At 40.3% G+C, this 60,948-nt stretch overlaps 1 protein-coding gene across 1 annotated transcript; it reads left to right on the forward strand.

The window, feature by feature from the left end:
• The first annotated feature begins 28,590 nt into the window (after window positions 1–28,590).
• Window positions 28,591–58,073, forward strand: TANK (TRAF family member associated NFKB activator). Its single transcript, XM_075430308.1, has 10 exons — window positions 28,591–28,698; window positions 29,189–29,322; window positions 33,186–33,332; window positions 36,557–36,665; window positions 37,498–37,610; window positions 46,085–46,264; window positions 47,743–47,819; window positions 50,011–50,129; window positions 51,756–52,339; window positions 56,738–58,073. The coding sequence occupies exons 3-10, from the start codon at window positions 33,234–33,236 to the stop codon at window positions 56,903–56,905; spliced, it is 1,449 nt and encodes a 482-aa protein (XP_075286423.1). The 5' UTR covers window positions 28,591–28,698; window positions 29,189–29,322; window positions 33,186–33,233; the 3' UTR covers window positions 56,906–58,073.
• Window positions 58,074–60,948: the final 2,875 nt, after the last annotated feature.

Genomic DNA, 60,948 nt, shown 5'->3' on the forward strand with positions numbered 1-60,948 from the left:
CCCTCTTCCAAAAAGTGCACGCATAGTTGCCCAGCTTCGCTTTCAAAAAACTGGACTTTCCCAGTGTTCAGAGCAAACTGTTAGGACACAGTGATCCTGGTTTACTTTGTCAAGTGGCAGAATAGATTTGCACCTTAATGCAGATGATAGTATTTGTCATTCGGTGAGATGAAAGCATTTCATACTTGGTACATTTTATGCTCTGTAAGTACAGAAGTTGGAGATTCTATCAAAGACATCTCACTGTAAAATTAAGAAGAGCTAAAAAGAAATCCATTGAAGTTCTGTATTTGTGCAACATATTAACAGATACAATTCAATTTCAACTATTTTTATAGAAAATTTCCACATTATAAATTTAATACATTTTATCTGATCAAAAACATCCTCTATTACTGGGCATTCTTACTCATTTGGGTTTGTGTTTTGCATTTATTGTATTTAGAATGTATGTAACACTGTGGTCTTCTGCACCGTATCTGGAAACCAGTTAAATACTCTTGTCCAAAATCCTGCAAATAGTCATATGATACATATGGACATCAGTTAATGAGAAGAAATACTTAAATTAGAATTAATGATATATCATAGTTAGAAAGAAAGATGAGTTAATTAACCGTTAAATTACAGAAATGGCAATTTTCATTTCATGGTTCAATTCACATCATATTTTGGAATATAGTTCACCCGACTTCCACGAAGTTGATCTTCAAAATTGTTATTAGCTTGAAGTGTTTAATATTTTTTGTATACTTTTTGAGTTGCCTGAAATGGCTGTAATATGATTATATATTGGCTTGATAGAAGTGACTTATCCATTTGTCAGACTCAATAAGAATTTTATAAAAAGACATACCTGAACATATTCTTTTGCTGCCTTAGTATGTGAATACAAATACTCTTTGCCCAGGTGCACAGAATTACTTCAGCGCTATACAGCCTATCTACTTAGCTGTTATGGGCTGTGGACTCTCAGAATATATCCGTGGTAAGGCCTGAGCTGGATTTGATATGCAGACACAAAACACGCACAACAGTCGGGGTGAATCAAAGCCAAGAACTGGAGAGAAAAAGGGAAGTAGCAGTCCTAAGCAGAGAATGGTCAAGGACAAACATATGGCCCAATCTGGATGCTAGAGAGTCCACATTCGTCGATCCAAATGGAAAGAGCAAAAAGATACACAGCAGTCAGTCGAGTCAACCAGAACAGTGCAAGGTGAGGAGCATGCAGAATCACAGAATCACAGAATCACAGAATCACAGAATAGTAGGGGTTGGAAGGGACCTCTGTGGGTCATCTAGTCCAACCCTCCTGCCGAAGCAGGGTCACCTACAGCAGGCTGCACAGGACCTTGTCCAGGCGGGTCTTGAATATCTCCAGAGAAGGAGACTCCACAGCCTCCCTGGGCAGCCTGTTCCAGTGCTCTGTCACCCTCAGAGGGAAGAAGTTCTTCCTCATGGAATAGATCTAGGCAGGATGATCACCAGTAGGAATCGAGGCTAAAAGACGAGAAGGTCAGAGCCCAGATTCCAGGATCAGAGCTGAAGAGAAATCAGAAATGGACCAAGATGATGGGTCTTCCCCTCGAGGAGTATTTCTTTAGACTAATTTCATTTCTGCTGAACAGCTATGAGGTCTGAGCACAGAGGCTTGAGCTACTGCATGATTCCTGCTGACTACAAGTTTCTAGGAGCCAGTAAACAAACTTATAAGCAAGAACCTGACTTGAAACTAGTGATAAGAGCACTTCTTTGGGAGAAGGGAGGCCTGCACTCAGGTCCCTAATCTGCAGGACTGCTTCTTTTTCCAGTGTTTGCACAGAGTAAAACATAGAAATAGAGAATAATTTCTTGGGGAGAGGTAAGGAGTGGGAGAAAGGAAGGTTTCTTTGAGGAACTTTGGAATTTTGGAACTTTGAGTATCTGAGCTTCTAACATCATGCAGGAGAGAAACACCTAAATTGTGAAGACACATGTTCTTAGACAACCCTTCTCCTTTGGCACTTTTACTTATAGAAGTGTGCTGTCCCCTTCTTCACTATTTTTCTTTCCAAATGTAGAGTGTCCTAGCTATTGTGATTGCCATTGTGGGATCTGCGTACAGTAAAAAGAGTTTCCCCCAACTTCCAATTCTTAGAGCTCTGAGAACTGAGCTAGCTAGCAGATACATCAGCATAGACATCAGAATTCGAAGTAATACGTTGAGTCCGGAGGACTTGGTATTGCTGTTAGGAGCTGGATCTGGGCAAAGAGACACGCCGGCAGGCAGCACGCGATGGCAGTGGCCTGCCCGCACGGCCCTTCCTGCAGAGGCAAACCAAGCGGGAGGGCAGTGGTTTCCGGGGCGCTGCCTGTTGGGCAAGGCCTCGGCACTTCCCTTCTCATCTTCTGTGAGTCAGAACCAAGAAAGTGGTAAAAATAGGTATGTGGGAGGTGGGGGAAATGCATTATAGTTCTACTTTAATTACAAATGGATCATTCAAGTCACGGTGCCTTTACAGATATGCAATGTTTTATTGTGCAGAAAATAGCAATGGGAGGCTTAACGTACTGCAGAAACTAGCAGTGTTGCTAAATGCAGGGCAATCGTAAAACGGGTGGGTGTCAAGGGTGCCCACGTGATGTCAAGGGATTATAATTCTTTAACGGAGAACACGGTGGTCACCAAGCTGATCTGACCTGCTGGGTTTCTTCCTCCCTGGAGCTTCCTCTCACAGACACATAAAATAACACAAACAAAATAAACCCAACAAATTGATTAATTACTTACAGTTCAACCTTCTCTTGAGCTTCTATGTGTCTGAAGCCCATCTGAACTACTTCTGAAATATACGTGTTTCTTAAATTAGGTTTGACGGGACATCGTCATTTTGGATTTTCCATAGTGGAGGAAAAGGTAAATCAATTCTTCTGAAGAATGCTGATCTCCCACCATTCAAAGCTATAGTCAAGGATCTGCTCACAGTAGTTAGAGCCAAGCCAGAACATTTTATGTTGTAGAACTATCGCAGGTGCTGGAGGTTTTTCTAATTACTATTTAGTAGTTATTTAAAAGCCTATTTTACCCCTTTGATTTTAATATAAAATCTAGATAAATGTTGATTTTTACTGTGTATACAAACTACAAGTCTGCTGTTCACTGAAATATTATGGTATTATTCATCATTTGTATGTGCTGTAAATGCGTAAAGAACATTGTGGTACACAGTGAATTATTTGGTACTGAAGAATTATCTACCTAAATTAAATTGAGAGCTTAACCATGAAACATCAGCCAAAGGAAAAGCAGGAGAAGGGGAAGATGAGAAGGAAAAATGAATTTTTACAGGGTCACATGGAAAATTAATCCTGGTGCTGGATAGCAACTAAGACTTTTCCTATCTAAAAAAAGAAATTATTTATAGCCTGTGGTGACAGTGTGAGTATTTAAGCTCTTGGTTTCTCAAAATTACATCGCTAGCATGTCTAACTATCTGTAAAAATTACCCACAAAACTCTGTTGAACTACCTAACTGAATCTTGTTGAAGACAGCTTGCTTTTTTCTTCTGAAAAGCTCACTGAAGTAAGAGCTACTGACTAACAAACTCAACATCTGAACCTTGCAATGCACAAAAGCAGTGTGCGACTTCCACACTGCTTTCTAAGTGAAACTTGCATTAGAGAGCAAGACTTGTGCAAGAGGAATATGCAACGTGTATCTATTCAATACCTAATTCACACAGTTCAGTGCCTAGGTCCCAGCTGGCATTCAGCACGGTGCTGAACTTCTCCTGAAGGTCAGCTGCACGTACTGGATTCAGTCCTCATTCAGTCTGTCCCCAGAGGTACTCTCAGCTGGATTTCTGATACATGACTGTTCTTCAGCCACACCTCTGAAAAGACCCTCGCTCACTTGCTATACAGACACTGAAAGTGGGGCCCGTGTGAATCTTTACCCCGTGACGGACAGATCAGGGAAGCTTTGTTTTGGTTGCGCTTTCAGAAAACTGTTTGCCCAACTTGAACTCGTCTGAGTACATACCTACAGCTGAATGCAATGCATAAATGAATACTTGCGACAAAATTTTCAGAGCAAATTCAAATCATTGGTATTGTCATCGGTAGTACTAAAATATGACTGTCATTGTAATGGCTATCATATAAAAATAATATATGTCTATGAAATTGCAGCTCAGTTCAGAACTCAGCAATAAAAAGGGCATCTTAGGGTATGTTTACAAGTATGCCTGCCATATGCTACACTTAGTAAAAGTCATGCTAATTGCTTAGCAAAGACAGAATTGGTTCAGACCTCTGGGTACATGAAATACCTGCTTTTTGCAATAGGACTAGTTTTGCTCGATTCAGAAACTAAAATAGTTTCAGGTGTTTAACCTCACAGGTTTAAAGACATAACAATATAACAAATCAGAGTTGACCCATCTAGTATTACAAACAAGACCAGTGCAAGTCTCTGATAGCCAAAGTCTGAGGGACGTTTCTGTTTAAGAACTCATTAGTTATTTAGGCTAAAGAATATGCTTAGTGCTTTACAAAATGGAAAATAAAAAAAGTTCCTACATCGAAATAAGCGACACATAAACCTTGGCAGCTGGAAAACAAAAGAGCTGACACAGAAAAGATTTGAAGTACCACCCACCTAATCCTGTATTCATCACCTTTTGGCAGAACTTATTTCAGAATCAATGTGAATTACACTTACGTAAGAATTACAGAATTACTCCCCTGCTTTGTTAGCATGATTACTACTTCAGTTCTTATTTTATTATGACAGCACACTAGAGGTCTCAGACTTTGAGAGTTTACATGCTGTACAAATACACAAAAAACAATACTGGCTGTCCTGAAAATCTTAATATGGTTTGAAGAAACTCTGAAGAGAGGAAGAGAGGAAGAAAGTGAGGGTCGTTTATTGACACAGACAGAGGGGGAGTACTAGTATACTTAAAGGTACCAGTATCTGGCTTCTATTTCATATGAATATAATTTCTATGCAGCATGTACTTTTGTTTCTTATAAATAATTCTGTGTGAGGAATCCATTTTTTGACAGGTTTTGGGGAGGATTTTTGTTTGGCTTTTTTGTAGGGTTTTTTTTAGCTGCAATTATTCTTTGAGTTCTTACTCATGTAATGAGGTATGTTATTTCTCTCTGCTTTTTATGCCATATACATGTACATTTCTAAATGTTTTGTACACAAGGATAGCCTCCATTTTTGAAGAAAAGTTAATACAGCATATTACAGAGGAGACATATGCAAGGATTTCATTAATTCTTTTGTTTTCTGTTTAGTTTTTTTTCTCTTAATTTAAAGGAAAATTAATTCAGACAGAATGTCTAGAGTTGATCTTTGGGTAGGGAAAAACATGATTATTATTCATGCAGCAGTGTTTATTTCCATCTGTCACCATAGCAGTTCTTTTAATAACTTATTATACAATTAGTTCAATAGCCTTTCTGCTCCTTTTTCTATGACAGCAACATGGAACTCTCTTATTCCTACAATGTTTTCACCATCCCCATTTTACTATCCATAAGTAAATCTATAAACACTTTTAGAAGCTACATATACAAAATACATACAAGGTAAATTGTGAGAGAAAAAAACAAGGACCATTTCTAGAATGAAATTAAATAGTTCCTACATCTCAAATTAAAAATAATTTTCACACCTGAAGAACTTGTATATATTTCTTAATGAGAACATGAAAGCTCCCATTTTATCTTCAGGGAGGTGGCTGAGCTCCTTCAGATCAGCAGCTTTTGGAAGATTCACCAAGGGAAAACAAAATGCATAGGCCTTGAAGTCCTTCACAACCCCATGGCATTAACAGGAAGTTTTATAGCAGAGAGAGGACATACTTGATAAGTTTATATTTACAGAACCAGCAGCCAGTCCCTTACCAAAAAAAAAAAACAAAACGACCAAAAAACAAAACCTGAGTGAAATGTTATGGGGAAAGGAAGTGAGAAGTTTGGACTGGAGGGGAGAAAGAACAAGAGACCAACCAGCTAGATAGCATCTATGCAGAAAAGAACCTGGGGTACTGGTGAGCAAGTTGAACACAAGTCAGCAGTTACGAACTTGTGGTGATGAAGGCTGTATTAACAAGGGTGTAGCTAGGAGGTTTAGAGAACTGATTTAGCACTGGAACAGGCTGCTCCGAGAAGTTGTGGAATTGCTTATTTTTTGAGATTTTTTAAATTCAACCAGATGAGTTCCTCAGGAACAGATCTAACTTTGAAGTTGACCCAGCTCTGAGTATGAGGTTGGGCTAAATGATCTTCAGAGGCCTCTTCCCATCTAAATTATTCTGTGATTCTAAGTATAAAGATACAGAGATGCATCCTTTTTCTTCATCATATCTCATCTTTTTAACTAGGTCTGATATTTCCAGCCCTAGAGGAGAAAATACAAACCTGAGGGTTGACTTAATTAGTTCTGTTCTTAATTTTCCGCCCATGTATCTCTAAAGATCTGATATCCAGAGGACAATTTCCTGCAAAATCTATCCCACAGAATTACAGAGAAAAAAGTATAAGAATGTGTTGTCTAAGGAAGAATTTTTTATTTCTATTTATTTAAATGGGGGGCAAATGTTTTCAATATAAAGGTTTAAAATGATCAGACTAGGCCATGAGATCCATTTTAGAATCTGTTTGAAATATATAAATACAGAACAAGTGGACGAAAAAGCAGCTGTGACTGCCATCTGGTAAAAAAAATAAAGAGGCCAAGGACATCTACGGCCTGTGGAGATGCAGATGAACAAATCCAATGAATAGATACTGATATTTTAATAGCTGTTATTTCAGTAAAAAAATACAGAAACCTGTTAGTGAGTGTTGTACTGCTGCTTATTACTTCTCATTGTAAGGCTAAAAAAGCACCCATCTGCCATTCTGAAACTTTAAACAGTCTCTGAACATGAAATGTAACTAAAAATTTTACATCCGATAGCACAAGTGATAGCATCACAGTAGCAAAGAACACAAAGATTTACAGTTTTATATCTGTAGTAAGTTGTACATAGATTTCTGCAGTCCTGGAAGAACGAAAATCTATTAGTATTGTTCATTCTGGTAGATATGTTCTAGAACTGGTAACAGGCTTCTAAGTGACTCTATGGATGGTCATCACTGAAAAAGTCAGAGAAGAACCACATTAGCAAGAAATAGCAAAAAACTTGTTGGAATTGTAAACGTCTCATGGCTACCTGGCTTGAAAGCATTGTGCAAATGGTGTTAGTAACCAGTATTCCTCAGCTTCTGCCAATACACCTGGTCAGCCAGCTTTTTCTGAACTTACCTCGTCCTCAATGTTTGAGGAACGTCCCTCCTTTAGTTGCCTCAGATGAATGCTAGGGGATAAGTATGACTTTCTTCTCTCCCTCATAGGTCAGAAGATGACACCTTCTTAAGCAGCAGCAGCACACTGCTGCAAAGACATTTCTGCCTCTTTAGTTCAAAACAACTCAAACAATTCATGATCTAAAATCTAAATATGTTGAGAGATAAGAGAGAAACTCAAATAAAAATAGGCATGCTGATAGAATATATATATATAATGCTTAACTAAACAGGCTTTCTTCCTGCTGTAAAATGAAGATAACCAGCGTTTTATAGGCAGCTGGTAGCCCATATGCCAGATCTACCAGATCTGAGTAGAGTAGTTTGGACTAATCTAGTAAGTGTGCTGTGGGAGAAATGGGGGGAGATCCTGCAGCATTTTATTATACCAAGTGAAATGCCAAGAAATGTAGCTATTTTGGCCTGACTTGAACACATCACTGGAAAAAAAGGGACCCTGACCATAAAAAACTTGTCCATCACCAAACCACATATTTTTTTTTTCTCTTCACTCCTTTTGTCAGACATGGAAGCTTTCTCTCTTGTATCTTACAGGACCTCAGTTCTTTTTGCTCTTTCCATTTTTTTTTTTAATGTTTTGTATTCAAGATGTTAGCTTTTTTTTTTCCATTTGAAGTATGGAAACAAAGGTACCTAGAAACATGCCATTCCTGAAGAAATAAGACAGCTTCTTATGAAAATCCATGGTTTATAATAGAACATTTATCATTAATTATTGCCTTTGTGCAAATAGGTTTGGATTACAGCTTTTCTTTCCATCACACCTCTTCCTGCGGAAGTTCCTTTCAGCATATACCCACACATCTGACTTCCCACTGTAGTCACCCACCCTCTGTGTTACCTGTGCTGAAAAAAGGCACTTCTGCAGTTCTGGTAACATTCTTTCAAATACTCACTGCTCCTAAACCACAGTTTTAGGGTGAGGAAATAAAAGAATAAAAAGCCAACTGTTAAAAGACATCTTCGGTATTTCTATATTGTATCAGTTAGGAATTTTCTACAGCTAAACTTTATTTGCTGTGTTTACTAAATCCAAATCTGAAAACCCTCCTTATCCTTCCCAACAAACTTTCAGATTTGTAACCGGTCCAATGAACACCTATTAACTGTTTCATTCAGGGTTTATCATAACACATTACACAGAGAATGGTTCCTCCTATTTCCAGTTATAAAATAATATAGAACAACAATTCAAATCTCCACAGTAATTTTCTAATGAAAAAATGGATGTTGCTACAGCTGGAAAGAAGGTTCAGTGAAGTAAGATTCATGGAAGCAGTATAACTTGAAATAAGAAAGGAGATGTTCAGTCTCTAAAAAACTGATACGTCAGAATTCCCTGAGTTAGAACACACAAATGTAGTTGTAAAATATCCTTTGTGACTATTCTAATACAGAAGGCCCTAAAAATCTGTAGTTCATTGAAGCTGAAGAAAAACTGGTATGTAAAGATTTAACATTACAAGCACAATATAGTGAATGACATACGAGGAAAGAATAACATATGTTTTGTGATCCATGCATTTTTTCTCTTTTAAGGGAAATATCTATGTGTGTATTGCTCACAGCTTTGTAAATGTAGTATTCTTTCTTTACATTTATCTTAACTGTATAAGTAAGAATGACTCACCCAGGAAAGATGATGGGATCAAGCACCCCGATAGAACTAAACTGTTTAATATTTTAATTAATGTCGTAATCCTTATGGCTTCTAAATAACTGATTTGGCTTCAAGAGTAGATATCAGAAATAACAGTGGTATCCAAGGGTAGGTCATGAATAATCAGTAAGTGCCTGTAATATAATGTGCATAGAAAGGTATTTGCGAATAACAAAAAAGTTCTCTAAATGTCAAAATATAAAATGTTATGATGAATTTCTGCATTGAGGAGAAATTATAACTTGACTTGTAGAATCCTCTCTACAGTGTAATTCATATCTAACCGATAAATCTGAGGCTTGATGAGTGTAAAGCAAATGTTTTCAAAAGAACCTTAATTAGTCAGCAAGAGATTGCACATAGCAGGCAAACATATTGCACAATAAATGTATAACACCGTTATCACCTATCTTCTGAAGTCCATCATTCTAGCTTGGACAGTTATTTACAGCACTATTTTGATGAGCAGTCTTTTGATTAGGCTTCACTGGTACAAGGGAGAAAGACCTGCGCAAATCAGAAAGCCATCTGCCTGAAGGTTTCCCTGCTAGTAGCAAAGGTGCAGATCAGAGGATAGTGATGATGGGGAACTTGGTAAAAACTATCGATTTTTGAGGGCCAAAAAGTCAATGACAAATAGTGAACAGAATGTTCAGAATGTTTTGATTCCCTTGCAAATAAACCACAGACCTTTCTTTCACAATGTGCCCAGGAGAAGAAGTTATTGTCATCAATATTGCTGCACTGGGGATAGGCAAAGAAAGCAAAGAATGTAACAAGCATCAAGACAGAGCATGGTACAAAGCAGGGATTACACCCATCTAATGTTGCATCTTAAATTACAGGAGTAGAAAAAAAACAGAAAAAGCAAAAAGGTTTAGACAACTGTGTTACTTGTGGGGAATTGGAATCTATGCATATTTCTGTGTGCTATAAATGTTTAGGATATATTTATACTTGAAATTATAAAACCATCAAGCCTGTGTTTGATCTGCAAGCAAACAGAAAACTAATTAGAGTCAGGTAATTCTTAGTTATCCTAATTGGAAGAAGCATTTGAATGAGACAGCTAGAAACCATCACAGAAACAAATGGCACTGGATGGTACACAGCTCTGATGAACAGTGATGCTATCAGCCAAGGTTCCTCTTTGGAGTGGCTACAAATTTTAAAAAGAGCAAAAAAAAGGGCCAGCAAAGTGCCGAACAGTCATGTGCTAGAACTTAGAAGTGAGTCAAGGCAGCTATGTTGGGAAGCAGGAGTAACTGAGAAGTCAGGAACAGAAATTGTTAGCAAAGAACTTTCTGTTGTTGTTAATCCATAAACTATTCACTGAAAAAAAGACTTTGTATTACCTGACCAGAAAACAAAACTAAGAACCTCAAAACATTTTCAACTATCAATTAACTCATTCATATAACAAGTAATCATACAAGGTCTCAAATGCTGGCTTGCTGCTTGAGCCAGGGAGCCTTTTGGTAAGACCTACCTAGCTTTGAGAAGTCTAGAAAACCAGTTCAAAGAATTTAAAAGAAAATGTTAATTTAAGATGTCATCAAGCTCAACAATATGAAGCTCACCATAAAGCACCTTAGCAAGCCCAAGGCTGTCTTAGCTCTGAAGAAAAGCTGCACAGACTGCTGCCAAAAGAAAGGGAAGCTAAACTGAGGTTCAGATGCTGCTTTATCCATCTGTGGTTGGTGAAAAAGAGGAATGTAGAAAAAGAGACAAAGTAAACCAGGGTCTATCACCTCTCACATAGAAGAAAAAATATAACTCTTTTTAAATGAAAACAGAACCTGCTCACTCTCCTTGCTAGCTCTGTTGTGTAAATATTAAGCTAAATTCCAAAATTAAGTTGTGCAACTTTCTTCTAGATCGGGCATTTGATTTACTGAACAGTGCCCGGAGTTGAATCTGTAGTTACAGGGGCAAGTTATATCCAAGCTGATGCTCCACCTAATAGTCCTCAGTTTGTAGTCCCTGGCCACCAATATTCTGTGGAAAAGACTCAGTGTGGAAGTCAACTGTTGCATGGACACATTTGCAAAGGAAGAAGTATGACAGAAAGAAAATCAAGAGCCCAAACCTATTTACTCAAAGGGAATAATAAAGACTTCTGAAAATCTATGGTTTAGAACAAAACATCCTATCTCTTTACAAATGACATATTTATAAATACCTTGTTCCTATACTTTGGGCAGGAATATAGGTCTGTACTTCACCAGATCCTCCTCCTTGCCTTTTCAGAAGATAGGCATAATATTTGTCTTTTTACTAGTCATCAGGAACTTTCCCTAATCATCATAACTTTTTGAAAGATTTTTATAGAGGCTTTACACCGACAACAATCAACACCTTTAGCACCACCAGATAAATGTCATCTGTCCCACGGGCTTACGTATGCCCAGTTCACTCAAGCTGATCCTGATTCAGTTTCGCCAGGTCTTCCTTCTGCTGCCAGTGTACCCACACGAGTCTGTTTGGCTTTCTTTTTTTGCTGTTCATATCCCTTTCAGTTTCAGCTCTAGCTCAGCTCTGGTCTTCCTAATTCCACCCTTGCATGCCCAAGAAATGCTTCACTATTCCTCCTTGATAGCCTGTCCATGCTCACACCTTCTATATACTTTCTTTTTGTGCTTGAGTTGTCAAAAGTAAGTTATGGGATTGTGAATGGGTAGCAATGATCTGTGACATTATGAATGGACATGAGACAATCCAAATTACAAGACCATATTGATGCAAAATCTGATTAATTTGAGAATACCTTCCACAGATAAAACTTACAGGGCTCTGTTATTCCTTAACATCAAATAACTCTGGGTTTCATCTGGACGGTCGCCATTGCCTCAGTGACCTGACACAAAGTCTTGAAATCCATTAGATAACTTAAGAGAAATATTTGGAAAACTACAAATCTGAAATTTCATGAGCAATCAAGGACAACCCATCTGTAATGTTCTCTTCAAAGCACCTTATAAGAAAAAAACTGTTGAGGTGGAATCTCTATCATTCTGATATTCAAAAACGTACGGTGAACCCAAATGCCAAACTATGTATTTAATGAATCATGCTGTTTTATTATACACACGTATAAAATATATGAAAATGAAGGTCATAAGAGGACAGCATTTTTAATAATTTCCCTGAACACCTTTTGTATTTGACAGCATTTCAAATCTTTTAGTGCTTTTGTATTTTCCAGTAACCTATTTTTATTCCTTGTATTATTTATGTAGCTGCTAGCTGAGATATGCTTACTAGAGTAATGTATGCATGCTCGTTTTCAAGCATAAGCAAGAGAAATGTTAAAAATAACAGGGAAATGGTACCTGCAGCACAGATGGAAAAAATCCCAGAAGAGCTGGATAAGCTTCAGGTAAATGCCATAATTTTTAATAAAAAAAGAAAGTTCAAGCCAGTTCTTGTTTTCTCAGAAGCAGTTCAATCAATCTTAGCCAAGCTGTTTTGTTGAGGGTTTTTTTTAACATCACCCTAATGCCAAACACATTCAGATGTCAAAATGAAATAGAGGTGGAGATAAGGAAGATAAATAAATCTGATAAAATAAATAAATCTAGTAATATAATCATTGTACATTCATCACCCTTGCTGCCAGGCTGACATTTGTAGGGCCTTCAGACACCCGAAGAATGTAGATAGATGTTTGCTTTCAAGTCAATTTGTTTTGAAAATTTACAGATTTAAAAACAAGAGCAATAATTCGGTTAAACACCCAATCTAATATAGTCTGAATACTGAGTGGATTTAAAGATTCAGTGTCAAAATTACCCTGAATGTTGTGGAGAAGGTAAGATCAGACAGTGAAATGTTTGCATGACAGGGAAAAGGTAAGGATGGCCGGAGCAGTAACTACCACTATGCAGGCTAGAACCCAAGTAGTCCTCTCTTACCTTCTGTCACTGCTAGAGTCTGCTTCAGGACTCTCCTCTTTTGATTTTCCATAATCCAGTGTCCTTTGTTATTCTTACATTCATGAGCAAGCCTGCATCTTGGAAAATAGGTTTTGTCTTTCTACAGCTGCAGCTGCTCTTTAGAAATAACTCAAAGCTGACAATAGTCATGGCTTCTCCTTCCAGGCTGCTAGCTGAAAAATTAGATTCGTCATCTACGTACAGATGAACTCGCCACATATTTCTCAGTCTGTACCTATGTACCTTGTTACAGCAGTGTTTTCTTCATCTTATCATTTGTCTCCCTCTTTGGTCTTCTCTTCAAAGGCAGGTGAATTTCTGCTTTCCACACCACTTTTTCTGTATTACTGCTTTTCCTTTTTCCACTTCATGTATTTTTCTACTGAAGTATTAGGGCAACAAAAGAAGAAAATCTTCTTGTTGCCTTAGCTCAAACACTGGGGAAGCTGCTTTATGCTGCCAGTCTATGGGGCTGGTGTTTGTCATGCCAGAATATGTATGCTTGAAACATATGCAAGCCACTGTGAAGAAGTATCTAACTGGGCAAAGTCGTGGTGGCCATAGCATTCAAAGGCTGGGACTTTTCTGAGGTATAAGAAGCAGAATAGGAAGAAGTAGCTGAGATAGAGTTGGTAGACTCTGGGCAAAGGCAGAGCAAAAACTGAGAAATTCTTACAAGCCATGCAGAAGCAGCAGAGGATGAAGACAGGAGAATCTCGAAGGAACGGAAATGATTCTGGAGGACAAAGCACAAACAGAAAGATTCACGCATGCTGAAAGCTAGACAATATCTAGCTGAAAGAAAGGGAGCTTTACCTAGCATTCCTCTGTTTTGTTGGCAAAAAACTCCCAATATACAGGACCATTTCTAAGATGCTTTACATATCAGTTGGCCACCAAAGGTAGGAATAGGAGTGAAAGCTGTATTTACAACATAACAGAACACTACTATTATAGATGAAATAATTGCTGTCTGACATCTCTCCATAATTAACCTTTTTCATTATACTGTATACCCATCTTAACCTCTTGTCAACCAGCGTTTTTTCCTGTAGTGTGAGACATTACGCTCTAACTTCTTTTAATATAAAAGAGGCCAAAATATTCATTATCGCTGTTTATTGTCATTATTCCTAATGATATAATGAAGTATTACCCATGGCATTTTACTGTATGTCTGCTCAAGTAGATTGGGATTTGCAGCAAGGTCCTGTTTAGACACTGAATGAACCCAACAGTCATGTTTAATAAGTCTTGCGTTCTGTCAGAAAAAGCAGCTTATTACTAATGAGATGTATTATGTTATTCAATACCCAAACAAAATTGTATTTCTCAAGTATGCATGCCTGGGGCACAAATCTGACAAACACTTAGGGAAGCAAAATGCTGTCCAAAGAGACAGTGATTAATAAAGACCAGTTGGGGGGAGGTTGTTTCCATGTTCTGAAATACTGGCTTTGCTATACTTCTTTCTTGGAGTGAATCCAGTCTGCAAGAACAGTGTAAGTATGCTAGGGAGAGCTTCAGGGAACCAAGGAATATTCACAGGGTCTCTGCCTACCGGCTGAAATGCTGACACCATGCTGCTGGAAGCAAGAAGAAAGATTTGCTCAGTTACTGAAGTGATGCTTGGGCATCTTCAGTTTCTTTAGTTCAGACTGAAGCATACATAAGAATTATGGTGAACGAGCATTACATTTTGCATTACATTTGCATAACAGTTTAGCCTGGTTGTACTCTATGGACACGGCCTTTACTCAAAGAGAATTTGTATCATTCAGTTAGCACAAAACACTTTTCACAAGCTACACTATGGAAGAAAAATCATCATTGTTTTCATCCTCTGATGGGCAACTAGTGGTAAAACCTAAAACCTGATATGTGTATACAATGAGCTTACCTAGCTTTCTCATACCTTGGAATAGTCACATCTACAGAACTGATGGTACCCAGTGCAAAGGCACAATCATCTAGTCTTTCCTGGCTTGCTTCCACATAAGTAGAAGTTCCTGCATAAGAATGCCCTTATTGATTCAGAGACTCCAACAGCAACTAGACGTGCCTAAGGAAGCGAGTTCTATGTGCAGAAGATTCTCCGTGTAGTTTACTTCACGCTTCCTACTTCTGTTCCATTTTGTTTAAAGCTCACCTCAACACACCTTCCAGGTGGCCAGAAAACATAGAAGAGCCCACACCACAGGGAAGCCAAAATACAGCAGAAATATTCTGGCAGAAATACCCAGCTTGTGTAATTATTAATAATATTTATTTTCAAATTACTTCCACGTAAAAGCAAAAATTCGCATCAAATTTAAGAGAAACAGATTTTTGTTATACATTCCATAGCAGTTACAAAAAAATAACAAAAGTAGAAAAATTCTATAATCTCTGTTAAACTATAATACTATATAAAATTCTCTTCTATTGAATTCCTCTTCAGCAAATTCTACAAAAATTCTCCAGGAAGGTCTGTAACTTCTTATTTTTCTCCTATGTTTCCTAATTGCTTACAAACTATTCAAATATGTTTACATATTCCAAATACGGATGCAGTTTAGGTTTCTCCTTGAGACTGTCCTCTTTTTTTTTACGAACACTTAACTTCAGCACTCATTAACCTCATTATTTATAATCAGGATGATGGTATTGATTGATTTAAATATTTGTATTGATATGACAAGAATTGAGAAAATAAATTAAGCCATACAGTAATCTTAAAATGGCCGGCATTCCATTTGGCACAATGGAAAAGAAACACAGTACTTATGTTTTTGCAACACAACTGATATATTCAAATACAAAGCTTGCGATTTAATAGACAATACATTGTCTTTAAGCGGCTTTATAATGGAAAAAGAGGTTTAAGACTTACGAAAGGGAATACAGTGATACTTGATCCAGTTTTATATTGCCCAGCTATAAGAAGGAGTGGGCCTTTGGAATAATGAGTAAGGAAAGCAGTCTGGGCAGAGCATAAACTAGTGGGGAAAGAGTAAGGAACAGGTTGTGCCTATTTCTGCTGCTTTTTATTGTTACCAAATAAATGAATGTTAATTGAGAAGAAGTGCTGTTACATTTTTTATGACACTCTGGGTACATGCTCTGAAATCCCATGAGGCCTGGTTTACAGAGGTCCCTTCCAACCCCTACCATTCTGTGATTCTGTGATTCTGTGATTCTGTAATCCTAAACTGCACTTAATTAGCATTGTTGTACTTAATTTTGCTTTTTCTGTTGTAAGGAAGAATATAATATCTTACAATTTTGCTGTTTTCAAATGTTAAAATATATGATGGAGGTGAAGAAGTGATTTGGTAGCTGAATGACTTCCTGGCAGGAGAGAATCTGACAGGATGGCATTTTACTAATTAAGAAGAGTGCTGGACTAACCAGATGGGAAAAATACATACTGAAACTTTTTTTCTTTCTTTCGTTCTTTTTTTTTTTTCCCCCAAGACAATGTAGAAAAAAACAAGGACAATGAAGGGCATGCAAAGAAGGACTGGTAAGTAAGGCAATTTGCTAGCATAAAACAAACCTACACAAATCAGACAGTAACCAAATAATCCTGCTTTAATCAGCTTAAAAATCAGGCAGGTATCAGAAGCCACTGATATGAGCAAGACATTTCTGTGCTTCTGACCCATTTCTAACATAAATGTACAGTGTGACTTCTGGTAAATGCGTCAGGACTAGATCTATACAGTCATTTTAAGTGCCTAAATCCAGTACGCAGACATCATTATGATCCTTGAAAAAATACATCAAGGAGTTCAAGAGATTTTCCATCTCCTTTAGAAAAAGAGGAGATAACACAAACCAACCCAATACAAGGGACAAAATAAGAAATGTGCTTTAAAAAAAATCCAACATGCTAAATAACAGTGAGGAATTTTTTAACTACTTTAAGCTCAATAAAGTTTCTCCTTTCTATGCTCTACGTTAAAGTAACGAGGAGTGTAAAAGAATAATGAAACAATGTAAAAAAGATGGCAAAATCAGAAAAGCCAGAACACAAAATGGGATGAATAGCAAGGCACAAAAAAAGATGTATCCTGGTAATATAAGCAAGGCAGAGACAAAGGAAAAGAGAGATCTACTACTCAGGGGAGAGAAAGGATGATGAGGACTGGAGAAAGGCCAATGTCACTCCAGTCTTCAAAAAGGGCAAGAAGGAGGACCCAGGGAACTACAGGCCGGTCAGCCTCACCTCCATCCCAGGAAAGGTGATGGAACAGCTTATCCTGGAGGCCATCATCAAGCAAGTGGAGGAAAAGAAGGTTATCAGGAGTAGTCAGCATGGGTTCACCAAGGTGAAATCATGCCTGACCAATCTGATAGCTTTCTACGATGACATGAGTGGCTGGGTAGACGAAGGGAGAGCCGTGGATGTTGTCTACCTAGACTTCAGCAAGGCTTTTGACACAGTCTCCCATAATTTCCCTCCAGCTGTAAGTGAAGACCAGGTTCGGGACCTCCTGCAGAACCTAAATGTACAGAAGTCCATGGGACCTGATGAGATGCATCCCAGAGTCCTGAGGGAACTGGCTGACGTAGTTGCCAAGCCACTCTCCATGATATTTGAAAAGTCATGGCAGTCAGGGGAAGTTCCCAGTGACTGGAAAAAGGGAAACATTGTGCCCCTTTTCAAAAAGGGTAGAAAGGAAGACCCTGGGAACTACCGACCTGTCAGACTCACCTCTGTGCCTGGGAAGATCATGGAACAGATCCTCCTAGAAGATATGCTAAGGCACATGGAGGCCAGGGTGGTGATTTGAGACAGCCAGCATGGCTTCACCAAGGGCAAGTCCTGCCTCACCAACCTAGTGGCTTTCTATGATGGTGTAACAACAAGGGTGGACAAGGGTAAACCTATGGATGTCATCTATCTGGATTTTTGTAAAGCCTTTGACACGGTCCCCCACAACATCCTTCTCTCTAAATTGGAGAGCCATGGATTTGATGGGTGGACCGTTCGGTGGATAAGGAATTGGTTGGATGGTCGCAGCCAAAGGGTAGTGGTCAACGGCTCAATGTCCAGATGGAGACCAGTGACGAGTGGAGTCCCTCAGGGGTCCGTACTGGGACCGGTGCTGTTCAATATATTCATCAATGACATGGACAGCGACATCGAGTGTACCCTCAGCAAGTTTGCAGATGACACCAAGCTGAGTGGTACGGTTGAGACACCAGAAGGACAGGATGCCATCCAGAGGGACCTGGACAAGCTGGAGAGGTGGGCCTGTGTGAACCTCATGAGGTTCAACACGGCCAAGTGCAAGGTCCTACACCTGGGTCGGGGTAATCCCCACTATCAATACAAGCTGGGGGATGAGAGGATCGAGAGCAGCTCTGCTGAGAGGGACTTGGGGGTACTGATAGACGAAAGGCTGGACATGAGCCGGCAATGTGCGCTGGCAGCCCAGAGGGCCAACCGTGTCCTGGGCTGCATCAGGAGAAGCGTGGCCAGCAGGTCGAGAGAGGTGATTCTGCCCCTCTACTCTGCTCTGGTGAGACCTCACCTGGAGTACTGCATTCAGCTCTGGAGCCCTCAGCACAAGAAGGACATGGAACTGTTGGAGCGGGTCCAAAGGAGGGCTACAAAAATGATCCGAGGGCTGGAGCACCTCTCCTATGAGGACAGGCTGAGAGAGTTAGGCTTGTTCAGCCTGGAGAAGAGAAGGCTGTGGGGAGACCTGATTGCAGCCTTTCAGTACTTAAAGGGAGCATATAGGAAAGATGGGGACAATCTTTTTAGTAGAGACAGCAGTGACAGGACAAGGGGTAATGGTTTTAAACTAAAACAGGATAGGTTTAGGCTGGATATAAGGAAGAAATTCTTTACAATGAGGGTGGTAAAACACTGGAACGGGTTGTCCAGAGAGGTAGTGGAGGCCCCATTCCTGGAAACATTCAAGACCAGGTTGGACAGGGCTCTGAGCAACCTGATCTAGTTAGTGGTGTCCCTGCTCTCTGCGGGGGGGTTGGACTAGATGACCTCTAGGGGTCCCTTCCAACCCAAAACTTTCTATGATTCTATGATTCTATAATATCCTCCTTGGGAAGCTCAGGAAGTATGGGCTGGATGAGTGGTCGGTGAAGTGGATTGAGAACTGGCTGAATGGCAGAACTCACAGGGTTGTCATCAGCGGCACTGAGTCTAGTTGGAGGCTGGTAACTAGTGGTGTCCCTCAGGGGTCAGTACTGGGCCCAGCCTTATTTAACTTCTTCATCAACGACCTGGATGAAGAGTTAGAATGTACCATCAGCAAGTTTGCTGATGACACCAAACTGGGAGGTGTGGTAGATACACTGGAAGGCTGTGCTGCCATTCAGCGTGACCTGGATAGGCTGGAAAGTTGGGCAGAGAGGAACCTGATGAGGTTCAACAAAGGCAAATGCAGGGTCCTGCACATGGGGAGGAAAAACCCCATGCACCAGTACAGGCTTGGGGTGGACCTGCTGGAGAGCAGCTCTGCGGAGAGGGACCTGGGTGTCCTGGTGGACGACAGGTTAACCATGAGCCAGCAGTGTGCCCTGGCTGCCAAGAAAGCCAATGGGATCCTGGGGTGCATCAAGAAGAGTGTGGCCAGCAGGTCGAGGGAGGTTCTCCTTCCCCTCTACACTGCCCTAGTGAGGCCTCATCTGGAGTACTCTGTCCAGTTCTGGGCTCCCCACTTCAAGAAAGATGAAGAGCTACTGGAGAGAGTCCAACGGAGGGCTACAAGGATGGCAAGGGGACTTGAGCATCTCTCCTACGAGGAGAGGCTGAGGGAGCTGGGCTTGTTCAGCCTGAAGAAGAGAAGGCTGCGAGGGGACCTAATAAATGCCTACAAATATCTGAAGGGTGGGTGTCAGGAGGATGGGGCCAAGCTCTTTTCAGTAGTGCCCAGCAACAGGACAAGGGGAAATGGGGACAAACTGAAGTACAGGAAGTTCCGTCTGAACAGGAGGAAGAATTTCTTCCCTCTGAGGGTGACGGAGCACTGGAACAGGCTGCCCAGGGAGGTTGTGGAGTCTCCTTCTCTGGAGATATTCAAGACCCGCCTGGACAAGGTCCTCTACAGCCTACTCTAGGTGACCCTGCTTTGGCAGGAGGGTTGGACTAGATGACCCACAGAGGTCCCTTCCAAACCCTACCATTCTGTCATTCTGTGATTCTGTGATTAGAGATGGTATTGAAAAGGCTGATACTTTTTTTACTTTTCTTCACTAGAAGGGCCAGCCTCAATCAGCTGGCTAAAATAATTACTATTAATAATTACAAGGGGACAGAATACAGGCTAGAATGAGAATTCAGATAAAATGTTTTCAAACCAGCTGGGCTTGAAGAAATTCCTCTCAGAATACTTGAGAACAGAATAAATACATTTCAGAGCCAGTAGCAACTATCTTTGAGAACTTGTGGAGAACAGACAAGCTCCTAAAAGAATGAAAATGGATAGACGTCATGTTTATCTTTAACAGGAGAGAACAGAAGAAACCAGAGATTACATACCGTTCTGCTTCACTTTCATTCTGAGAAAAACAGAGCAAATAACAGAACAGCTTTAAAAGCTTAAGTTTTTGCCCTGTTTTAAGGATATAAAATAGTCAGCATGTATTTGATGAAAACTATAGTGGAAAGTCTCAGCTGGTGCATATCGTCCAGTTTGTTCATTGTACCTTGTGGAAAGTGTGGTTCAACTGAAGAATAATTAGAGATTTAGAAAAAAAATCTGTAAGAAAGAACAGAAGGTCCCTTGGGAGGCTGTGAAATCTTTATCACCAATATAGAACTTCAAAACAGGCAAACATATGTTAGAAATGGTTTAGGTAAAGCTGATGCTGCCTTTGGCAAGGATGGTATCTTCAGAGGGCTGGTTCTAGGCATCAGTAAAATAGAAAATCAGTCAGTAAAGCCAATTGACAAAAGCAGCGAAGTGGGAATGACCTCCTGCCTACTGTGCCATAAAGCATGCAAACATTGTTACAACAGAGGCTGGAACCCAAAGATCATTGTAGACATGAGACTGGAGAATTATAACCTCTGTGATCTGCCCTAACTAGTCCACAGAAAACTGAAATTTCATCTTCAAGAGACATGACTAGAAAGGATTCAGGACCACAGAGTATTACCCAGAGACAGCAGCTCTGCTTAAAGCACTGCTTTTCAGCAAGCCTCATACCCTGCGCAGGCAAGAAGTTTTGTACTGGAGGCTGTAGCAGCCTCCATGAAGCCGCTGGTACCGTAACTCTAAATTCCTCTTGTGATTCTTGTCTTTAGCTACTCTACTATCTGTCAACAAAGTAGGAGTAGATAGGTCAGAAGACACAAATCTACCAGGGGTTGGACTGATAAAAAAATACTTTATCAGCCCATTGCCTCTGAGCAATTTGGAGAAGAAATTTAAGACCACTTCTGTAAGGTCCAGGCCATAGCAAACCTTCTAAAAGAGGGTTTTAGAGACACCTGTCAATTCCGCTGCACTTCAGAGTATGGACGGAAGGGTAAAGCTGAGCACCAGAGAAGGAAGGCCTCTGGTACTTCATTTTCTTACTCCCAGCTAACCTGGCATCTATCACTTTATCTTTCCTGGCCTACTTCCCCATATTAACAGTCGTCTTTCTTTAATGTTCTTTTTGTCTGATCTCCCATTTGTGATCTCAAATGCATTGTTACTCACTGTTGCAGGGAATGATTTTTCAGTTCTGTGTAGAATTCTCTCATTTGATTTAATACACAATAAACTGATTGCAGTGCAATTTAAGAACAGTGGCAGGTATGTGGTAACCCTATAGCAATGACCAAAACCTAGTCAAGCAAATGTATTTCCAAATGGTACAGACAGAAAATAATGTGAGCAAAATGCCACTTGGAACATCTACTTCTAGGCCCTCGATGTGTATCTACTGAAGGGAACTGGTAATTAATACAGACAAATTAACATATAATAGCTTTCTAAGAGTGTGGCAGCTTTGAGTTATCCCATGCTTATTCAGACCTCTGATACAAGCCAAAATTCTCTTACATCTTTTGCTTCCAGAAAGCCAACAATAAATGGATACAATGCTAGAAGAGCAGGTGTGTTTTCACTCAGAGGAAGCAGCTACGGATATGAAATTACTTAGCAGCTGGTGAATAAGAAGACTGAAGCTGTGCCAGACGAAGTAAGTGAGTGTGTGTGTGTGTGTGTCTGTGTCTGTGTGCGTGTGCGTTTTGCCACTAATTATGCAAAAAGGCCCAAACCCATTGATCATGTGTTTCTCTCCCTACTTTACCAGGAATAAATCTTGAAGTATGACAACTATTTGACAAAATTGGAGTTATTACTAGTGATGTATTTTCTGTATTAGAACTGAGAACACACAATGAATTACCCTCTTTTTGTCCTTATCTTTTTTTACACATATTCCTGTTTACAGCGTGGTAAGAACAAATATCATTTGCAAGAAGCTGGTCTGCATTTTTTGTTTATCATTTAGTCCTCTTAGCTTTACAGACAATCAGGCCATATTCAACCAAGCGCAGTGTCCACACACTGTAAGCTACTACACAGCACATAATTTCAAGCTTTCTTTGCTTAAAGTTGGGAAAGATTCATCACAAAATTCAGCAGGCACAGCTGCTGATTCATCTTTGGTGCATGTAGATACGAAGAAATTTTAGTTAAAACTTGAGTAGCCTGACTGCTCAATGACTGCTCAAATCTTGTTGGTTTACTTGGTTATAGAAAATCACTGAAATTGCACATTGTAAGATTTACAGAAACACTCATCTGAGCATCTTATTTTGTCTCACACACTCTAATTAGTCAAGCTTAGACCCACCAAACTCTCATAGGATGACTATGAGTGAGAATCAAGAAAAGCACTCTGTTGAAGTCACAAAGCCATCTTTTCATTTATAAAACAATTTAAAAATTAACATGAGGAGCTGGAACAACTATATCAACAAGAAAAAGATTGCAGAGATGAATCATTCCAAAATATTTTTTCGCTGTGCAGAGAAACAGAACTATTTATTTTCAAATTCCACTATAACATACAATCAAATAATGTTGAAAGGAAACACACCAACTCCATGTTTCAGGGAAGTTATAGATATATTTTCAGTTGCTCTATCATCTTGTAAAAATAATTAAAGGGGATTTGTGTTTTCCTTAAAAAATCAAACAGAATCAAAGAATTTTACCAGCTTTTCCTACAAATTTTATTTTAGGATTAAGCAAAGTTTATTCCATTGCACGGATTTTAACTAGGACAACATAAACTAGTGTATATGGAGACCCAGTTCAAAACTCCTGCACTAAATAAAACTGCTTTAAATGGTTAGATGCTGTCACCAGCTACAGAATGGAAAAAGTCTCTAACCACCACTCTTTGTGAGGCCTTTTTCTCAAGATCTGTTTATGATCCAGCAATACAAGAAGGTTGCCTTGCTGTGTATTTATGTAGAGCTACCTTCTGTTAAGGTTTGTGTGCAGTTAGAATGATTACTAAGAATGAAAGCCATGATATTCTGCACCTGATCTGTTGGTCATCACAACTGAGCTGTAAACATAGCCAAACTATACATAGTGCCTTTTCAGAAAACAGATAAAATTCACAGATTATCTTTAATAAACTGGCTCAAAGGTTTTATATTTCAAATGGATATTCTAATATAATGAGAAACCATTCTGAATGGATGTTCCAAGATCTTTTGGAGTTTCTGCGATAGTAATATTGCCTGTCCTTCTACAGTATCCTGTCTTTTACGGGAGATTGTTTAATGTAGAGAAATTCCTACGCATTTGTATCAGCATGAAGTCATTAACATAAGAACATATGCCACATTGGTTCAGACCCATCTTTTCTTCAGCAGTGGCTAGAAATCAATGCCCTAGGAAGAATAAGCACAGGGCAAGCATATGTAATACTTCCTCAGAGTCTTCTCCCAGCTGCCAGCTATTTTCAGGTCAGAGAACTTCCTGAGACTGATGCTGCCTGTCTCTTTATTTCCCTCAGTGAATCTCTCAAGTATTTACTTGTCCAATCTCCCCTTGAACACATCCAAAATTTTCACATCCTGAGAAGCTTTGACAAGAAGCTCCATAGGTATACTAACACAGGTCCATTAACTTAATGACTTTGCGTCAACACCTGTCTCTTCCTTTTCCCCAAACTTTGGAATTTTCTGAGACTACACAACAAAAAATAATACCATGGAATCAGTGATCTTGCTGCACTACATAGCTTCCCTTTTTGCAGAAGAGGAAAAGAGGTCGTAAGACCCCAGAAATGAAAGGTGTTATTTCAAATACATCTCTTCTTTGACTTCTTCCACTCTTACCCCACACTGACACCTTGAATAAAGGGTTGGGATCAAACAACATTCAACAAATAGTGCAAAGGCTCCTTACTTCAACCATGTTTTCTTAAATTAGATACTGAATATAATGCAGCTCTACCTAAATCAGCTACCAAGATTTACTGAATTTTAACACGGAACAGAGAGAGAAGGCCTATGCAACGTGGTCGATATCGAAATATCTCACTTCTTCACATTGACAGGTGTAAGGAATTAATGCTTAGGTGTTAAAATCTCCTGAATACTTATCTCTATGGCAAAAAGGCACTGATGCTAGAGAACAAATTTTCCAAGGTAAGTGTTTTCCCTACTTTGTTCTACAGTAACTCAGTTTCGCTATACGAGAGGCAGGGACACACACACACAATAAGGATAAAACTACAACAGAGCTCAAAGGTCTGCATAATCAAGTTCCTTTGGAGCTTAACTGAAAATCAGTGGATTGGCTGCGTGCTATTCTTCTTAGAGAAGTATATCAGCCTCCATCTTGTCACATTCTTTCTATATCTAACACAGGTTACATTCTATATAGACAAAGAGCATTAGTTCTACAAAACTGTTGCTACTTTCTATTGCTGTCATTATCATCACTGGCTTTTTTTTCACATGTTAAAAAGTATGTATTATATAGAGTGCAGTAGCTGCTATGTATGTTAACTGTTGCCAAGCATGCGAGGTTGCCTGTTCATGCAGGGTAAACTTTTCCTAGGGTAGTGAGCCTCCAGAAATCATTGACATCTCTTGTGGAAATAAGGAGTGTTGCACTGGGTCCAAAGCCGGTTTTCAGGCTGCTTCTGCTAAAGTTTCTGCTTCAGAGATTGACTCTCAATGCTTGCAGCTGCCTTTAAGGAAGTTCCTCATTTGGGTATTTCTCAGTGGAAGTTCCCAGCTAATATTACTCATAAGCAGTACTGAAGTACAGAACTGCATTTCATAATCCTGTTGACACTCCTCCCAGGCAACATAAAAATTGCATATACTGTTACTAAAGAGCTGAGAAAAGAAAATCCAAACCTTCGGTTTCTACACTTTGCAAAGACAATGAATAAATTATACTTATCACTTCAGCATTCAGATATATAGAAAAAGTACAAGATGAGCTACAAACTTTATAATTTTATAGATTAGTTAGTACAATAAAATGTACTAACACTACTTTCATGCTGCTTATATGAACTTTGATTATTATTTAATTCTTATTAAATATTACTTAATTCTTATTAAAATTATAGCAGCACTTTGACTTATGCATATGCACTTTGATTAAATATCCTTTAGTTAGCTTCTGGATCCAGGTTTTGCCTGTTACAATCTATAGGCAAAATACATATCTAATACATAACTAACTACTCTTGCTGTTGGGGAACCAAAAAAACAAGAAATCAGCCTCACCATCCTTCTTACCATGGAACGACATTTCATCTACATTAACCCACAATTCTCCTTTTCAGACCAGGAAAGGCCTTCCAAGAGCAAAGCACGCTGTTTATTTTACTCAGACAGCCACAAGTGGCCGCGGACAGGCCGCAGCACCCAGCAGGGTGCACTGGCCCCCGCAGCACCCAGCGGAGCGGCACCTGCACCCTGGGGACCGCGGTTTGGCAGCGCCAGGGAAGGCTTCGCGCCCTGCCGTGAGCCACAGGGTGCCTGAGCGGGCGGCTGCCTGAAGCAGTCGCAAGAAACATTTTAACCTCTTTCCAACAGCTGGTGGAAGCCTATTTGTGTCATGTTGTACATAAGAATTTAAACCTTTCCTGAAATAAAGCCTTTTGGCAACTGCTGCACCACCAGCCTACCTCGAGCACAATCAGCTCCTCTCCAGGCTTCAGCGCGGCTTAGCCAACAAGCACACTGTGAACAAATCAGTAAAGACTAAGTAACATTCCTGTTAAAATATCATTTTGGAAGTAATGTCAAACAGTAACCTGCGTACAGATGATGTGAGGTATTCATATAGACTCTTGACCCACTCAGAGCAAACTTCTGACTTATCCCTCTGAGAAAGTATCAACTTGCTAATTTCCCCTCCCAAAAATGTTTGTAAGTATAATTGGTCAAAATAAGACACTGAGTCTGAAGACAAAGTGAAATAAAATAATACAGACATTTACTTCTTCACCACCACTCCCAAACTCTACCTAAGTGGCTTGCAACCATTTTTAGGATTGGTAGATTCCTAAAATCTTATATCATTTTTCACTATACTGATATACCCTTGTTCTTCCCAGTTATCTTGTGAAGACTACATGTAGGAAAGCAATTCTGCCTTAACAATGACATGAAAATGTGAAATATTGATGTGGGATGGAAATACAGAAAGTCATTACTGGAATAGCTGTAGGGAAGGAAATATAGAAACTGAAGAGGAGGAAGGAGAAAAACAGAAAAAAAAGCATGAGAAGGAAGAAAAGGACAAAAAATGATTGACTGTAAAGCAGAAACCACTGTAAATGATCAAAATTAGAGATTAAGTCACCCACACAATATAGGTTTTACGTCATTTTCACAGATATTTTTCTTTTCTTCTATGTAACAATTTATTCCAAAGGTTGGAAGTCTCTAAGAATGTTAATATGGGTTACTGTAAAGCCTGTAACACACATATTACTGTATTTGGGGAGAAGATGTAGTAAGGAAAAAACACTAAGTAATGAAGATACAGACCAGCTTCTCTTGTGCTTTATTGTGAAAGAATATTACTGATAAAGTACTACAATAATAATGCATGTGATTTGAAATGTAGACGGTTGTGAGTTTTGCTCTGTTGGGTTTGAGACCTTCACAGTAAATTTATATTGAGTGCACTTCTAGAATTTAACAAACAAACTTTTGTTTCCTATAAAATCACTAAGATGTGCAATGATAGTGTTTCAGCGATGGTATATAGGTTATGGCTCTCTTCAAACTCAGGTAGCCATAATCTTAGTTGATACATGTTTCTCACCAGATAACACTTGTACTTTTCTGCATATTATCCCTTTTTAAATATAGCATCAGTTAAATTGTATTTACATACATTGATATGAATTCAAGAATTGCAGGTTTTATTTCAGTTACTGAGATATCCATTACCATTTTAAGTGCGGAACTACTTGGCAAGACTGAATAAAAATTAAAAATGTAGAAATTAAAAAAGAAACAATAGCCTCTTTTTGCCCTTTTTTTTTTTTTTTAAAGACCTGGTTGAATGAAACCTTAACTTTGATGTCTCAAGCACTCTGACTCTGAAAGAGGAAACTAAATTTCTTGGAAACCTGCTAACAGAGCAAACCCTCTCTGAACCTTAACAGTTCATTAGAACTTCACCTGAAGTTCTTCCTGCTAACCAGGAAGGATGTTTATTGGCTCATTAAATTATCTGCCTGTAAGTCTCTTTAGTCTTAGTAAAGGCCAAAACAGACCAAAAGAGTTGTCAAAGCTTAGCAGGAAAGGTAAATTATAACAGAAATAACCTGCAAAAGAGTACAGAGAACAGCGGCCCCTCTTCCTGCGGCCATGTCTGAGCCCAATCCTCGGGCTTCCAAGTGTGCGCACTCGAGGTGGGTGAGGTTGCCAGAGCTGCAATGCGGGTTCTGAGCTGCGAGCAGGTGAAGGGAACAGTTCTGCTCTAGCAGCAGCACACCACAGCCGGGCTGCGCGGGTACGTTCGCTGGGGTTCGGAGACGGCCGAGGCGAGTTCAGCAGCTGCGATGCTTCCCCGCCGCGAGCTCTGCGGCTGCACCCTGCGCACGCACCCAACCGACGCCCCACTTCTCCCACCACCTCCCACCCTCCTGCGCACCTTCGGGAAAAAGGCGGCACTCGTACATCTGACCTACGGTGAGCAGGGCTTGTAGCAGCAGCAAAACCGAAACAGTGCGTTTCCATTCTGTTCCGACCTATAAAATTCGCTGCCTGCATGAATTAAATGCAGGGGGGGAAATGCCAACTTAGCGACTGCAAAAGTAAAAGACTCCGAAAAGTACGAGTGTGTAAGTGCTGTCATTTACGGATCCCGCCGGATCACGGAAAAGCTGCGATCGGAAGGGGTTTGCGGAACTCGCGCGCCGCACAGGTCCCGCTTCGGTGGGGTGCCCGCCTGCAGCAGCCGGAGCGCAGCCCGCAGACGCTCGGCCCTGCCCGGGGCCGCAGGGGACACCTTCGCGCTGCCGCGGCCCACCAGCCCGGCCCCGGCCCCGGCCCCGGCCCCGGCCCCGGCCCGGCGCGACCCGTCCCGACCCGACCCGACCCGACCCGGCGAGCAGCGGGCAGCGCAGCAGCGCCCCGTCACAGGGCGGGGAGAGGCCCGGCAGGAAGTCAGTTCTGGTTCCTGGGTTAAGGTGCTCGGGCAGGAGCGGGCGCCCGGTGCCAGGAGCGGGCGCCCGGTGCCAGCAGCGGCCGCGGGCTCCGTGAGCCGCTCGTAAGTCCGAGTCCCGCTCCCTCCCGCGGGGAGCGGCGGACGCTGGGCCCGGGGGGCCGCGGTGCGGGCCGTGGCGTCTGGCTCCCTGGCCGCCCCTGCCCTCGGCCCCGCCGCGCTTCCGCCATCCGCTCCGAGGGACGCCGGTTCCCTCTCCGGCGCCGCTGTGCCGGGCTCCGGGAGCGGGGCGCGGAGGCGCTCTCGGTGCCCGCGGGAGGGCCGCGGGGGCGGCGGGCGGCGGGCGGGCTCCAGGGGCGGCGGCGGCGGCAGCGGCGCGGGCGGGGACCCCGGCGGCCGCCGTCGCTTTCCCTGGGCGCTCCGGGGCGTGACGCTGCGGTTGCATCCGGGGCTGCGGCGGGGATTCCGACCCGTCCCGCAGTCGGGCAAAGCGGTGATTTTGTCCCTTAAACAAAAAAGGAAAAAAAAAAACACACGAAAGAAAAGCCGAAAGTGCGGTGAGCTCGCAGTCTCTCACAAACGATTACCTCAACAGGTTTCCAGTTCCCGAGGTGATGGCAGCGTAAGTTACAAAATATTTCAATCGAAGAAGCTGTTTTGAAAGCAGAGATATGTAGAGAAGTACTTGCTGCTGGATGGCATCTATATTCTCGTATGAACCTGGGAGAGGTAGGCATGTGTATTATGGATGGATGTGTAGATACACATGATTAGCTAAAACCTCACTTTTTCAGGATTTAAGGTGTTTTCTGAGGCACAATGAAAACTCAGAATGTCTCCTGAGCGATCTGTGGAGCTGGGATGTCAGGATGCACGCAGCAGTGTGTTGCTCATCTTTGTGTTGGGGCTTTTTTGGCATTTGACTCATAGAAAATCCATGTTACTGCTGCTGGGGTTTTTTCCCACCTATATCTGCAAAATGTTCCTCATTTCAAACAAGTGTTTTAAGAGCATCAGCAGGTTTCGTTGGGCTTGTTTACTTAAAAGTTTGTCTTAACACATTTCCTACACCCAGTTGTTGTGCAGTGTTCAAGTCTTTACCCAGAGATGCAATTCTAGTTCTCATTGCCATAGCTCCCGCAACGTAACGCTCACAGGTACTCGCATGTGCAGGACCCCCTCGTCAGACAAACTCTGAAGCTAGTCTCTTTCTCTGATTCTGTCCCTGTTAGAATAAACACAGCAATTTGTAGTGCTGCATCTGTTCCGACTACTTACTGCTGTTAATAACTGTGAAAGTCTTTAGGATCTAATGAACATGTACAATGTCAGTTGCTAAAGATCAGCGTCGTCAGCTTTGGGCTGAATATGTTCTAGCTGCTGTATGGTTAGCATAACTACGCCTGATTAAAAGAGGGGATATTTGTTTTGGGGTTGGTTTTTTTATTATTATTATTTTTAGCTTTGTTGGTTGGTGTTTTTTTTTCCTCCTAACTGGATGTAGGGAGAAGAGTAAATGACAAGTAACAGTTGGCAAATTCCCTGATAAATATTGATGCCTGTGGAGGAGAAGCAGGAAAAGGAGCCAGTTTTTCTAACTTCAAGAAGTTCTGGATATGAGACAGATAACATAAGAAGCAGTTGTTTATTCCAGCAGCAGGCAATTCGGGGTGTGACTACAGAGTAGTTTAATCCAATCTAAATCTAGACTGCTGCAGTCCTGCCCACGGCTAGTCTCATGTTCCCACTGCCGCCTTGTGTTGGTCGTGGTGCTCCAGCAGCCTCCCAGTGAGCTAGCTCCGGTTTCAATTTTGGGGTTGTTTGTTAGGGGGTTTGTTGTTTATTTGAGGAAGTAGGGAGCTACTTCAGCATACCCAACTGTGTAGCACAGAAGTGCTAATATTGGTACAAGTAAGTGGCAAAAAATACATGGCCAGAGGTGGTGTAAGGCAGGAGTGCCCTTTTCTGTGGCAGTGTAGACTTACATCGCTGTTGCACAGCTGTGACTTCATGTTACAGTTTCAGAGCCAATGCTGCCATTGAACACAGGAGTTCTGTCTACCTTTTGCTGATGTTTTCTGCTCCTGTGCTGGCTTCCTTGTGCCATTTTGAAGTGGTCTGTGGAGCTGATCTGCATTAGAACTAATACAGCAAAAATACCTTTAGCATTTAGTTTTAAGCTGGATTGGTTTGCTGATACAGTTTATGGTAAGGCTGCTTGTGCTGGAAGAAAGGGAAAGGTGAGGTGGAATCAGAAATGAGTGTCTAGGGTATGAGGGAATATAAGACCAATTCTTCTAGTTACAGTTCCATCTTAAAGTGTCACTAGTAGTGACTTTTATTGCCCTGTCTTACTGCATGGAGTCTGGATTTTAGGGAGCTACCAGTAAATTAGCTACCATGCTCCTTATTTTTCCCTACCAAGTAGAAAATTGAGTGCAGTGCTACAATTCTGCCTGTTGGATCAATTACTTTTGGTACCAGCAGTCCAGATAAGAGAAGAACTCTTCGTTAATACTCGCAGTCTCAATCAATCAGTAAGTAAAATATTGGAAGTTAGGTATAAATTTTAAATACTGTTTTTTAAATTGAAATTTCAACTTGCATGAATGAAATTAATGCCTTCATTTTCTGTGAACTCTGAGTCGTATGGAGCTGAACTCCGTTACTTCTAATAGAAGCTGAACACAGTCTTTTAAATCCCATTGTACTCATTTTTTGAAGTTATCTTTTATATGTACAAGACACAATCATTTACTAGGTAAATTATTACAAGTGTCTCTGGAGAATTGCAGAAAAGTACAAAATCAACATCTGTGCCAACACTGCAAGTTTTTAAAGAATATGAGAGCACACTTTCAATCACTTCCAGCCATAACAATACCCTTCTGCAGTTTAGTGCCCGCCCCTGCAGTCAGCTGTAATACCTGATTTTATTCATTGAATTACATAACAGTCCTTCATCTGAAACTGGAAAAAAGCCTACCCGTTTATTTAAGGATGTGCCTCAGGTACTAGAGTGAATATTCCAGTTAGTGGAGGGATGCTCTTTGGGAGAGGAAGGGGGTGGATGGAGTAGCCTGTGTTGCTAACAGTGCTTTGAGACAGACTGAACTGGTATTTAGGAAAAAAACCCCACCAAAACGAACAAATAAACAAACAAAACCCCAAACCTTTCCTATGAAACAATGTAGGCGTTTAACACAAAACTTACAAACTTGGATTTCAGTAGTACTTGTTACATCACAGGATCTGTAAATGTTTCCAAGCTGTTAAAGAATTCATGCTGCCACTAATAAAGCACAGCCATGCTGGAGTTGAGGTACAAGTGCTTTTGCAGTACGCACATATCATTAAAATAAAGTTTGCAGGACAAAAAGGTGCGACATCCATACAGCAGTCTGCTGCACCTTCTAGGAAAGTGAAACCACATTTCTGTATTCAGGCTTTATGATATGGAAGATACTCAAGAGCAAGAAAACATGAACAAAAGCTTCAAGTTGCAATCCTCCACATTTTGGCCAGGGTCCAAGACAAGTTATCCTCATACCCTTCTTGCTTGGCTTATCCTTTTCTGACTGTACCATTTTTCTTAATAGTATCTGTGATTTATGCATAATCCCAGAAGATGGTGAGAGATGATAGTGGCAGTCCATACTGTGTACTGTGAGGTAACCACGCTTTAAATGTCAGGAGAGGAGATGTGAATTATTGATTTGATTTGGCTTTTTTTTACCTTAATGGTGGTACTTTGGGGTATTTTTTGAGACTTCACTAACCTATTGTCTACTGGACTTGGACTTACATTATGATAAATTTTTATCTTAAAATTCAGGTCATGTGCTACCATAGAAGCAAAGGACCTGTGTTTGCGAAGTTCACTCTATCCTGAAGTTGAAGTCTGTGACAATTAATAGTGCTGTAGTCTTATGTGTCAAAGTTCATGAATTGTAGTTTCAGGAGTTGTTACTGAAATTGTTCACAGAGTGTAAAAAAGCTGATAGTGTAGTGTGAAAGGTCTGAGTCTTGCTAGTTCTTACTGGTTGATTTTACTGATTTTTATATAAAACATGTTTTAATTCAAGTTGTAGTGTTGCTTGTGTTGCCATTTTCAAATATGGCATAGGGCAGGTCCCTGTGACTTAGTGTTTTTGAGCTCTTTATTATCTTTTTATTACTTAATGCCAAAAGCTGAGTTTTGTTTTGGTTTTTTTCAATGCTTTCTGTTATTTCACAATTCACTAAACATTAAACTGCTTGGAATGTCATAAAATCAGGTAACTGGTGATCTGCACCAATTGTAAGTCCCAGTCCTCAAACACTGTAACTACACGTATGTTTACACATTCTGTACATCCAGACTTTGATTCAGAGTGAACCTGCTTTTATTTGGATTTCGTTTAAACCTATACTTGGACATAAATGTTAAGGTGAGCAGAGCTATAGTTCAAACTATTGTGTGAGTTAATGCTCAAACATACTGCACATATTACTTGAATTTGATATTAATACAAGTCATGTTATATGTGTTTTTAGTTACATGCTTCTGTTCCTTAGCATTGTCTCTTTTTTTTCTTCTGATTACTTTTCAGGTCTGTTAACTTGACCATCTTTTCAGTGATGAAACAACGTTGGGAATTATGGACAAAAACATTGGAGAGCAGCTTAACAAAGCTTATGAAGCCTACCGACAAGCATGCATGGATAGGGACCATGCTGTGAAAGAACTACAGCAAAAAGTACGTGATGGGTTCTGAATTGTATCTTTAAAGCCATGCTTCCCATGGACATACAAATTTCAGTTTCACTTTAGCTCTGCGTGCTGTAGTGCATCTGTTAAAGTTTGAACTGGCCATTATGACACCAGGCAGAGTAACTCATTAGGCTGTGAATGTAGTAGGTGGGTTTCAGGTTTTCTCAACCTTTAATTTTTTTGTAGTTTTAAAGGTGAGAAGAGTGTTGTCTGTTTTGGAGGATTAATGAAGTCTTTCAATGTAAACAGCAAAGATGTATATAAAATTTACCTAGCTTTAACAAAGTACTTTTTGAAATTTGTTTTGCTTTTATTAAAAAATTACTTTTTAAATTATTAATGTAAATAGCTTAAATAATTGTTGTGTTAATAGGAAGATATGCCATATGAATTACTAGTTTACTTGATGTAAAGGTCAAAGACTCCAATATGTTGAGCACTGTGAAAGCTATTAGCACAACAGAGTTTGTGTATTGAAACACAGCAAGCTTACCTTAAAATTATTAGAATAAGTATTGATTTTTTAAAAAATGTATACAATTATTCTTTAATTAGGAAGTAACAGAAAATCTGGAGGCATCCTGACCAGTAAGGAGCACCTTTGAATCTCTGCTTAGTCTGTGGTAGAAGACATTACTTCAGCCAAACCTCTTTTAGGACTTCTTATCATGTGTGCCAGCAGATTGCAAAGCTAGCAGCTTTGAGCTTTGTAATACTGTTTTTATCGTGCATATTCTGCCCAGAAATGGAACCTCTGTTATAGGAAGGCTTGAATGGTTTTGATGCTACAGGACTTTCTGATACTTCCATAGAACTGGTACGCTGGGACTTCATTCAGGGGCAGATGAGCCATACTCGGTGCCAAGTTATGGAAGCAGCATTAGGACAGGGAGCAGGGAATGGTCATCTAGAGAATATTTTGATATCTGGGCACAATCTTGCCATCCCCTTGCATGACAAAATAAACTAGCCAAAGCACCGCAGAACAGGTAACAAGTCAGTCGTGTGCAATCATCCACTGTGCAGTCCATCTCTGTTCATAGTCTGTTGCAGTGGTGCTGGTGCAACTTTGTGGCATTTGCTGTACTTAACAAGCACAAGCAGCATGCCAATACATTTTGTGCTGACTTGCAACTAACTTAACAAAAGGCAACACATTTTAGATTGTTTGGGGTTTTTTTTAATTGTGTCTCATGATGACCAATTAATTATTTGAAAGAAAACCCGTCAAGTTAATACTCCTGGGTCATAGAATCATAGAATTGTTAAGGTTGGGAAAGACGTCTAAGAAGTGCATCAGAGAAACTTCTGCCCAAGAAACAAGACATCAAGTACAAGGTCAGACAGCCCTTCTCAAGTCTATGGAAGAAAACCAAAGAAGTGTGTGAGATCATCAGTGTTAAGTGAACTAAATGCTTGCAGGATTTCTCTCTGTATTTTTCTCTGGCTCAGAAATTAGAAACGAAAGCCTTTTATAAAGGATTGCTACCAGTTCAAATCTTTGTCCTAATCAAACTTTCAGTAGTTGGATTTCATGACTTTGAAAGAGAATAAAAGTGGTTTTTTCAAGAGGACTTGATACTACAATTAGCTGAGGTTTTGTTGTTTGTGTTTTTTCAGGTTTTTTTAACCAAACTTCTGGTTTTTGAATGACCTTTGTACAGTGCTTTGCTCTAGTAACTTCCTCTGTTCATTGTGTGGCCTTCACACGTTTTTGGATTGTCCACCATTCTGTTGTTAACAGTTTACTACTTAAGTTACCGATAGGCCACTTGTTTTGCCAGTCTCTAGAGCTGGGAGCCATGTCAAGCACACAGAAGCCAGAGTCATCTCGGCCAGATGGTGTTTGATACAGATGGATGGTTGGTTGTCATGCAGATCTTCTAGTTGGTAACTTGTTGCTGCCATCTGACTCAAGGAATAATTTGTGCACACTGGCTGTCAAAAGCATCTTCTCTTCTGTCTGTTTTAGCTGTCATGTCTGTGCTCTGTACAGAAGTGTTGACAAGACATTGCTGTTGTACATTTTCAATTTGGTTCTCAGTGATTTTTCTGCTTCATGAGGTCTCTTATAGCTGCTGGAGTGCACTGCTCTTTGATCACTGTGGGTTTGGTTTTGGTTTTTTTTAAATAAACTCTCATAGTACAACTACTACTTGGCCTTTTAAAATAAATTTTACTTCTGGATTTTTTCCTGCCTGCTTTACAGACAAACACATTGGGCATTAGGAGTATGTGGAATTTAAATCTGATGGAGATTTGAGAAATATTATATAGCAGTATGGATAAATTATGAATAGGTATGAAAACAATGCCTAGTCTTGTCCCAGGTCATGACCTGTTCAGTAACAGACATATTCTTAATTTTAGAAAAAATCAGTGCAATCCTGTAAGTTTCCTTGCTGGGACTTCACAAGTTTTCTTGCTTATTTTTCACACTACTGTAATTGGAACATTAGGCATGTGCTAATGAAATAATAGGTTTTGAATATTAGCATCCTCCTGCCATGTGACCATTTGCTCAATTAGCTGTCTGTCTAACGATATTTATACTTTGGTGAAATGTGAGCAGTCTTGCTAGGCTCTGTATGGCCCGTTTATAGCATGAGATGGAGTGTATCTAGATGAAGAATGGGGCTTCTTGCTTGCTTCCCCCTCCCCGTTTTCTAGGTTAGAAAAACAAGTCTGCTGCATTCAAAGGAACGGGCAAAACTCTTTTCATAGGTAATTAAAGTTTTTTACGAAATATCTGTTGTATGAAATAAACAATATTGTTGTTTTCCATTTAAAGTCTTAATCTTTTAAAAGCTTTTTTTCATATAATTTATTTGTTACAAAATATGGGGGAAGAAAATTACATCTTTCTATAGCTAACTGACCAGCGTTCTGAAGAATACTAAAATTTTGCTTTTCGACCTGATGTGTTCTATGTCTGTGAATAAAGAATCCTAACTTAAAAGTTATCCTATCCTTTAGAACTGCCACAGCTGAAACAGTTACTGAAAATCAGGATTTATTTTCTATAATACCTTTTCTAATCAGTGCAGTCTCAAAAATACTGACTTGTCAACGGGGACTGTAGTTGGGTTTTCACGCAGAGGTCCACAACTACAGTTACCTTTAAAATTCAGAGCTGCTTTTTATATACCAAATAGGAGACCACTAGTCAAAACAGAATAAGATTAATGCTAATATAAATTATATCTGCAGACAGAAAACTACATGCAGCAAATACGTGAACAGCAGGAAAAGATAGAACTTCAGAACAGCATTATTGCAAAACTGAAATCACAGTTAGCTGCTCTGAATGCTAATAGAGGTACGTACTCCAGTTTTCACGTTATTTCTTTCTATGCTGTGTTGCATTGATGAATAGTTCTGACTTTTTTCCTTCAGTTTTTACAATATACATCTCTCAAAGCAGTATCATACTTTTCTGTGAACGTGAGAGTTAACGCAAATGTGCAGTTTCAAAATCTGTTTATAAAATGCAACACTTCTGAGGTCTATCCTCTTCAAGAAATGGTGAGATTTTCTTTAGATGAAGAACCTACTTACACTGAAGCCAATAAAAGTTATGAAAATACGGGTTCAAATCATTCACTAGAATTAAAACCAGAATTGTTACATACTAACTTTATAATAACCTGTTAATAAGTTTAGCTCATAGGTTGTTCTAGATGTGAGTGCTATGGTTATATGTCTTTTATGTTAGACGAGGCTTGTGCTACTAATCTTATTGGATAACCGAAGCTTTATAAATAGGTAATTCTCTTTCAAATTTATGGAAAATTTGCCACTGTTTAACTGTATTACACAGATAAGAGAAAAGAGTCAAAGTTACCATGTGTTAATCTGCCATGCTCATTAAATATTTATTCACACTAGCCTAACACTCCTGGTTTTCATAAATACTAGTAAAGTGGTTGGCTCTTATTTTTATGAGTACATGTACATTCTTTGTTGCTGGTTTAGTTTCGCCTTGTCTCTGAGCACAGAACTGGACTTCTCTTGCTTGTTTAAAATGAAGGCTTCCTCAAAGAATATAAAGAAGTTAACATAAGCCTACTTTTTTTTAATTTAACTTGTACTTAGAAACTGGCAGGGGGAAAATGCAGTGACAATCAGCTGGGCTTGTGTTTTTTTTTAAGGTAATGCACATCCCTACATTCTGATGCATGAAGACATTGAAACCTCCAACTTATCTTTCAGCCAGCTCTCTGAAAAACTGAACGTAGCAAAGCAAAGAGAAAAACTCTTAAAGGTATGGTCACCTGCAGTATGTTTAACGTAAGATCGGATCTGTGCTGTGATTATACTATGAGAACCTAAAGAGATAAGTGAGATTTTCACCGGTGCCTTTGAATTGCACTTGTAATACAAGATCCTCACCTGAAGTGCATGAGTGTTGTGCCACTGCAGTCTACTTAGGTGAACCTTGATCCTTCCCAGTGCGGTTGCTGTTTGGCCATCGAGCAACCTAGAATAGTTTTGATCAGAAAGTAGGAACTTGATGCTTATTTATTTCTTAACCTGCCAAAACCAGTGGTCAGGAAGTGGCTTGCTTTTTCTCTCACAAGAGCTTTTCACATTGCAACCAGTCTGTGTATTTCTGCAAGAAATGGAGAATCTGCACTCAAAAAGTGAGGGAGTGGAAAGTGAACTATTCACTGCTCTGGAGACGCTGATGATATGTTTGGTTTTGTAAATAGCCAGTTTTAATACAGTGTTTCTTCTGCCCCTCTTCACCGAAGTAACACTGACATTTTCACTACAGCCTGCTGGGAGTAACAGGAGTACGAGTAAAGCAATAGTGCAGAATAGATGGGAAATACCTTGAATGGATTCTGCATATTGAGCAAAGACAGTGACAGAGACGCACAAAGTTGCATTGTTCTTATCCTAAGTCATCCTACTGTGGTTTTTGAGAACTGTCTTGTAACATAAAATGTCTTATTTTTGAATATGAATCTCCGTAGCAGGGACCCTGTAAGGGTCATTAAAAGGCCCTTATACAAAATCAGGTATTGGATTTAAAAATAATTAATTTCGGGATTTGTTTCCTAGACCTGAGCTACAAACAAATTAATTATGCTAAATTCAGAGACATTTCATTGGATTACTGATGCTTGATTAATTATCTTGAAGGAATCTTATTTGAGACTAAGCCTTTGCAAAAAATTTAAACACACTGTTACCAAAGATTTATATATGCTCCTTTTTTATTTAAAAAAAGTATTTATGTAATTTTTTCTACACTAGAATCTGTAATCACAATACATCATTTGTTTCCTAATCTTTGCATTTATTTGGAGTACAACACAGGTGAAGGGTTAATTCTTTGATGGAACATCTTTCCATATTTTTGCATTTCTCTGTCTTGAGTTGAATAAAAATTATGCCTTACGGTTGCACATGGAGACCTGACCAAATGTAGTATTTCATACTCTTGTTTCTGAATGCTTGCTCAAGGACAATAGCTTTAAGTAACTTAGTCATATAATGAGTAGGAGAAAGGAAGGTGTGTTACCTGCTCTTCTCATATGGGGAAACACTGAGAAATTATGTGATCTATACAGAAGATTACAGGCAATGCATGAGAAGCTGGAATCATTATTTCAGGGGCTGTTTTCTTAACAGAATGTAAATTATTTGTCTATCTGCATTTTTTTGAGTAGTCAGTTATTGCAGTTACCTCTCAGCAATAGGTAATTCATCTGGATTTTGTTTCATCTGTGCCATGAACAGAAAGATTTCTAGTATAACTCCATGCAGAATCAACTATTAGCTATACAGTCTGCATTTGAACCCAGGCACAGTGCTATACAAATAAGGTCTTTTCAGAGGGGATCAGTAGAGACCTAGACCCATGCAAAGTCAGGTTGACCCAGCCTACTCTGTGTTCCTGTTATTGGGAGTGTAGTAGCTCTCTAAGTGTTGAAAGGCTGGAACTTGACAAAAACACATGTGACTGGACCAAGGCTGGCTTCTGCAGAGGCACATGGCTATCTCTGCACCATCCTTCTGATTTCGTAGGGATTATGAGATTTGGGAACAAATACCAGGAGTACCCTAATATTTGGTGTTGTGCCTAGTAAGCTTTTGCTAACCTGGCAAGAGTGATACAAAGATGTCCAGGCAGCACAACAGAGGTACACACACTGCTGTTTGCTCTGGCTGTGTCTTGGCCATGCCATTCATGGGCTGGCTATGAGTGGAGATCCAGAGCAGTCTCTGTACCCAAGTCCTCATTTTATTGAATAAACCTGGGGGAAGAGAAACATATAACCCCAACTTCCTGTTGAAGATGATGGAAAGTTAATTGTATTGTGATAAATGCTTTATATGCTTTTATGGCAGCTCCAGTTTTTGCACTTTTTAAATGTAGAACTTTTGATGTGTGATGGATAAAAAGGAAAACTGCATAGAACGAAGGTATGGAACAAGTTGGGGAAAACGAACAGTAGCAAATCACCAGGACTATACCAAGTTAACCTAAGAGTTCCCACTTCTGTGTCTTTCTGAATAAATGAAGTTAAAAAAAAAAAAAGTTGATGTACCATGTTAAAAAGAAAAAAAGCTAAAGGAGCTGATTCTTCACATGATAGGTAGTCAACCAGCGGAGCTTCCTGCTTCAGGGGAAAATTGGACAACTTCATGGAAGAGAAATCTGTTGAGAGTTAATAAATATATAGAAACTATTACTAAGAAGGTCTGGGAATTTATTGGAGGATGTATCATGAATACCTCCTGTTTTCTCATACTTTTCCATAGACATCATATTTTGACATCTGTTAGCCAAAAATCCATCATCCTATCATTGACCCAGTATAGTTGTCTTGTATCTGATTCAGTAAAATATTGGCTTTTTCAGCTATTCAAATTTGGAAGCTTGAATATTCTATTAGAAAGCCTGTATTTTTGTGATCATATTCTACACTCATTCTGCTCCAAACCAAATAAATTATGTTTGCAGCCATTGTCCTCTGTTGCGTTAACTGCTTTATTCTACTTCTCCACCAAAAATTTCAGGCTTGCAAAATGTACAGTTCCAGATAACAAATTATGATTATGGTCTGTAAGTTAAAGTGTTGCTGTTTCTTACTGTCCTTCCTTGAAGCTCAGAGTCTCTCCTGTGGCTGGAGGTGCCTGGGTTTATCCATACCTATTGAAACTGTCTTTTGTTATGTCCAGTGGGATTTCTCAGTGGACTATATTCTGTCCTCCAGTAAAGTTAATAGAAATCCCGGATTGATTGTTACAGGTGTATGGTTAGAGATTGAATTTCAGAGGTTTAAAATGAAGGAGGGGTTAGCTTTTCTGTGTTTTCTAAAATGTGGTCATACCTGTGTATTTTACTTCCTGCTGTCAAATTCTGTTGCCAGTGTGTCATAAAATGGGGGGGGTTGTTTGTTCACATTCATCTTTGCTGAAAGAGGTCAGTGGATTGGATTGGTGGTCACTACCAAACTATATACAAGATTATCAGATTTCATCAGTTCCCTGCTTGAGGAGAACAAAGGGACCTAAATTGCTGCCTGTTTTTGAATACAGCCTGGCTAAACTTGATTAACTAGGAAGAATGTGGATCAAGTCACTATTTTAGAGCCAAAGCTGCCCAGCAAACAGAAAACTGTAGTAAGTGAGATTAGGCAATGTCAAGTAAACCTTCTTCTGCATGCTATTTTTAATGAAGTCAGACACAGAATCCTTGTAAACTCCATAGAACATGAAACTAAAGTTAATACCTGTGACAAGAAAACATGCTCATGTTCATACTTTCCTGGGTCAAGAACCTCAGTATTAAACACCATGTGGAGTTCGTTGATCGGAATTTCCTGTGCCATGAAAAAGAGGGAGAAACTATATCAGGAATGAATGATGCATATGCTGTACAAAACTGTTCATCCTTCAATAAATGTTTAGGTTTTTTTTGTGCAGGACATAAGCAGAGGTATGGCAGATGTATGGTAGTCATCTTTGTGCTCAAAATTACGATCCTAAAACGACTGAAGTAAGTAAGAGCAGCTACTGCAGCAGTCTTATAGAGTTGTGTGTTCCAGTCAATACCAGCTTCTCTAGTGTCCCTTTGTTTCCTATCTTTGATGCAAAGAAAGCTGTACTTCATGATTTTATGCTAGCTGACAATTTTACACACTTAGCTGTTCTTTGCTGCTGGTATGATCTATGCAGTGAGAATAAGTTAGGCCCTGCTACCTGATAAAAGGAATTCTGGTATCAAGAGCCTTTTCTCTCATTCCTTCATCTGTTTAAGCTGTCTCTACCCAATAATAAAGAAGAGTTTGTGGTTAAACTGTTAAGAGTTACGGTTAATACTCCCTGAGACTACTTACAGTAGTTCATCAGCTGAATCGTATTTTTCCTTGAAACCAGTTTGTTTATTCAAGGAAGCCACTGAAACAGGCCATTATAGCGCACTTCATTGAAAAATAAAAGAACCTGCCTTTGCAGCAGTGCAGTCTGGGGACAGACTGGCTGTGGAGCAGCTCTGCTGGAAAGGAGCTGGGGTCTTGTTAGACAGCAAGCTGAACATGAACCAGCCATGTGTCCTGGCAGAAGAGGAGGGCAACAGCTTCCTAGGCTGTATTAACAGGAACACAGCTAGCACACCTGGGGAAGCAAGTATCTCCCGCTATTCATCATTCATGGGACTGCATCTAGAATACTACATCCAGTTTGGGGACCTCCAGTACAGGAGAGACACTGATAAACTAGAGTGAGTTTAGCAGAGGCCCCACTGACATAGTTGGGGGCTGGAGTACATACCCCATGAGAAGAAGCTGCAGAAACTGGACTTGTCCAGCCTGGAGAAGAGATGGCTTCAGGGGAAGCTGGCATCTTTCCAGTACCTACATTGGCAGATGGAGCCAGACTCTTGATGGTGGTGCGTGGCAAGAGGATGAGAGACAAGGGGCAGTTGAAACATGAAAGGTTCAGACTGGACATAAAAGGGAGAACTTTTCACCATGAGGACAGCCAGGCACTGGAAAAGGTTGCCTGGAGAGGTTGCACAGGCTCCATGCTTCGGGAATTCAAGACCAAACTTCCTAACCTGATCAGACATTGTAACTGACCCTGCTGTGGTTACAAGATAGAAAACCCTTGAGGTCCGTTCCAACTTGAATTATCCTTTGATCCTATAAAGCCTCTCCAAAAGGAAAGACATTGATCTGTTGATAATACAGATGTAACCTCTTCGCTGGCTGCTAATACCAGCATGCTTAAAAGATACATTGTGTGGCCAAGTACTTAACTGAACAGGTATGACCTGTGTGACATACTTATTTGTCATGGCATTGGCTTTATAAACTTCAACCAGTTTACAGATGTTACCACATTGTTGTCAACACCTGAACTCAGTCAGTATTAGAAACTTTAAGATCATCAAGCTGTGAAGGGCTGTGTTATTGGAAGATCCCAAAAGGTGTAGTCATTTCCTACGTGTTTTTCCTGGTGTGATATCTTGACAGTGCACAAGAATGGTGATTTACATCAGTATGTGCTGATACATCTTTATTGCAACATGTTGCATGACTCTTCTCACACTGGTTCCCATGTGGCTCTTCTCACTGCTTGCTTAAATCTTGTCCCCGCTTCCTGCAGGAGAATGTAGGAGAAATGGAAGAGAACTACTGGCCATTACCACAATAACCCCAGTTGTTTTGAGTGTCCACATGTTACTTGGAGCCATAATAGTCCCAAACAGATAAATTATGTCTCTGCAGATCAATACTGTATCACAGGTTTAGTGAGTTATTTTACTGTCCTTAAGATGGAGTTGTTCTTCAAGGGCAAGTGTTGTGTTTGAACATAAGTTTTTCCCTAGGTGTTTGTTTCCAGCAAATAATTTTCAAAGGAAAATCCAGGAGAAACTGCATCCCGTTGGCTTTTTAAATGGGAAATGGAATTTGACCATGGAATGTTTGGGAACTCTGTGACCAAATAATGACTCAGTGGTAGCTTGGGGTCTGCGAACCCACACCATAGATTATCACTGCCTTCCCATTCCTGGAATGGCAAAAAGCCGTTCCCCATACTAAAGCTACTGTGACTTTGTAGTCTTTAAAGAACAGAAAAAGTATATAGTTGTAAAATGCCCAGCATCTGGCCCTGCTGTAACTTCCTTCAAAGTATGTTCAGCTCTGTTAAGAATACTTTAATGCATGTCTCCATCTCCTCTTAATATAAATTGTTATTTTTTCCCGCATCACTTGATATGATTGTCTTTTCTCATGCATCAGATACTTCCTTAACTTGCTTTGAACTTTCTGTGCCTCATAGTACTGTAATTCTTCCTTGTGTTCTTGTTGTGCCATCTGAGAAAATGAAATCTAGCTGCTGTAGCAACAGCCATAAAAGATGGTGTATGCCTAAAATCTTCAGTCTTCTTGTTTGGTTGTTTTTTCCAGAACTATATTTAAAAAAAAAAAAAAAAAATCTTTCTCCTGTTTTTATCTTTTGCTTTTTGTGTCTGGATTTTTTTTTCTTATCTGCCTCCCTGGATTCTTATGCACCATGATGTATACAGATTCCACACTAGAAGAGTATAGAAAGTATTTCATGATCTGTCCTAGGACTATACATATATTCCCCACACCACCTGCCAGAAGTGCAAAGCATGGAAGAAGGGTTAGGATTCGGGAAGTTAGCAACACCTAAAGCAGAAATACCTTGTCAGCTCAAAGGTTGAAAGGATGGGATATGTAAGATCTGCAGATGATGGTGAGAGAGGAGTTTTGCTGGGATAGAAACGTCCCATTTTTAGACAATGTTTTGAACCCACTGGGTAGAAGAGGCTTGATGTGGATCCCTGAGCACCACTCAAGTCTGGAATTGAATTGAAGCTCTTACTCATAGGTTTACTGTTTAAAGTCATAATTGAAACTAACCAAAAAAACCCAAAGCTTTCAAAGCTATTTTGCTGTGGGTATTTTATCCAGCTAGCATAACTTTTGAGGCTAAACTGTTTTATCAGCTGCAGATACACACATCCGTGCTTAACCACCTGGTGTCTCTGTAGAGGGGCTCTGGACACAGCACTGCATGGCTGTTCTTGTCTAGTCAATTAGCCCCTGTCTACCTAATCTCCAGATGCACAACCTCACCTTATTTAGGTCACATTTGTAAATAAAACAAATGTTCTTGAACAGGTGCTTATTTGCTTCTTTCCTGTCCACCTTGCCCGACCTGTCTACAGACTATCTTACTGACTTTCATTTACACTACTTCTTGCAGAGTTAACCCTTGGGCTTACTTCTCTTGCAGAGCCAGACATGGGGCTTCAGGCCACTGCTTGTGTTCAGTTCAAGATAAGTGTTCCTATAGATTTTGTAAACTGACAACTGTAAGGTTGTCATAGCAACAATTTTTAACCATAGGTTGTTTCTTCAAAATTATCCATGACTATCTTTGTGCATATTAAAAAAAATTGTTTGTTATATTCTTCTTCATTCCACCAAAAAGCCCACATACATAAAAATTCCATGAATTACCAGATGGGTAAATTGGGGCCAGCCACTGCTTTTTATTTCACAAATCTTTATAGCATTGCTATATTTGCAATGTAATCCTGGTTATACATACAAATTGGGAGGCAAAACGCGGGAGAGTGGCTCTGTGGAAAGAGATCTGGGGGTTTGAGTTGATGGCAATTTGAGTAGGAGCCAACAGTGTGCCCTGGCAGCCAAAAGGGCCAACCGTGTCCTGGGGTGCATCAAGCCCAGCATAGCTAGCCAGTCGAGGGAGGTGATTGTCCCACTCTACACCGCACAGGTCCAGCCCCACCTCAAGTACTGTGTGCAGTTTTGCATGCCTCAATGTAAGAAGGACATCAAACTATTAGAGTGTGTCCAGAGGAGGGTAACCAAGGTGGTGAAAGGTCACAGGGCAAGACTTACGAGGAGTGGCTGAGGTCACTTAGTTTGTTCCAGGCTTGGAGAAGACAAGGCTGAGGGGTGACCTTATTGCAGTCTTAACTTCTTCGGGGGGGGGGGCAGCAGAGTGGGAGGTGCTCATCTCCTCTCTCTGATGACCAGCAACAGGACACAAGGAAGTGGAATGAAGCTGCATCAGGGGAAGAAACATCCCCTGAACATTAGGAAAAGGTTCTTCACTGAGAGGGTGGTCGGTCACTGGAACAGGCTCCCCAAGGAAGTGGTCATGGCACCAGGCCTGTTCAAAGAGCATCTGGATGACACTCTTAGTCATATGGTTTACTTTCTGGTAGTCCTGCGAGGAGCAGGTAGTTGGACTCAATGATCCTTATAGGTCCTTTCCAACTCAAGATATTCTGTGATTCTATTCTGGGGTCTGCTGAAAAATTAAGGTAGCTGCAGAATGTCATCTTCTTCAAAATTGTTTAAGATTGATTGAAATTAGTATACATACAATATATTGTACATAAAATGTTAATGTAAATGATATAGTAAGTGAACCAAGAGAGTGCCTTTATTTTTTTATAAACACTAATATGACTTTCATAAATTCAGAACATACAGTTCTTTTGAGTAATCATCTATGATGAATTACATCTATATGTAGTGGTAGAAGTGGTAGAAGGTCTTTACTATCAGTTTAAAATTAATAATGCAATAAATAAGACTGGCCCTTACTTATGTTCCAAAAGCTTATTTTAGAGTATTCCAGACTGCTGAATAATGATATTCCATAAGCCTCGATTGTGTTAATTGTACCAAAGTTTCTAAAATTGTTTTTTAGGAACAGTTAGAAAGTGAGAGCATGAAGTTGAAGCAACTTGAGGACAAAAACAATCAAAAGGAAAGGAAGCTTATATCTATTATTTCCAACCAAGAAGATAAAATAAGAACTCTGAAAAGCAAATTGAAAGAATTAAATGAAGCACAAAAGGCTGTACAGATGCCAACGTATAAAGGGGAGGTAAGATAAGAAACCAGATAGAGATACAATGAAAAAAACTAAACTTTCATAAGTTGTTACTTCTTTCAAACATGTTTGTACTAATTATTCTAAGAAACTGATTTTAAATTCCAGCATTATGTAATTACTAGGATGTCATTAAAGTACATAAAGCACATGGGGAACACCAAACTATTAAATACATACTGGTTGGTTTGTGTGTAATTATTTTTACATTATGTCATTAAAATTTTAGTATTTGTGAAAACTCCAGATTAGCATTTCTGTTTTATGATTTTCAGTTAGGAGTTTTTACAAAGATTGAGTTGATTTTTTTCACTTTTATGCCACCCTGGTTTTGTTTTGTTTTGTTTTTTTTTTACAGAATAGCATCCATAGTGCTATTCTGTCCTTGTGGGATAGCGAGAGTGCAGTCACCAGTGTGAATATAACCATGCAAATGTATATTAACTAGCTAATTTAAAGTGAACATAGGTAAGGGTAAGAGCACAGCAACACATAAGTTCTTGCTATTAGACTGCTCAAGCATAGCTTAACTTACTGTGGCAAGCATTTGTAACCCCAGATGGGTTGTGGAGTCTCCTTCTCTGGAGATACTCAAGACCCACCTGGACAAGGTCCTGTGCAGCCTGCTGTAGGTGACCCTGCTTCGGCAGGGGGGCTGGAGTAGATGATCCACAGAGGTCCCTTCCAACCCCCACCATTCTGTGTGTGATTCGGTGTTGCTAGGTGTAAGGCAGCTCAGGTGTGCCTACAGGAGCTGCAGTTGCACTTCAGTGCAAGGTAAAACAAACCTGTAGGCTACGAGTCTGTGATTATAAACAATGTATCATTGATATCAGCTGGTTTGGCAGACATCTGATCAAGTTCTGTTTCTGATTGGGAGCACATGTGAACTATCCAGGCCATGTGGTAATGTAGATCTAGTGGAACTGCAGCTTATTGCACGCTTATTATCTGCAGTTATTACAAAAACTTTCCTTAATGCCTGGCAGATTCAAAACTGTGTAATACCAGAGTACACCACAAGGTGGTAGTCAAAGTTAATAACTTATTTAAAAACCTGCTAGAACTCTTGACATACTAGCTTGTGATGTGTTCATTGAAAATTTCAGTGAATAAATTAATTTTTAAGAGCTAAAATAGCTGGATACCTCACTAAAAAGCTTATACACATTACATAATCTTACCTTATACATGACTGAAACAGAATTACAGTCAAGCAATATTCTTTGGACCAGCTTCCTTTCAAGGGAGTATGAGGAGAGGAATGCCACACAGAGTTGCTAAGTTAAACTAGAAGTAGGAATTTCACACAAACAGTAAAAAACTGCTTTTGTCATTTTGTGGATGTTTTGAGAGCTTCCAGAAGGGACTAGGTGAAGAATCCCATGACATTTTTATTCATATGAGGATCAGGGCAAAGAGCAAAATTAATATGCTAACCTGTGATCAATATTTTCATATTTTACTTCAAGGTGAAAAGTAAGAAAGTTGTTCCAGATAAGCCTGAATTATCTCAGGAGATCTCTGGTATTTCACCTATGACTGAAAGGTAAATACTTTTGCAGCATTTTTTAAATTTGCTTTTAATTGTCTTTTCTGCTATTAAATAAGACCAGCTATTTCCCTCTTTCCTTAAAAAATGGAAGGGGGGCAGGGTAGGAAGGGGACACAGAAGAGGTTAAAGAGCCGATGTGGGAAGGTAATAAAGCCAGCAACTATGTGGAATCATAGCTGGGGCTTTGCAAGTATGTAGGGATAAGTTGGGAGGAAGAAAAATAGCCACTTGGTTCAGCAGGAGGTTAAACTCTCTGCGACACAGCAGTGGATGTTAATGCTGGGTCTTGGATAAGCATTAACTCCATTGCATTAGCTCTTCAGAACAGGAATGTACAACCATAATGGATTAACTGATGGCAGTACAGCAGAGGAGCCTGCTGTGCTGCCAGGAGGAGGTCTGGTAGTCGGTGTAAAGAAATAATTCTTGGCCTGATCCATCCTAAATGAGAGAGTTTGAAACCAGGTTTATCTGTAAGCTGAAGCCAGCCGGCCCTTGCTATGACCAAGGGACCAAAAGCAGTATATTTCCTATGCAAGTATTCCTTCTTCTGCCAGTGTTCTGGGAAAAATATTGACCAAAGTCTTAGGTTTGCATTTTTCACAGGATAGGCAGTAAAACCACTTTTAACAATTTTGCTAAGGTCAAGTAGAAAATGCTCCAAGGTGAGGCTAGGAGAGTATGAGGGAAAAGTATGGTTAACTCTTGCTGTCGTCTTACACTTTTGCCTAGGCATCTGCTTTTGGCCACTCTCAGACATAGGCTAGGTGAACTACGTGGATCTTCAGTCTGACTCACTGCTGCTTTATGATAAGAAAGAGAGGAAATAACTGTAATGTGATAAAGACTTTTTTGTCTTTACTGCTTCATATCTAAAAAGCGAAAAACCTTTACCTCTCTTCTGTCTCCCTCATCTCAAATAGTTCCCTTACTTTACTGTTTTCTTGGAAAGAGGTATGTGACTGGTAAGATTACTGGTAATCTTGCGCTAGTAAGATTATAGTATCACAAATATGTAGCAAATTAAGGTTGATTCATCTAATCATATGTATATTTTAAAGTTCTGATTAGAAACTTGTGTTGAGAGTCTTTTTTAATTTCTTATTTATCAAAACACCTGAAAAATGGTCAGAATGTGTTAACAATAGCAACTTTCACTCCTTTTGTAGGCTTTTTTTTCAAATGAGATACAAAGAGGCATTTGTGTCTTCAAAAAGAAGCGCACAGCAGAAGTAGGAACACAGCTTGTGACACTCCTGATTGTTTTCCTTTTTATTGCTTATTCATATAACAATTCACTAAATTAAAGAAAAATCCCTTTTGAGCTCTTTTGATACAAAGATACAAAAGAGCACACAAATCCAGTTTGTCACCAACTTCACTTTTTCATCCTTGAAGTTCATTTTATAAAATCCATTATATTGTGCTTAGAACTACAAGTTTATTAAATTTCACAATGAAATTTTATGGATGCATCAACAACTGAATAGCATATTCAAAGGCATACTTGCCTTTGGGCAAGTAAAACTCACACCAACATGAAGAACTATTTTTACCGTTCTCAGGGCAGATAACTAAATATCAGATGTCCACATGATACTCTGGAAAAGATATAATTAAAAACATCCCTTAACATAAAAGGAAAAATCATGTGATATTGTATAAAACAGAGAAGGAATGAGTTCACGAGCCTGTCTCCAAAATGTCGGGTAGACAGAGAAGGAAGGAACTAATAAATGCTTGCGTGTTCCTTCTCCTGCAAAGTCTGAAGTGTACAGAAGACAATGGAAAACAATTAATATTCACAGCAGCAGCATCTTATTTTCCCTAGAATGAGACGGAAACAGTACCCTTGTGAAAGATAAGCTGTTCCACAAAATACATGAGGGAACTGAAAGAAATGTAAAGGCTGGAATATTTGGGGGGGTCCTTGCAGGGTCAGGCCCTAAGCTTGAATGTATGTGTGTATGATATGACTAAACAGCTCTTTGACAACATTTTCTTTTCCCTTTTCTGCTTGCTTTTACTGAGGAGAACAAAAATATGTGTGCATATGTTGAGGAACAAGGTATCCAAGAAAAGTAGCTTACACTATTGTTTTTCTCTGGTTTGTGGGTGTGACTAAATTAAAGGTCACAACAAGCTGAATTGGCTGACTCCTTAATTTACAATTTTGATCTTCCAGGGAGAATCTGGAGACTATTTTCCATGACATGAAAGAAGAGTGTCATCGAATATGTATGCTAGCCAGAGAACAAACAGACCAACTGAGTAAATTTAAGATAAAGCCAGAACCTGAAACTGGTAATATCATACTTAAGCTCTTATTGTGATTCAACTGTTTGAAAGCTTTGCTTTATATTTGAAAATACTGTAAATTACACATACATAGAAGTACTTCCACTGTTTACCATCTGCCTTTTTCAAGTCTGTTCACATGGTGCTCACCAAGAAAACGCACCGCCAGTTTTGGCATTCTATGACGAATGCTCCAAATCACATGCTATGAAAGACAGTCATCACATCAATGGCTCTTGTAATTGTTTTGTCCCTTGGAGTGAGAGGCAGGCACTTACTACATGTGATATCCCATCATACTGTGTGAATGACAGCACTTGCTTGCTTTTAATTTAGCTGTCAGTTCAGAAGATGTCTGTTGCGAATGTCTCTAGCCCCGTGTCTGTTAGAGGTGAACTGCTGGACTGAGGAGAGTCAGAGGACTTATCTTCTAGACTTCCTTGTGCAGGCTTTTGAGTACTGCTTCGTTATGGGACGAGAGCTTAATCCAGCACTTCCTGAAAACAAGGGAAAGGCTTGATTTTTGTTGCAAGTGGAAGAGATCCTGAATGTCCATTTCTGCTAACGCTTACTCTTAATGTAATGTAAACTACTATGGATATTCCCTAGTAGCTTTTCTTAATAGTAGGATCAGACTCTTTAAGTAATTTCAAAAAACCCCTGCCAAACTTACACAGTTGAAGCAAAAGATGCTGATTTCAGCACTTTCTTCTAATTTAGGTTATACCATTACTGAAGTTTGTTACATGAAGTACTAATGTGGAGCTTGTGGCTTCACATTGCTATGTCTGAACTGTATTGTTCTATTCTGATTGTACACTACTAAACTTTATTAATCGGGGTGGGAATTTTGGGGGATGAGTGCTTGGCAACTTATTTCAGAATGGATTTGTTCTGCTTAAATAAGTGCCTAACTCAACTGTGTGAAAAGCTATACATGATACCAATTTAATCTGCCTGATTTCTGTTACTTCTGTGGCGCACATTCCTACAATATCTGAGTGATATCAAAAGGCAGCTGTACAATAAATGTGTACTGAAGTTATTCTCCCACCTGATTAGGAGTAAACATCTATATTATTACCATTTCTGTTAATGAAGTGCCAAAAATGAAGGAGGAATTCTGCAAACAAAGGGAAAATACAGTCCCACTTATGAATAGTTATTCAGTTTAAGTCTTTAGCTAATTTGGAAACTAATGGGAGTTTGGTACCTGGATACCTTCTAAAATCGTCCTCATGGTGCCTAGCATGTTCTTGGCACCATGTGAAATAGCTTTGGTTCCAGCTTCTATTTCTGCCAGAACACTTCAGTAAATACATGCGAGTATGTGTTAAGAGTATGGGACAACATAGTTTTCAATAAAATGAAAATGTTTATATCCATAAATCAAAGAGAAATAGAATTACTAGAACAGAATTATTTCCTTTTATTTCTGTTCTGGTAGTCTTTGTGTCAGAGCTTATGTTTGAGAAAGATAACTACGCCTCAAACTGACTTCAAAGAGAAAAAATAAAGATTAAAAAGCCAAGAAGGAAGATCAAAAACCTCTCAGGAAAAATACCCCAACACCACACCTTTAATAGCTATATACTTCAGTAGACTAATGTTTTCTTCATTCTTTCTTCACAGAAATACAGTTTTCCATGCCGATACAGTGTACTGATAAAACTGATGAACAAGCAGAAGAGCTTTTTAAGCCTCGGGTTATAAAGGATATAAATAGAGGTGCATCATGCATCACACCTATCACACCAAGAGGAGTGGGCCAAGATGAGGACAACAACTCTGTAGAATCACTTTCTAAATTTAATGTCAAGTTTCCACCTACAGACAATGACTCTGCTTTCTTGCAGAGCACTCAGGAAAAACCAACAGTTCCTTGTACTGGTATAGCTGAGAACATGCTTCAAGATCACAATTTTAACCTGGAGCACAGAGACCGTGCTGTTAACCTCAGTAAATTGGAGCCTAACTCATTTGAAGCTCATGGAGTTGATCTCATGACCTCAGCTTTGCAAAGCTTAACTACTGTTGACAAAACAAACTCCCCAAATCATGCAAACATGCCCATAGAGAATACCCATGACAAAACATGTTTAAAAACAACAGACACTGGTTTCACATTTGTACCTAAGCACACAAACCAGGGTGTACCTGAAGTAATTTTTTCTTCTTTAGAAGCTGCTGGGACAACTGTCAGAGGTCCTCATCAGGTATCTTTCTATAAAAACTGTACATTTCAAATAATGATAATGATTCAGACAGCCACTTAACAAAGATCTTTGAGATAGGATTAGTATGTTCTACAAAGTAGCTCAACAGTCTTTTTTTAAGACAACATCCCTTGTCAGTTCTTTTTCCTCATACTGAAGTATGTTTACAGGGCACTTTTCCAGTGAAAGGGCAGAAGTTTAAGTAGATCTAAGCACTGGATATGCTTGCACAAATTTCAGTTCATTTAGATATTAAGTGCTTCTATATCTATTTCAAAGCTGTCATTAATCATAAGTTGTCCCCTAGATTGCTTTCTTTCTACCCTTGATCTCAGTTGAATAGGGCACATAATTGTTTCAATTGTTTTTAACGTACAGCACAGAATATGACAAATGGACTAATTAAAAAGCTGAAGAGATACATACTTCACTGTGGAAGAATGATCTACTTTTTATCTCGATCTGAGGTAGAAACAGCACCATATTCCTCCCCCCCTAAGAAAACTTAAAATTTCTTCTTCGGAGTTTAAGCAGTCAAGGAGGAAAGCATATTTATTTTTTCAAATTAAAGGAAGTTCACTAAAATACTTTATTTTAGGTTTATGTAGGTACTTTGGGCTTGAATTTCAGTTATAGCTGCATGAAGTCCATGGGAGCTTCTGAAAGCAAGGCCCAGTTGCTGCAATGCAGAAAAACATTTCAGCAGGCTCTGACAATCACATCTCTGAATACTTTGCTGCTTTTGTATAACATCCTGTCTCAGCTGAAATTGCTGGCAAAATTATTATGGACCTTTATAGACTGATTTTTTTATGTTTCTGTGGCTTTTTTCACACCTTGTGAGAGGACAGCTTTTCAAGAATAATGAAATAGTGATATTTAGGAATTTTGTGAGGGTGGATTTAGCATATTTCTACTGTTTACATTGATGTGGTTTTGTGTTCTTTGCTAATGACAAGGTACATGCAGCAGAAGAGCTTTACCTCTCAATTTGGCCACTGCATGGCATGCAAAACTAGCATTTGGAAAGCATTTGTAGGACATAATAGCTTTGATGTTTTCTTCTCCTAAAAAGTACCCAGTCTAGTTTAATTTTCTATTGCAAACCAGTTTTGGATTAAAAGTTTAAAGCACAGAAAGTTTGCTGGTTTTCATCATTGCATTTTAAACTATAAGCCTGATTTTTCAAAACGTATTTTAGATATCTATTTGTAATGTAGGAGATCTCAATTCTATACCAACTTATTAATCACAGTTTTTGTTCTGCTTTATTTTTCATTGGATCCTCTGTTAAAGTTGTGACTGAGTTAAACAAATTAAGCCATTTATTTTATCCCTGGTAGAATTCCTGTGGAGCTGTGAGGCATTCACTCCATTGCTTGTTACTATCCTCTTTTTCTGTATTCCCTCTCCAGCTTGTTCTTTTCCTAGTTAGCCTGCGTATTCATTTTTCAATAGATGGCACCCTGCATTGTATATTACAGCAAATGAAACAGCTGGTATGTGATTATAAATTGATAGGGGAGTATGCAGCTAAAAAGTAGAGAAGAATTGTGGTTGAATAGCAATAAGCCTTTGGTTTGATCATTGGTATTTCTGCAAAATAAGGAGATTAATTTGGAGCCATCATTTAAAACGTAAATGATCTACTTGGTGGAGAAAATGTAATAATGCTAATGCTTGGAGCAAAGGCAGGCAATGGTGAAGTGTTTCAGTATTTGTAAGTCATAGCTGCAATAGCACTGTAGGACATACAGGACATTGATTGAAATGTTGTATCTTACCCAGAAGCTTGTTTGAAATAAGCCGATATTACTTTAGAATCATTATATATATATGTGTGTATATCAATATATTTAAACATCCATGACCTTTATTCAGCTGCCTTTAAAAGAGGTTTTAAAATCTTTTCCCAGTGAATTTGACTCATCTTTAGAGTTTTTTCTGTTAATTGTGCTAAAGGATTGAGTCACAGGTAATACATATGTAGATTAAAATACTAATGTTTTTTAAAAGTTACTGGCATACATGTCCTTTTGACTCTATTTACCTTAGCAAAATTTGTGCGTAAACTTGTTCTTAGTATTTTTCCACCTTTCTAAGGCATAGTTACACTGCTTATGGCTTCCATCGTCCCTGCCATTCATGAAGCTCCAATAGGGAGGAATTATATACCTGATTTTTTTTTCTTAGTGTAGATAAAACTTTCAAGTATTTACTACATATGTTAACTTATAAAATGGAAAAGCCCATAAATGCAATAGATTTGGCAACAGTAAGTTCTTGGAACTGCTCTCAGTTGCTGTAATAAATTTAGCTCTTTCATTCTATGTGGATACTAAATGTGAAAACTCAGTACTGTTTTCTTAGGATGTAACTTTTTAAAAAAACATGTGACTGAAAAGAGCAGCAGATTAAAATATACATGGATATTAGTGGACCTAGGATTTTACAGATTACATTTAAGTAAGACTTGCATATAGATGCATGTGTTTATCAGTATTCACAGTTTGAGGGGGTTGTTTCCACCAAAAATATTTCTAAGAATGTTCATGATTTTAAAAGCAAATCGATAGTCTATTGATCTTAATCTGAATATTAATGGTTTCAAAATGGAGCATCTGCTTAAATATATCACTATTCTGAAAAGCATATTAAGCACATGTTTAACCCTCAAAGAGAGAAATGGAAGTTAAGCACCTGCCTCAGTGGGTTGCTGGGTGAGTGCCTCCCCTTGTTGTGCTTCCAAGATTAGAAATCTTAATATGTCCTTTGTGGGATTTTTGCAATACTATTTTATCTTTTTTTCAAATGGTGTTTTACATCATAAGATTTTAGAAATGGGTAATTCTAAACACATGTCTGTAGGGATGTTTAAGTGTGTCAGTGTCTACTTAAATTTAATACGCAATTTACACCAGCAACATACAATAAGTAGACTCTTTGAGCTGAAAAAAAGTGGTGTGATTGCACTTAATTACTAATTAGTCAATTTAATTATATGGATTGCTGACCATAATGAAAGACAGTAAATCTGCTATTGCTATCTGATAAGCTAAACACTGTTTAAATAGGGAATGGACAGAAAATTGACTCCAAGAAGTTTAGCTGGTTTAAAAAGAAGGTTTAAGCACTGTGAAAGCCAGGCTGGTTGTACACTTGAGTTACCATGGGAGGAATAATAAATAGATTCTAACTATTTGGCATGATGAAATTTGAATAAGAGCTGAAAATTAAAACTCTTGGGTAAGTATCAACAGCAAGAAATTTAAAACTTTGAAAGAAACTACTTTCTAAAGTATTCTTCCTTGCCTTTCCATGTGTGAGTGAAGCAAGAGAGAAGGAAACTGAGCCAAAAAAACTGTAGGGCGCTCTCCTCTTCTAGGTTCCATCCCCATATAGAGCTCATACCAGCTTGCTGCCATTCTGTCTGCTTTGCAGTCACAGCAGTATGCGTTTAGTTTTCAGTTTACTCACAACGTAATCGTCCTGGCCGTGTAACATAACTATCTATTTTATCTTGTGTTGCGAATACAAAAGTGATTAAACTTATTTTTTTACTTTGAAAACGAATAGAAGACATTTTGATTCCTAGTTGGTATGATGCTAGACAGTTAGTGTACACTCTTGACTTAAAAGCATGTATCAGGCTGAAGTCGCTTCAACTGCAATGTCAGGTAAATAGACTTGCTGGCTTTAAACGAACTAGCTCAGGGACCAAGAGCAGTACAGCTGCTGAACCAAATTTAGCATAGTTTACTGAATTGCCTGAATGCATGGATAGATACTCAGATGATCCCACTGAGTTTGATGCTGTCGTGGCAGCAGGAATCCCCAAGCAGATTATTTGAGACACGTTTACGCTAAAAGGCAGTCAGAGCAAATAAGTAGCTTATGCTATATGACATGGTTCTAGTACATTTTGTATGTAAACTGAAAACTAGTTATGGGTCAGTAAGAGCAGAAATAAAATATGATTCGTATTAGCTCTATACAAGAACCATTTTATTCTAAGGTAAAAATGTGTTTTCTCATTTCTGTTAAATGGCTATTATGTACTATGCCTCCTGCAGTAAAATACTGAAATGCAAAGATAAAGAAAAGCCTTAATATGTATCAGACTGATATTACAGACTTCTGCTCATAGCAGTATTTATCATTAATAGATACCAAGGCATTTTAAGTGTTTGCAAGGATAGTATGTTTATAGAACTTTAACAAATCAAAGTCCTATCTTGCTTTTCTTAAATGAGAACTCTCTACTTAATGTCTCTGGCCAGGCAGGTGTAAAGGACACCTAGTTTAAAGAGGCAGGGTTTTTTTTATGTAAATATAAACCACAGCATAATGTAAACCACATTGTAAACTACAGCAATAATCATTTTCTGTTTCTTTTAGCTCATTTGGCAGCCTCAAGACAATGATTTGCTGGCACAAGCTTATACAGACTCTGAACTGAATCAGTGTGGAATATGTGAATTCTGTCGAGAAGTTTTCCCACCATCTATAACATCTAAGGAAGATTTTCTTCGGCATCTGAATTCCCACTTTAAAGTACAGTCTTAGTGTATGAGAATTCAGTGGATCACTGGGTTTGCATACATTTGATTTTTTTTATTCAACAGATACGCTAAGAATTTCAGAATTAGGACTTCTTGTAACAAGAACTCATGACTGAAATAGTTTGTCAGATAAGCACATTTTTAATTGTCCTTGGCAAGGTAAAATGAAACTGTAAATCAGTACTGTAATTCCCATTATTGCTTGTTATGCTTCAATATTACCTTCGAAAGTGATGTTAAACACCTTTTTAGTTGTTGTTTTTTTTTAATTAGTCATTGCCTGAGTAGGCCCAAAGTCATGATTGTATTTATGAGTGTAGATTTGCAGGATTAATGCCTTAATCTGGTTGGGGAAATTGGTGTAAATGCTAGGATTTTTTTCCCAATATCCAGTGATGTGGTTTTGTTTTCCTTGAAGTAAACAGGAAGAGAAGCAGGCTCTCATTTTTCATTTCTATTCTAAAATTTCCAAATGTAACTTACAATGGTGAACCTCTTAATTCAGATTATTGTAAAATCGCCACAGTAACTGAATACCAGGTGTGCCAAAATTAGGATAGGCTTGTTCACTCATAACTTAAATGAGTGGTTGACTTTCCCAGATGAATTGTTTACCAGAGAGAGTAATCAAACGCAGCACATAAATGACCCTTTTGCCAAAATGTAACTATCTAATGGATATCAGTTACATGTTATAAAAAATTAATGATTTTGTTCATGTATCTTTCTAGCATTAATAATTAGTAAAAATACTTTCATGGAAGAGGTTATGTTAGTATGGAGGATAGAGTGAGAGAAGGTAAAACTTTCCCTAAAACTAAGAGTACTAAAGATTATTTCCTTTTCCTTCTGGTCTGCAATGAAGGATTGCTCAAGCCTGTCACAGCCTGGAAGGGAAAGGAGAAAACCTAATCACCCAAATCTCAGTGACTTCATTTTTAACCTGAATATGCTTAGTGGCTTTCTCAATGCAATTTAAACTTGTGTGTAGTTGAAACATTGCATTCTGATAAAGTTTGCACATTTCTGGGATTTATTGAGATCACATTAAAGGGGGGGGGTACTAAGTAATTGAAATTAATTATAAAGGATGACTTGGCACTTTTTGCATTTGAACTGAATATAGGTTTTAGTCCTGATATTTGATAACCAGCATTAATATTTTCACAGCAGCAAAGCACAACAGTTTCTCTTTTTAAAGACTTGTTCGCAGGTGACCAGTTTCTGGAAGAATTAACACCTGCCTAATTTTTAGAAAATGATTTTTCTGCAGTTATTTTCTCCATTTTGAACATCTCCTGTTTGTGCCTGGCCGTCAGCAGAGCGTGCTGTAATGACCAGCGGTGCACAGTGCGTGCCTGCGACACGACCCGGAGCAGGGCTCTGTCCCTGTGCGCAGCCCCGGCCCCCCGCCGGGGCCCAGCGCGGAGGAGGACGCGCTCACCCCGGAGCTCGCCGTGCTGTGGGGAGTGAAGAACCGCCCCGGGGAGCACGGTGGGGGGTGGGGTGTCCCGGGAGAGGCAGAAGTTCCAGGAGTGGGAGGAGAGAAGGGGGTTCGCACATCTCCAGCCAGCCCGCCGCAAAACCGACTTGTCCTCTCAACCTTGAAATTGGCGCTCGGGAGCTCGGGTTATTAAGAGCTGAGCGGATCGCCTTGAAAGAAGATAAAGTCGTCCGCTCCCGGACGCGCGGTCCCTTCTGGCAGAGGCGGGAGCCCGCGCCGAGCCCCAGGCCCCGCGCCGGGCCGCGGGCCTTTGTTGCTAGGGGCAGCCCGGCCCCCGCTCCGCTGCGGCCTCCCCTGCAGCCGGGGCGGGGAAAGAGGCGGGGGAGGGGGGGGGCGGTTGTCCAAAGCCTCGGCGACCAGCAGAACCCCTCCGTCTCCCAGGGGGAGAGCGGCTGCCTCGTGCGGCCTCTTAGGAAGCTGTTTAATTCTGCGCGGTTGGAACTGCCGGTGCCTGAGGGCGTGCAGACAGGCTCACGGGTCGGACCGCTGCGAGGAGCCCCGGCCTGGGTTAAAGAGGAATAAACAAACCCCACGCGAAGCAGTTGTGAGCGGCTGGAAGGGGGCGGTGAGCGCGGTCGCTGAGCGGGCCCCACTCGTGCAGCTTTCCTGGGGGAGGCTGCTGCCAGCAGGGACATCTGCTCTGTTACACTCACCAGGGGAGGCTCCGCGTTCCTCCCCTCCGCTCCCCCTTCCACGCGAGCTCGGCTCGGCAGAGGAGGTTGAGCCCAACCAAACGGCTGGAAGTGGGATTTCATTAAAAATAACAAACCTGGGGGAAGGAAGTGGCACTTGAGAGGGAAGAAGACGCAGCAGACCCGTGCCAAGGCGCACCACCGAACCCCTCCCGGGGCTGGAGCTGCCTTCAGGGCTCCGGCACGGGCTCGCCCCGAACCCCCCCGGGCCCGGCCCCGGCCCCAGGCCCGCAGCGCGGGGGGCCCCGAGGGGGGAGCCGCGCCGCCACGGCCGCCCCCGCCCGCTGCGAGGGCCCCGCGGCCGCCGCGCGTAGCTCCTGTGTCGCTGCGGCTAGCTCGACAGCTGCTCGTAGCTCCGGTAATTAGACTGTCAGTGCTTGTTAGAGGAGAGGAAAACGCTCCTCCGACAGATTCCACGAGTCCTCTGTTTTTGAAGATCTCACAGAAATTACCAGAGCGTTAACTGAGATCTCCTGTTTCTCCGGGAGATTTCGGAAGGGAAGATGTTCCCTCTGCCACCTCGCACTCCAATCAGAGCTCTCCTCCGACTCCCGTGAAATACGGTGAACTCGCTCTAAGAGGCTCGGGAGAAGTTACCTTCCTTCCCCCCTGCCCGGGAGGAAAACGGAGCTTCCTGGCCGTGTGAACTTACTTTTAAAATCCCCTCCTCACATTACTGACTTTAACTAACCAGCTAACTCGATAGAAAGGCAGTCTTTTCTCCATCAACCGATCGGAGGAGTCTCCCCACACGCGATCCTTCCCCATCCGAGATAATGTAATTCAGAGGACGCTCAGGAGAGGCTGTTCCCCCTTGCGAACAAAAGCGCTGGAAGATCAAGCCGAGATGCTCCTACCCCCACCCATGGTTCACTCAGCAGATGAGACTCAGAGGAGGCGATTTCTTTTCCTCCCTACCGTACATTCCCCTTTCCCCCGCAATCATGCAAGGTTAACTCAACAGAGGAGTCTCAATCCAAATGGCAACTGGGATTACATTAAAAAAAAAAAAAATACCGAAGGAAGGGGGAGAAAAAAAATCAGAAATAGGGAAAGAAAAGAGAAAAAGCAGCAGGCTGATTACGAGGTGTCAAAACTGCCAGGAGCAAGAAGGTGATAGCAATCAGGGGTGAGAAGAGTGCGCCATTCGTGCGGGGCAGCTAATTATCCGTCTCATTTGAGAAGAGCAGCATTCGAGGCAGCAGCGTTCGCCTGCTGAACGGTGACAGATTGGCGCGGAGGAGAGGGGAGGTGTTAAAACAATGGAGCCGGGCTTGCGAGCGCTGCTGCATGCTAATCAGCCCGGCCTCCTTCCTTCCTTCCTTCCTTCCTTCCTTCCCTCCCTCCCTCCGCCTGCCTGCCGCGATCCCTCCTTCCCGCCGGCCTCATGGCAAGCCCGACGCAACCAGGCCCCACCGCAGCCGGTGCAGGCGGTGGCCCGGGGAGTCCCGGGGGAGCCGGCAGGCTGGCGGGTACCAGGGCTACAGTTCAGACCTCGCCCTTGGCACCCCGGCTTCCAAGAGCCCCGCAGGGCAGCGTCCCCGCAGAGGGCAGAGGCGAGGAGCGGTTCGTAGGAGCCCTGCGGGCTCTTCCCGCGCCGGGGGGCGGCAGTGTCCCGCCGCCGAGGCCCCAGGGTGGGCCCGCGGGGTGAGGGACACGCAGAGCCGCGCCCGTTGCCGACGGGCTCCGGGGGCTCCGCTGCCCCCTTAGCTCCGCGCAGGAACCGGAGTCCGGAGCGCTCAGCGCGCTGTCAGCGGCTCGCACGGCCTCTCCTCTCGCTGCCTTCTGCCTCTCGGATTGCTCGGCCTTGCAAGCCTGAACGACCGCACGTCCCCAGACTGCACCCTGTGA

Source organism: Opisthocomus hoazin, chromosome 9 (genome assembly GCF_030867145.1).
Source record: "Opisthocomus hoazin isolate bOpiHoa1 chromosome 9, bOpiHoa1.hap1, whole genome shotgun sequence".
NCBI lineage: Eukaryota > Metazoa > Chordata > Aves > Opisthocomiformes > Opisthocomidae > Opisthocomus > Opisthocomus hoazin.

Excerpts from the sequence above, each read along its gene's own strand:
- TANK (XM_075430308.1), top strand. The coding sequence starts at position 33,234 with ATGGACAAAAACATTGGAGAGCAGCTTAACAAAGCTTATGAAGCCTAC. Across the intron at positions 37,611-46,084 it reads AAAGAGAAAAACTCTTAAAG|GAACAGTTAGAAAGTGAGAG; the intron begins GTATGGTCACCT and ends ATTGTTTTTTAG. Across the intron at positions 47,820-50,010 it reads ATTTCACCTATGACTGAAAG|GGAGAATCTGGAGACTATTT; the intron begins GTAAATACTTTT and ends TTGATCTTCCAG.